General features: G+C 43.0%; 3 protein-coding genes across 3 annotated transcripts in view; all 3 read right to left on the bottom strand.

The window, feature by feature from the left end:
- Positions 1-26,533: 26,533 nt before the first annotated feature.
- Positions 26,534-31,197, bottom strand: LOC110502086 (acetylserotonin O-methyltransferase-like). Its single transcript, XM_021579969.2, has 5 exons — positions 31,174-31,197; positions 30,889-31,082; positions 30,693-30,761; positions 27,786-27,798; positions 26,534-27,632 (listed from the first exon to the last, which is right to left on the bottom strand). The coding sequence occupies exons 1-5, from the start codon at positions 31,195-31,197 to the stop codon at positions 26,736-26,738; spliced, it is 1,197 nt and encodes a 398-aa protein (XP_021435644.2). The 3' UTR covers positions 26,534-26,735.
- A 2,517-nt stretch (positions 31,198-33,714) lies between these two features.
- akap17a (A kinase (PRKA) anchor protein 17A) lies at positions 33,715-49,177 on the bottom strand. The gene is made up of 9 exons (XM_036959072.1): positions 49,024-49,177; positions 48,414-48,510; positions 47,721-47,830; positions 47,354-47,483; positions 46,939-47,142; positions 43,370-43,594; positions 36,529-36,677; positions 35,992-36,232; positions 33,715-35,838 (listed from the first exon to the last, which is right to left on the bottom strand). The coding sequence occupies exons 2-9, from the start codon at positions 48,501-48,503 to the stop codon at positions 34,894-34,896; spliced, it is 2,094 nt and encodes a 697-aa protein (XP_036814967.1). The 5' UTR covers positions 48,504-48,510; positions 49,024-49,177; the 3' UTR covers positions 33,715-34,893.
- Positions 49,178-69,545: 20,368 nt separating this feature from the next.
- Positions 69,546-72,089, bottom strand: part of LOC110501719 (E3 ubiquitin-protein ligase SH3RF3) — a 77,829-nt gene continuing 75,285 nt past the window's right edge. Inside the window, exon 9 of the mRNA XM_036959071.1 lies at positions 69,546-72,089. This exon is cut by the window's right edge and continues 488 nt beyond it. The gene's annotated coding sequence lies outside the window, so the exon portion shown is untranslated.

The raw sequence follows: 72,089 nt of genomic DNA, 5'->3' as shown, positions 1-72,089 counted from the left end.
ACTGCTCTGTCTCCGTCTCTGGAAGGGGAGAGAGGGGGCTACTGGAGCAACGGACACACAGAGATGCCAACACCAAACACCTACAACCCCAGGCTCCAGCTCGGCCTCTGGGACTTTAGCTGCAGACTAGTGAGCTTGCAGGAGCAGCAACAACCATGACCCCTGACCTCTAACCCCTGAGCTCTTAGTCCATGACCCTGACACAAACACTGTATGGATGAGACCCAACACTTCATCTGTCATCCTGCCATTATCTTTGTTTTCACAATCTCCTCACCGCCAGACTGTGATTGAATAAAGACTGATGACCAAGGCTGGACTGTGATTGGTTAGTGAAGCGGTAAGACCTGTTGCATACTCTTCAGATGAATGGGCTGATGAAAATGAACCAACCTTCTCCCTCAGGCACTGTGAACCCACATACACTGTGTTATGAGTGTTTATAGTGCTGCTATGAGTGTTCATAGTGACCTCTTGAAAATGTATAGCAACCTTATGCCGGTTGGTGCACAGATCAGAACAGAAAGAACCTTCCCTCCATGGGAAAACTTGATTTAATCATAAACAAGTGTCATCAGTGTGTGTATGTGTTCGTATCAGTTATCAGTGTGTGTGAGTGATTTTGTCAGTAGCATCCTGTGTCTATGAAACATATCCTGATCCCTGCCTGACTGGATGGTCCAGGACCAAGGAACAAGCCGGCATGGCAATAACATCAGTAAATCACAGCCCGAAACTGATATTTTCAGTTCTTGTGAAAGCAAGCAAAAGGTATTTTGTGGAATTTTCCCCAACGCTGTGGGTTACTTCCCCAGGGAGCCAACACCATCTGAGAGAATGAATGCTTTTAGATTGTGTCCTACCTGCTGGGCTGTGAGTCACACACTGTTTCATGGTGTTTGTCCGGCTTTGTTGCTGTTAGAGGTGAGTGATGTTTTATCAATACATACATATCACCTCTCTCAATACATCATGTTGCTGTGTGTGTTTCTGGGCACAGTATGTATGTGTGTGTGTGTCTTTCAGTGTGCACTGTTTGTGTGTTTCTTACAGTTTGTATGCATCAGTGGAAGTTCTAGCTTGTATGGCTCACTGGGCGAACCCCCCCCTTCAGCACGCCCTCCCTCACTCCCCCTACCTCTGACTTCCAGTGGGGAGACCTGAGGTCAACCTACCCCCGCCCCCTTCCCATCTCGTACCTCTGAGTGGGAACCCTTCCCAGGTAGTAGCCTGCCTAGCTCACAAACTAGAATCAGAGCGGCCACTCTGACAAGGATAATTGACCCACAGTCCCACACGGTGACATGATATCATTAACGTGACGTGCAAATGAGCGATAGAAAACCGATCGCGCAAATGTCACCATTACATTTTTTGTGTGGGTGCCCCGTGCCGCCCTTGGCAAGATGCCGCCAAGGGCGGCTGCCCATGTCACCTATACCTAAATCCGCCACTGGTATGCATCAATAAGACGGCTGTACAACTGAAACCAATACGGATGAATGTGGCGGTGAGAGCGGGAAAGAGAGACAGAGAGTGAGAGAGATTCTTCCTCTGTGGTGTTTCATCTATCGCTGCTGCTACCTCATTTTCCCTTGCTCCCAGTGCATGTGGGAGGTAGATTTCCCAGTGGAAATTATGCAAAGTGAAGACAAAGACAAACAGACGCACACACACACACACACACATAACCACCTGTGCAACCAAGCACAGACTTATCGAAACAATCAAGTCACACTGTCATGGCCAGGCGCGGACTGGGACCAGAAATTGGCCCTGGAGTTTCAAACAAAATGGCCCATTTTATTAATTGAGGCCGCCATTATTAGCCAGATAATGATAATTTTGCCCAAAAAACCAAAGTTAGCCCAATGTGCTAAAAACGGACCAGCCAGTCTTCCCCTGCTCATGGCCAAACCATACCCACTGTGATTTATCTACCAACAGTGCTCTGATTTACAGGCTTATATCAAACTAGCTTCCTTTATATGACACACACATTCCCACAGAGACTAGTATATCAGGACAGGGGATAACTACAGACTCTGTGTGAAACCTTCCTTTACTTTACCCTTCCAGTCTCCTAGGGGCTGATTCCAACATAGGAAGTGTACTCCTTTCTTACGCACGCCTTTCAGACTTACCTTATGAAGGTGTGTAACAGGCTTTGCAGGCGTGGTTCCCTTGCACACGCTGAATAAATATATTTAAACTGCTGAAAAACCTCTCAATTGCTGGCCAACAGAATTTCTCGTGGTGTTTTCATAGGGTTTTCAGTACATTTATCTAAAGACATTCTTTTAAATGTGTTCACTAGAATATATGGAGAGAATGGGTCAGTATATTAGGGATCAATAGTAGAAAGCTATGTAGGCCTAAATTCATTTGTCTCCTTTTCAGCACCAATTGGTAAATTAAAAAATACTCTTGTATTATTTAGGGTTAGGAAAGTATTTATGAATAATAAAATAATATTTGGAGATCCTTTACGCACTAAATACATTTGTTGATTCATTCTGAAAGTTGCCATATATTTAATTGTTCAATTCATGAAATATTGTTCAGGAAAAACCGCAACAAACGTGATGATGCAAAATGTAAGGAAACGAAAACAAGTAAAAGTTATACATGTATATGGGTATAACTGACGGTGGCTACCAATAGTGGCTAATATTTAACATGAAACAAATCGTAAAAAAATACAGTGAAAAGTCTGAGCATATAATTCAAACTCTAGACATCATAAATCAACTTGGTAGGTTTGGCGCTATACGTTCATAGAGGCCTATAGTTTGGGTCTCCAAATGTCATCCTTGTAAGTTATAAGGACAGCATTTCATAAACTGCACCGTGGAAAAGGTGATATGTTGATATGCTTCAGTTTGCTGCCATACTGTAGTACTGGTTTCACATTTGTTTTCAGCAATCATAAGGTAAAATAGATCTAAAACAATTGTCATTTATATTTACTCATTTACCTCACTTTTTTTTAAATACAGTGCATGGAGAATGGCGTTATTTAGATTGGAAAAAATAAAGTTGTTTCTTGACCTTAATCGTGGTTTCATCACTCGTAAAGGTGGTGGAATTATGAGGGAATTAAGTCAAGCATACAGCGTATCTGTAGACACACCTCCACCCCACTTTCCTTTCTTTGATCTCCACCCCAAAGGAATAGTGGGTGAATAGCATGATATTTCATGCTTAAATTCAAGGTCAGAATAATGTGAAGAGAAAAGTGCATAACAAGAGAATAAGGTTCCATTTACGCGCATTTAGCTCGGTCGGAATCCCCCTACTGAACACAAGGTTCATGTCTTCCAGAGAGGTGTGTGAGTGTGTAGCTGTCACACTGCATGCACTTTGGGTTGATTATTCTGGGTAGGGTCAGGTTAGTATGGACTAAACCAAGGTTATCTGCTGTATAGGGTCCACATACCTCATTGGGACAACAGAGTACTTTGCAATAGGGTGCCATTTTGTACACAGCCCATATAATACACCCTTAGGGTTTGTATTAAATGGTTCTGTCCCAGTCGGATGGGAAAACACACAGGGCTCCACTCAATCAAACACAGTAGTCCTACAGTCCATGGTCAAATGAATCACAGAATGGTTCTGGTTTCTGAAAACACAACTTCCCAGCTGTGAGAATCCCATCATAGGTACATGTAGATGATTCCAGATGTCAAAATAAGAAGTGTGTGTTTGCAGAAGTTTGTATGAACATCACCATGATGTGTTTGATTGAATTCCAGACTGTTGACATACAGAGGGGGCTACAGGAGAATAGACAAGATATTGATCATGTTGATTTAAAATGTGCAAAATATATTTTGGTTGAAAACGTATCTCTTGCTTTGCTGTGCCTGAACTCCCTCAAATGTAGAATTCGACAGAATTTCCATGTAATTTAGCTGTAGTAAAACTGAACTGTCTTGTCTTGTTATTGTCATATTTCTGTAAAAGCCTTTGATAAACAGTGGTCTGCTGTTTGAGAAGTATGAAGACCTTATACCTGCAGGAGAAAGACTTCTGTTCACTATGAAGACTGTGTCATATGGAGATTATGGTTAGTGTGAATATGGAGGTCAGTGTTTGTCAATATGAAGAGTATTTTTATGTGGTTGTGATGTTCTCCTCCTTTTCTACCACCCAAAACCTCAATAAACATTTCATTGTGCCACGCCACTGTTGAGCCTGCTCTTTACTGCTGTGTGTGTGAGTGTACCTGGCTGCGCGTGTGTGCGTGTGTGCGTGCGTGCGTGAGTGCGTGTGTGTGTGTGTGTGTAAGAATGTCTGATGTTCACCATGGGAGACATCTATTCAATCCGTATTGAGGAAGTTCAACGTTACAGCGTGATTGAAATTTAAAGTCAATGTTCCCGCGTTAGTGGAGACTGCCTTCATGGTAGGTGCTGTATACAGATGAAGGATCTTAATGTGAGACAGTTTGCGACAGCAGGAAAAGAATCCTGCAGCACCAGGAAATGTGAATGATTATGTGGATTATAATTAATGGCCATTCAAACCTTGAATAAACAACAAGTTTGCATTTCCACAAAAGAGTGATCAAATTAAGATCCTACATTTGTAGTTCGGCTCAATTGGAAATTATCTTTACATTTCTGTAAAGCTTCAGCGACAGACAGGGTCTGACCTCTGGATCCTTCAGCTGCACCACACACACCCTCCTAGGACCCTAATGAGAGTATTTCCACATTTTGTTACGTTACAGCCTTATTCTAAAATTTATTAAATGTTTTTTCCCCCTCATCAATCTACACACAATATCCCATAATGACAAAGCAAAAACAGATTTGATAAATAATTTATAAATAAATAAAAAACTGAAATATCACATTTACATAAGTATTCAGATCCTTTACTTACTACTTTGTTGAAGCACCTTTGGAAGCGATTACAGCATCGAGTCTTCTTGAGTATGACGCTACAAACTTGGCACACCTGTATTTGGGGAGTTTCTCCCATTCTTCTCTGCAGATCCTCTCAAGCTCTGTCAGGGTGGATGGGGAGCGTTGCTGCACAGCTATTTTCAGGTCTCTCAACAGATGTTAGATCAGGTTCAAGTCCGGGCTCTGGCTGGGCCACTCAAGAACATTCAGAGACTTGTCCCGACACCTCTCCTGTGTTGTCTTGGCTGTGTGCTTTGGGTTGGTGTCCTGTTGGAAGGTGAACCTTTGCCCCAGTCTGAGGTCCTGAGCACTCTGGAGCAGGTTCTCATCAAGGATCTCTCTGTACTTTGCTCCATTCATCTTTGCCTCGATCCTGACTAGTCTCCCAGTCCCTGCCACTGAAAAACATCCCCGCAACATGATGCTGCCACCACCATGCTTCACCGTATGGATGGTGCCAGGTTTCCTCCAGATGTGACGCTTGGCATTCAGGCCAAAATAGTTCAATCTTGGTTTCATCAGACCAGAGAATCTTGTTTCTCATGGTCTGAGAGTCTTTAGGTGCCTTTTGGCAAACTCAAAGTGGTCTGTCATGTGCCTTTTACTGAGGAGTGGCTTCGGTCTGGCCACTCTACCATGAAGGCCTGATTTGTAGAGTGTTGCTCTGTCAGAATAATCATCAGGTTCTTGGTCATCTCCCTGACCAAGACCCTTCTCCCTTGATTGCTCCTGCGGCCAGCTCTAAGAAGAGTCTTAGTTGTTCCAAAGAACGATGGAGACCCATGTGTTCTTGGTACCCTGCCCCAGATCTGTGCCTCGACACAATCCTGTCTCGGAGCTATACGAACAATTCCTTCGACCTCATGGCTTGGTTTTTGCTCTGACATACACTGTCAACTGTGGGACCTTACGTAGACAAGTGTGTGCCTTTCCAAATCATGTCCAATCAATTGAATTTACCACAGGTGGACTCTAATCAAGTTGTAGAAACAAATCAAGGATGATCAATGTAAACAGGATGCACCTGAGCTCAATTTCGAGTCTCATAGCAAAGAGTCTGAATAAATAAGATATTTTTGTTTTTTATGTTTCATCCATTTGCAAAAATTAATACAAACCTGTTTTCACTTTGCCATCATGGGGTATTGTGTGTAGATTGATGAGGATTTATTTTTATTTAATCAATTTTAGAATAAGATTGTAAGGTAACAAAATGTGGAAAAAGTCAAGGGGTCTGAATACTTTCCGAAGGCACTGTACACACACACTTGCACAGTGAGAACTCTCACTGGCGTTAGCATATTGAGAGATGTTAGTTCGCTATTCATCATAGTTAGTCTCCTGAGTCCTGTGTGGTTCTCATACCAGAGTATTGGCAGCAGCCATTACCCTGCCCTCAGACACACAGTCATTACCTTTCCCCTCTGTAATTAACGACCATCTCACCTCTGCCATCAACAATACCAAATGCCTAATTCAGAATCACTAGACTGCTGGTGTGTGTGTCGGCACCAGAGGAGGGAAGAAGCTGAAAGTCGTAGAGGACATCAGTGACATGAGCATGCACACACACATACACACAATCCTGTTCCCTCCTGCTATGAGTCATCTCTCTCCTATTTGAGCTGCCTCCTCCAAATGTTCCAATTAGACAACAACAAATATGTTCCACAAGGGCAGAATAAAACGGAAGAGGAGAGTAACAAAAGAAGAAAGCATATGAGTGTGGAGGAACAGCAACACAGCAGGAAGTCACATCTAGAATGATTCATTCAGTAACTGATCATTTCATTCGCTGATTCATCTTAATGTATTTATGTCCCAGCAGAAGCCGGATCCTCTCCTAGAAATACTAACAATCACAGCTTACATTTCAGATGGTAATTTCAGGTTTGTATGGTAATTTCAGGTCACACAGCGTGTGTGTGTGTGTGTGTGTGTAGGAATGATATCGCTATTCCTTGTTATTTGAAGACAGATCATTTGTCTTATTTATAAGGCTCACACACACACACAGACAACAGCTCCCACGACATATGGTTTCCTTCTGCCCACTCATTCCTGCTGTGTCATACCTACATCCTCTCCTCCACCTTCTCCTCCCTAAATTCCTTACATACTATCTTTCAAGTATTCATCCCGACATTCTCTCTATCCTGTGTGTGTACTCATGTGTGCCAGGTGTCAACTGGGCTTTAGCACGTCTTTAAAATCAGACTCCTTCTGATCTGAGCTTTTAATAATCTCTATCAATGATGAGTACACACACACACAAACACACACACCTGTATAAGAGTGCTACCATGAGAAAAGCACAAGAGAAATGGCTGAGGAGGAGCTGACATGACAGATAAGGCTAAGAATCTCCATCTCTGTGAGATCACAGTTAAGACCAGAAGAAAGTCTGACTTGATCCCTCCCCACCTCTTCACGTCTACAGAGTTAAGACTTATACATCTAGCAATCTATATTCAGACTGCTGGCAGAGGGAAATACCTGCACAGCCTCTAAAGCACATCAGTGAGCAAAACCATCCTCCCTACACAGGCACAAATACACACACCAATACCAACACACACCTCCCATGCCTCCTTTGTTTCATCCACAACAATGTCAAGACTCTCCATTTCAGATCTAAAGGAGAGGCACTCCTCCTGAGAGGGGGGAAGAGAGACAGAGGTGTGGAGTCAGAGATATGTAATAGGTCTGTAGAGGAGTGGGGGGGATGAGGGTCATATATGAGAGTCCTCCATTAACACACATGCACGTGTGCACACACTGACACTGACACTGACACGCACACTGGCACACACACATTCATGCAGCATGTTCCACTGCTAAGGCCAACATACACACCCACACCAGATTCATCAAATGTTTCTATCTCGGAAATGGTTTGTTTGTGAACAGTCTATGCAAACAGAGTTTGTGGGGAGTCTTGCCCTTCAGGTTCCGAGCTGCTTACTAGGTTTTCCTGTAGCCTATATCAGCCTATATCAGGGATTCAGGGATGACTGCACCTGATGGTCGCTGGCCTGTGGTTCTGAAAGGTCAGATCACAGGATTCTGATTACCGTTGTGCATGGAGCTGAATCTCTGATTGCCGCTGTCCATGGATCCGAATCTCTGATTGCCGCTGTCCGTGGTGCTGAATCTCTGATAGCCGTTGTCCGTGGTGCTGAATCTCTGATTGCCATTGATATTAGCTAGTTTCTTTACTTTAGCGCCTTTCCAAGATGGCTGCCAGTCCAATATGGCTGCCAATGAACAGATTGGGTTACAGATTGCTACTGTTATTTCCCACTTTCAAGTGTTGTAAGTCTACAGTTAAAAGAAACAGAAGCCTCCATTACTCCGTGCTCTTCCTGGCAAGTCACTATACACGTCTGCTATATGTGCTGTAATACTGAGTGAATCATCTCTTTCTCATCCAACAGGCATATTTCTCTCTAGACTGCATCCTGTCACTAAAGACAGATACATGTATCAAACACAGGCATGCATGCAGATGAGTGTCATTCTATAAAGCTATAGATGGTTTAAACAGACAGAATCTGTGTCATAATGATAGTCCTGCGTTATATCTGGCTCTACTGTCCCTCTGCTGTCACTATGGATCAGTGTTTCTGCTGCTGTCTGACACAGATACACACACACACACTCATACACACGTACGCAGGCACATACAAAAAACACACAAATAGGAGTCCAGATTAAAAACAGGCTGTTTATGCCACGGGCCTCAGCTCTTTCCAGCCTGCTGGTAACAGGCTGCCACCTTGATGGATGTGAGAGCAGTGTGTGTCCAGCCCCCTGTAGTGCCATAATGAGTCAGATCCAGCAGACAGACAGACGAACCGACCCTGGGGAAGGAACGGTTGAACAGAGGCTTGACAGAAGGAAAGGTGGGTAGGACTGTGTGTGTGTGTGTGTGTGTGTGTGTGTGTGTGTGTGTGTGTGTGTGTGTGTATCAGGCTGGAAATAAGTGGGTTTACTATGACTCTGGCTGGACTAGAGGCTGGAATAACTAATCTGTTAGCATGAGTGACTAAACAAGCTGTATGTTTTAACAAGGGCAGGATGAGAGGACAGTAGGGAAGCCTTTTTCCTGCCTCATTGCCAACCAGACTGAGTACTCATAGGTTGTTATTTACCTCATACATACATAATACACAGTCACTCAGTCACCCACAATTATGTCTGTCATAGGAACCTTGCCTGAGACCTGAAGACTTGCCTTTTCTCCCTGAGAGAATGCCAAGGCTTTAACTCAGTAATACAGTCTCCAGAAAGTCCTGGTTAGTATTCTGTGTGTTCCAGCAGGTGTTTCCTGTGTGTAGCAGAGAGAGAACCAATCATTATGGTAATGCCTCAGACACCTATCAGATGGGCTTTCCTGCTGCTTCATGGGAATAAGCTACTAATATCTTATTCTGACATTGGAGGTGTGTATAAGGCCTGTGTGTGTGTAGTGTGTGTTTGTGTGTGCATGCGTCCATCCATGCATTCTTGTGTGTGTGTGTGTGTGTGTGTGTTGTATGAATCATAAGGATAACATTTTTGAATTATATAGACAGAAAAGCATCGTTGTGTGTGTGTGATTACAGAGAGAAAAGTAGCATTGTGTGTGTGTGTGTGTGTGTGTGTGTGATTACAGAGAGAAAGCAGCATTGTGTGTGTGTGTGTGTGTGTGTGATTACAGAGAGAAAAGCAGTGTGTGGAGACCGCTGCAGTCTTCAGAGGCTGCACAGCTCAGAGCTGATGGTGACAGGAGAGACGAATACTGAATCGATTAGACATTTATATTATCAAAACACAAACTTTACACATATAAATAATCAAAACTTTGAAACTTGAGATTTTTTCACAATTTCAGTGACAGCTTGCAGCCATTTTAACTCTCTCTTTCTCCCTCTCTGCACCTCTCATTTTGAAGCCAATACTGCAGCTCTGGGGACTCATTTCTGAGTGCTTATACAACATTTAATGTAGTCTACAGTCAGTTCCTAAAATGTGAGCAGGATCAATACATGAAATGTCTCTATGCATTTACACTGGGTGAACAGAACATAAAGAACACCTGCTCTTTCCATGACAGACTGACCAGGTGAATCCAGGTGAAAGCTATGATGATCCCTTATGGATGTCACCTGTTAAATTCTCTTCAATCAGTGTAGATGAAGGGGAGGAGACAGGTTAAAGAAGGATTTTTAAACCTTGAGACAATTGAGACTAGAGGTCGACCGATTAATCGGAATGGCCGATTAATAACAATCGGAAATCGGTATTTTTGGACACCGATATGCCCATTTTTTTTTTTTTTAACACCTTTTATTTAATCTTTATTTAACTTGGCAAGTCAGTTAAGAACACATTCTTATTTTCAATGACGGCCTAGAAACGGTGGGTTAACTGCCTCGTTCAGGGGCAGAACGACAGATTTTCACCTTGTCAGCTCGGGGGAACCAATCTTGCAACCTTACAGTTAACTAGTCCAACGCAATAACGACCTGCCTCTCTCTCGTTGCACTCCACAAGGAGACTGCCTGTTACGCAAATGCAGTAAGCCAAGGTAAGTTGCTAGCTAGCATTAAACTTATCTTATAAAAAACAATCTATCATAATCACTAGTTAACTACACATGGTTGATGATATTACTGGATATTATCTAGCGTGTCCTGCGTTTCATATAATCTGACTGAGCATACAAGCATACAAGTATCTGACTGAGCGGTGGTAGGCAGAAGCAGGCTCGTTATCATTCATTCAAACAGCACTCTTGTGCGTTTTGCCAGCAGCTCTTCGTTGTGCTTCAAGCATTGCGCTGTTTATGACTTCAAGCCTATCAACTCCCGAGATGAGGCTGGTGTAACCGAAGTGAAATGGCTGGCTAGTTAGCGCGCGCTAATAGCATTTCCAACTTCACTCGCTCTGAGCCTTGGGGTGGTTGTTTCCCTTGCTCTGCATGGGTAACTCTGCTTCGATGTGGTGGCTGTTGTCGTTGTGTTGCTGGTTCGAGCCCAGGGAGGAGCGAGGAGAGGGACGGAAGCTATACTGTTACACTGGCAATACTAAAGTGCCTATAAGAACATCCAATAGTCAACGGTTAATTAAATACAAATGGTATAGAGGGAAATAGTCCTATAATTCCTATAATAACTACAACCTAAAACTTCATACCTGGGAATATTGAAGACTCATGTTAAAAGGAACCACCAGCTTTCATATGTTCTCATGTTCTGAGCAAGGAACTGAAACGTTAGCTTTTTTACATGGCACATATTGCACTTTTACTTTCTTCTCCAACACTTTGTTTTTGCATTATTTAAACCAAATTGAACATGTTTCATTATTTATTTGAGGCTAAATTGATTGTATTGATGTATTATATTAAGTTAAAATAAGTGTTCATTCAGTATTGTTGTAATTGTCATTATTACAAATACATAAAAAAAAATAACAAAATAAAAAATTTAAAAAAACGTCAGATTAAATCGGTATTGGCTTTTTTGGTCCTCCAATAATCGGTATCGGCGTTGAAAAATCATAATCGGTCGACCTCTAATTGAGACATGGATTGTGTGAGTGTCATTCAGAAGGTGAATGGGCAAGACAAAATACTTAAGTGACTTTGAACTGGGTTGCCAGGCGCACCAGTTTGTGTCAAGAGCTGCAAAGCTAGGGCTGTATAAAAAACGTACGTGATCGGGAGTCCCATTAGGCGGCACACAATTGGTCCAGCGTCATCCGGGTTAGAGGAGGGATTGGCCGAGGGGGCTTTACTTTATTCATTGCGCTCTAGCGACTCCTTGTAGCAGGCCGAGGCACCTGCAGGCTGACCTCGCTTTTCACTTGAATGGCGTTTCCTCCGACACATTGGAGAGGCTGGCTCCCGGGTTAACCGGGCGAGTGTTGAGAAGCGTGGTTTGGTGGGTCATGTTTCGGAGGACACATGACTCGACCTTCGCCTCCCAAGCCCGTTGGGGAGTTGCAGCGATGAGACAAGATCGAAATTGGGAGGGAAAAATATATAGAAAAAATAAGAAGAAGAAGAACTGCAACACTGCTGGGTTTTTCACGCTCAGCAGTTTCCTGTGTGTATCAATAATGGTCCACCACCCAAAAGACATCCAGCCAACTTGACACAACTGTGGGAAGCATTGGAGTCAACATGGGCCGGCATCCCTGTGGAACGCTTTCGACAGATTGTAGAGTCCATACCCCGATGAATTGAGGCAGTCTGACGGTAAAAGGGGGTGCAACTCACTATTAGAAAGGTGATCTTGATGTTTTGTTCACTCGGTGTATAATAGCAGTATGTAGAGTAACCATACAGTACAGCTGTCCATTAACACCTTCAATGTGTGTGTGCATACGTCAAATGCACAGCATCACGTGAGTCCAATGATCGCTGATGCACGTGACGGGGGAAGGCAGGTGTGCGTATTGATGTTGCAAAAACCATCAAGCGTAGTGATGAAACTGGCTCTAATGAGGACTGCCACAGGAATGGAAGACCCAGAGTTACCTCTGCTGCAGACGATAAGTTCATTAGTTACCAGCCTCAGAAATTACAGCCCAAATAAATGCTTCACAGAGGTCAAGTAACAGACACATCTCAACATCAACTGTTCAGAGGAGACTGCATGAATCAGGCCTTCATGGGTGAATTGCTGAAAAGAAACCACTACTAAAGGACACCAATAATAAGAAAAGACTTGCTTGGGCCAAGAAACACGAGCAATGGACATTAGACCGGTGGAAATCTGTCCTTTGAGTCCAAATTTGAGATTTTGGTTCCAGCCGCCATGTCTTTGTGAGATGCAGAGTAGCTGAACGGATGATCTCCAAATGTGTAGTTCCCACCATGAAGCATGGGGGTGTGATGGTGTGGGGGTGCTTTGCTGGTGACACTGTCTGTGATTTATTTAGAATTCAAGGCACACTTGACAAGCATGGCTACCACAGAATTCTGCAGCATTACGCCATCTCATCAGGTTTGCGCTTAGTGGGACTATCATTTGTTTTTCAACAGGACAATGACCCAACACACCTACAGGCTGTGTAAGGGCTATTTGACCAAGGCGAGTGATGGAGTGCTGCATCAGATACCTGGCCCCGACAATCACCCGATCTCAACCCAACTGAGATGATTTGGGATGAGTTGGACCACAGAGTGAAGGAAAAGCAACCAACAAGTGCTCAGCAAATGTGGGAACTCCTTCAAGACTGTTGGAAAAGCATTCCAGGTGAAGCTGGTTGAGAGAATGCCAAGAGTGTGCAAAGTTGTCATCAAGGCAAAGGGTGGCTATTTGAAGAATCTCAAATACAAAGCATATTTAGATTTGTTTAATACTTTTTAGGTTACTGCATGAATTCATGTGTTATTTCATAGTTTTGATGTCTTCACTATTATTCTACAATGTAGAAAATAGTAAAACATAAAGAAAGACCCTTGAATGAGTAGGTCTGTCCAAACTTGACTGGTACTGTACATAATACACCGTCACCCACAATTATTTCTGTAAACTTCATATATAAACTCAGCAAAAAAATAAACGGCCCTTTTTCAGGACCCTGTCTTTCAAAGATAATTTGTAAAATTCCAAATATCTTCACAGATCTTCATTGCGAAGGGTTTAAACACTGTTTCCCATGCTTGTTCAATTAACCACAAACAATTCATGAACATGCAGCTCCTGTGGAACGGTCGTCAAGACACCACAGCTTACAGACGGTAGGCAATTAAGGCCACAGTTCTGAAAACTTAGAACACTAAAGAAGCCTTTCTACTGACTGGTATAGAGGTCCTGGATGGTAGCTGGCTCAGCCCCAGTGATTTACTGTGTAATGTGATTATGTGACTGATGTAATGTGTGCGTGTGTGTACATGCATGTCTAATGCCGCGTTCACGTGCTAGTTGGAACTAGGAAACTCTGATATTTCCGACTAGCTAACAGTTTGTAGTTATACACGTGCCGCATTTCACAAATCAGCAAGTCAGAAATGTTTTAGTTTCCTAGTTCTGACTAGCATATGAAAGGGGCATGAGCGCCTATGTGCATGTGCCTGTCGTTTAAAACACGTCATAGTTGTATGAGTCATAAGGATAGTCTTTTTTTTATGCTAATTTGATGCAGATTATAGAGTCAGTGTTTGAAGATAGCTGCTGTCTTCAGAGGCTGTATAGCTCAGAGCTGATGGTGACAGGAGAGACGAATACTGAATCTATTAGACATTTATATTATCGAAACACAAGCTTTATATACACTGCTCAAAAAAATAAAGGGAACACTTAAACAACACAATGTAACTCCAAGTCAATCACACTTCTGTGAAATCAAACTGTCCACTTAGGAAGCAACAATGATTGACAATACATTTCACATGCTGTTGTGCAAATGGAATAGACAACAGGTGGAAATTATAGGCAATTAGCAAGACACCCCCAATAAAGGAGTGGTTCTGCAGGTGGTAACCACAGACCACTTCTCAGTTCCTATGCTTCCTGGCTGATGTTTTGGTCACTTTTGAATGCTGGCGGTGCTTTCACTCTAGTGGTAGCATGAGACGGAGTCTACAACCCACACAAGTGGCTCAGGTAGTGTAGATCATCCACGATGGCACATCAATGCGAGCTGTGGAAAGAAGGTTTGCTGTGTCTGTCAGCATAGTGTCCAGAGCATGGAGGCGCTACCGGCATTTCTTTGGGGAGCCGCACAGCCCTCCATGTGCTCGCCAGAGGTAGCCTGACTGCCATTAGGTACCGAGATGAGATCCTCAGACCCCTTGTGAGACCATATGCTGGTGCGGTTGGGCCCTGGGTTCCTCCTAATGCAAGACAATGCTAGACCTCATGTGGCTGGAGTGTGTCAGCAGTTCCTGCAAGAGGAAGGCATTGATGCTATGGACTGGCCCGCCCGTTCCCCAGACCTGAATCCAATTGAGCACATCTGGGACATCATGTCTCGCTCCATCCACCAACGCCACGTTGCACCACAGACTGTCCAGGAGTTGGCGGATGCTTTAGTCCAGGTCTGGGAGGAGATCCCTCAGGAGACCATCCGCCACCTCATCAGGAGCATGCCCAGGTGTTGTAGGGAGGTCATACAGGCACGTGGAGGCCACACACACTACTGAGCCTCATTTTGACTTGTTTTAAGGACATTACATCAAAGTTGGATCAGCCTGTAGTGTGGTTTTCCACTTTAATTTTGAGTGTGCCTCCAAATCCAGACTTCCATGGGTTGATAAATTTGATTTCCATTGATAATTTGTGTGATTTTGTTGTCAGCACATTCAACTATGTAAAGAAAAAAGTATTTAATAAGAATATTTCATTCATTCAGATCTAGGATGTGTTATTTTAGTGTTCCCTTTATTTTTTTGAGCAGTGTATTTAAATAACCTGAACTTTGAAACTTGTTAGGATGAGTCAGTGACAGCTTGGAGGGAGAGAATCTAGCAGGCGTTTGAACTCTGTCTGTCTCTCTGCTCCTCTCATTTGCAGTCGCTCCTGCAGCTCTGGGGACTTATTTCTGAGTATTTATACTACGTTTAATATACTACATTTAACAGTCGGTTCCTAAAATGTGAGGAAGATCTATTTAAAATGTATCTATGCATTTATAATGACAGTTATCATTTGTGGAGTACAGAAATTCTGAGATATTCCGAGGTTTGCAGTAATGCCACACACAGAGATAGCCAGACAGACAGACAATAGCAATGTCACACACAGAGACAGACAGACAATAGCAATGTCACACACAGAGACAGACAGACAATAGCAATGTCACACACAGAGACATACAGACAATAGCAATGTCACACACAGAGACAGACAGACAATAGCAATGTCACACACAGAGACAGACAGACAATAGCAATGTCACACACAGAGACAGCCAGACAATAGCAATGTCACACACAGAGACAGCCAGACAATAGCAATGTCACACACAGAGACAGCCACACAATAGCAATGTCACACACAGAGACAGCCACACAATAGCAATGTCACACACAGAGACAGCCAGACAATAGCAATGTCACACACAGAGATAGCCAGACAATAGCAATGTCACACACAGAGACAGCCAGACAATAGCAATGTCACACACAGAGATAGCCAGACAATAGCAATGTTTGCCAACCTCACTGCAGCTCATTATGTTTCCGTGTACAGTTAATGAGAGAGGAGCTGGCTAATTATCCAAATATAATGAGTACCAAGCATTCTCCCCTGACAGACATGACTGCAAATAGCTGACTTTAGCCAGACTTGATCTTAATCAACAGTGGCAGAACTGATCAATGTTTTGTGTATGTGTGTGCGTGCATGCATGCATCTTGTCTGATGCTGTGAGAGAGAAACCTAGGACCGTGGCATTTCCACTGTAACAAAAACAATCATGGGAAATATGCTAATGAGTTGAACTGTGGTTGGCTGTTAAAGGCCAGCTTCCCCTGGCAGCAGTCACCCACGGCAACCGCATCCGTTTAACCTTAAACATTAGAAACATCACTGGCTCACTGTCTTACCACTCAGTACGCGTCTCACTGACTCGTTACATTATAAACATCACTGTCTCACTGCCTCAACGCTCAGTACCTGTCTCTCTGTCTAAGTTTACAATAATTATTATGAACTTCACTGCTCATGAAGGTTACGGCTCGGTGAGAGAGGGAGGTGGAGAGAGAAAGTTAGGGATAAGTGATTATCAGGGTTGAGATGGTCCTCAGAGACAAACCACTACATACAAATGGACAGACACACAACATGCTTAGACCCAGATAAGCCCTTAGAAACACATACCGTAAAACATCAGAGATTCACTGTAGCATTATTACACCGCTTGACACTTCCAACCACACAGCACTAACCCTACCCACACCAGTCTGCTGCAGGCACCCCAGCTCCACCTCACTACCTAACCAGCTACTCAAAGAAGTAAGTGTGTGTGTGTGTGTGTGTGTGTGTGTGTGTGTGTGTGTGTGTGTGTGTGTGTGTGTGTGTGTGTGTGTGTGTGTGTGTGTGTGTGTGTGCGCGTATACACTGCTCAAGAAAATAAAGTGAACACTTAAACAACACAATGTAACTCCAAGTCAATCACACTTCTGTGAAATCAAACTGTCCACTTAGGAAGCAACACTGATTGACAATACATTTCACATGCTGTTGTGCAAATGGAATAGACAACAGGTGGACATTATAGGCAATTAGCAAGACACCCCCAATAAAGGAGTGGTTCTGCAGGTGGTGACTACAGACCACTTCTCAGTTCCTATGCTTCCTGGCTGATGTTTTGGTCACTTTTGAATGCTGGCGGTGCTTTCACTCTAGTGGTAGCATGAGACGGAGTCTACAACCCACACAACTGGCTCAGGTAGTGTAGCTCATCCACGATGGCACATCAATGCGAGCTGTGGAAAGAAGGTTTGCTGTGTCTGTCAGCATAGTGTCCAGAGCATGGAGGCGCTACCAGGAGACAGGCCAGTACATCAGGAGACGTGGAGGAGGCCGTAGGAGGGCAACAACCCAGCAGCAGGACCGCTACCTCCACCTTTGTGCAAGGAGGAGCACTGCCAGAGCCCTGCAAAATGACCTCCAGCAGGCCACAAATGTGCATGTGTCTGCTCAAACGGTCAGAAACAGACTCCATGAGGGTGGTATGAGGGCCCGACGTCCACAGGTGGGGGTTGTGCTTACAGCCCAACACCGTGCAGGACGTTCTGCAGTTGCCAGAGAACACCAAGATTGGCAAATTCGCCACTGGCGCCCTGTGCTCTTCACAGATGAAAGCAGGTTCACACTGAGCACGTGACAGAGTCTGGAGACGCCGTGGAGAACGTTCTGCTGCCTGCAACATCCAGCATGACCGGTTTGGCGGTGGGTCAGTCATGGTGTGGGGTGGCATTTCTTTGGGGAGCCGCACAGCCCTCCATGTGCTCGCCAGAGGTAGCCTGACTGCCATTAGGTACCGAGATGAGATCCTCAGACCCCTTGTGAGACCATATGCTGGTGCGGTTGGCCCTGGGTTCCTCCTAATGCAAGACAATGCTAGACTTCATGTTGCTGGAGTGTGTCAGCAGTTCCTGCAAGAGGAAGGCATTGATGCTATGGACTGGCCCGCCCGTTCCCCAGACCTGAATCCAATTGAGCACATCTGGGACATCATGTCTCGCTCCATCCACCAACGCCACGTTGCACCACAGACTGTCCAGGAGTTGGCGGATGCTTTAGTCCAGGTCTGGGAGGAGATCCCTCAGGAGACCATCCGCCACCTCATCAGGAGCATGCCCAGCTGTTGTAGGGAGGTCATACAGGCACGTGGAGGCCACACACACTACTGAGCCTCATTTTGACTTGTTTTAAGGACATTACATCAAAGTTGGATCAGCCTGTAGTGTGGTTTTCCACTTTAATTTTGAGTGTGACTCCAAATCCAGACCTCCATGGGTTGATAAATTTGATTTCCATTGATAATTTTTGTGTGATTTTGTTGTCAGCACATTCAACTATGTAAAGAAAAAAGTATTTAATAAGAATATTTCATTCATTCAGATCTAGGATGTGTTAGTTTAGTGTTCCCTTTATTTTTTTGAGCAGTGTGTATATATATATATATATATATATATATATATATATATATCCTATTGGGCAGACAGGCTTTGTCCTCAGCTCAATACTGCTGTCACTGAGACTTCAGCATTAATTATGGAATGTTTATAGGGAACAAAAGCAGGCTTACAGCTGAGAATAGGTTTTCTTCAATTGTGAGAAGTGTGTGTCTGTGCAAGACAGATACAATGAAAAGAACTGAGCTGTGAGTCTCATCTGCTCTCTTGTCTCCTCCTTTGCTCCTCTCTCATCTTTTCATCTCCTCTCTTTTCTCCCCCTTTCCTCCTCTCTCCTCTTATCTCCTCCTTTCCTTCTCTTTCCTCCTTTCATCTCCTCTTTTCCCCCCTTTCCTTCTCTCTCCTCTTTTCATCTCCTCTCTTTTCTCCCCCTTTCCTCCTCTCTCCTCCTTTCATCTCCTCTCATATCTTCTCCTTTTCTCTTCTCTCCTCCTTTATCTCCTCTGTCCTCTGCTGAAATCAAATCTCAGCTATCTTTGCTCTCACCTGCAAGGAAGAGTATGTCATACTATCACCTAAATACTTTTAATCTAACAAGGCCTTGTTTGACCAGGGCCGACCATGCAGAGCTATGAGAGACTTGTTTCAGCTTTAATGAATACGCCTCCAGCAAAATGTGTTTTCCATGCTAAAATATACAGGAGTAAAACCTTGCTATAACCTCTAGAAAAAGTAAACTTTTGCCAAGAATAACCAAGACATACAGACGATTTAGTGGGTGTATGCCCAAAATCCCTTGGGGCTGTTGTCTTACAGCAGCGTCCTGCAAGGGCCCCTAGTAAAGAACAGGGACATCATCACTCTGTGTTAGTGTGGTGTGACCCAGCCTGAGGCCAGATTAGTTTGGTGAAGAGGAGGGAAAGACAAGAGGATGAACGTCCTTGAATGTCTGACCCTCCCTCTACTTTATTTACTCCCTCCCTTTACCTCTCCAGAGAACCAATAAGAAACAGAGAAGCTGTAGCACATTCCATTACAGTTCTAATGTGTAAATACTCTATAATACAAACATCAGAAGAACAAAGGTTTACAAAGATGACAGGTTTACAACACAGGCTACAGAGATGGGACATCTCTACAGAGATGGGACAAGTCTACATCAACAGTAGATAGACTACTCTACTTGCAACCCAGGGCAGCATCAACACATCTGGTCTGTTTTCTACACATGTACATTGTTATACCCTGCGGCTGTCAGCAGGGCAGTGTCACAATGAGACAGATATTTCGCAGGATGTATAAATGTGAAGCATCCGCTTGGCGTTTCCACTCACTACCAAATATGGTAGTTAGAGGAAGCCCAGTGGCCGGCAGTGGGAGAAGATTGATTTTGGCCAGGATTCTACAAATGCTCTCATTGCTGAAACGTTTTATCTCAATACAGTTTTCTGTTCCCAAAAATAGAATCTGTTACGAACAGAGTGGAATATGTTTTGTAGACTTTAGTAAAAAAATAAATACGTTATTTAGAAGGAGTGCAAAGGCAAATTGAGTTATTGCACACTTCACAGAGTAGGCGTTCCCTAATTGAAATATGCACATGTATGCTAGAATGCGACAATAGGATCTCACTAGCTTGTGTTTGGTTCTGCCCACCTCCTTGCTTGTTCTGCCCACTATGACTGACTTGTTCCACTTTCAAAGGAAAGGCTGTGGTCTATCTTGGTTAAGTTATAAATACCTTTGGCAGTGTACATTAGCTCTTTCCCGTCACTGGGCTGTCAGAGGCCCTGACCCGTCTTCACACAGCAACGCCTCGACAACCAACACACCACCTCCTACACACACGAACACAGGCATGCACACATACGCATACAAACACAGGCACTCACACAGAGTGAATGAATAATGAGTGAGTGATTGTGTTCTTTGGCTCTGGGCTAGGATGGACTAGACGGGATATGATGTCCGTGAATGTGTTTCTTCCTTCGTTGTGTCGTGACTTGACTTTAACATTAATCTGAAGACTGATTTTTGTATAATTAACTAAGTTTCATTGTTACCCGATTTAAGACAAGAGGCAGCGGTCTATGTACTTTTGTAAACAACAGCTGGTGCACGATATCTAAGGAATTCTCAAGTTATTGCTCGCCTGAGGTAGAGTATCTCATGATAAGCTGTAGACTACACTACCTACCTAGAGATTTCATCTATATTCTTTGTAAATGTTTTACATACCACCACAGTCGTAGGCTGGCACTAAGACAGCATTGAATGAGCTGTATTCCGCCATAAGCGAACAAGAAAACGCTCACCCAGAGGCGACACTCCTAGTAGCCGTGGACTTTAATGCAGGGAAACTTAAATCAGTTACCAAATTTATATCAGAATGTTAAATGTGCAACCAGAGGGAACAAAAACTCTAGACCACCTTTACTCCACACAGAGATGAGTACAAAGCTCTCCCTCACCCTCCATTTGGCAAATCTGACCATAATTCTATACTCCCGATTCCTGCTTACAAGAAAAAATGTAAGCAGGAAGCACCAGTAACTAGATAGATTTGAAAAAGTGGTCAGATGAAGCAGAAGCTAAGCTACAGGACTGTTTTGCTAGCAAAGATTGGAATATGTTCCAGGATTCCTCCAATGACATTGAGGAGTTCACCACATCTGTCATCTGTTAAATTTGCCGATGACCCAACAGTGGTAGGCCTGATCACCGACAACAACAAGACAGCCTATAGGGAGGAGGTCAGAGGCCTGGCCGTGTTGTGCCAGGACAACAACCTCTCCCTCAACGTGATCAAGACAAAGGAGATGACTGTGGACAACAGGAAAAAGAGGACAGAGCATGCCCCCTTTCTCATCATAAAATGGTACAAGCACACCATGAGTCGTGAAGCGGGCACAACAAAACCTATTCCCCCTCAGGAGACTGAAAAGATTTGGCATGGGTCCTCAGATCCTCAAAAGGTTCTACAGCCTCACCATTGAGAGCATCCTGACTGGTTGCATCACTGCCTGGTATGGCAACTGCGTGGACCGCAAGGCACTACAGTCTAGGTAGAGATAATGATTTATTTCAGCTTTTATTTCTTTCATCACATTCCCAGTGGGTCAGAAGTTTAATTACCTCAGTTACCTTTAAATTGTTTAACATGGGTCAAACGTTTCGGGTAGCATTCCACAAGCTTCCCACAATATGTTGGGTGAATTTTGGCCCATTCCTCCTGACAGAGCTGGTGTAACTGAGTCAGGTTTGTAGGCCTCCTTGCTCACACACGCTTTTTCAGTTCCGCCCACCAATTTTCTATGGGATTGAGGTCAGGGCTTTGTGATGGCCACTCCAATACCTTGACTTTGTTGTCCTTAAGCCATTTTGCCATAACTTTGGAAGTATGCTTGGGGTCATTGTCCACTTGGAAAACCCATTTGCGACCAAGCTTTAACTTCCTGACAGATGTCTTGAGATGTTGCTTCAATATATCCACATAATTTTCGTACCTCATGATGCCATCTATTTTGTGAGGTGCACCAGTCCCTCACGCAGGAAAGCACCCCCACAACATGATGCTGCCACCGCCGTACTTCACAGTTGGGATGGTGTTCTTCGACTTGCAAGCCTCCCCCTTTTCATCCAAACATAACGATGGTCATTATAGCCAAATAGTTCTATATTTGTTTCATCAGACCAGAGAACATTTCTCCAAACAGTGCGATCTTTGTCCCCATGTGCAGTTGCAAACCGTAGTCAGGCTTTTTTATTGGTGGTTTTGGAGCAGTGACTTCTTGCTGAGCGGCCTTTCAAGTTGTGTCGATATAGGACTCGTTTTACTGTGGATATAGATACTTTTATACCTGTTTCCTCCAGCATCTTCACAAGGTCTTTTGATGTTGTTCTGGGATTGATTTGCACTTTTCGCACCAAAGTACGTTCATCTCTAGGAGACAGAACGCTTCTCCTTCCTGAGCGGTACAACGGCTGCGATGGTCCCATAGTGCTTATACTTGTGTACTATTGTTTGTACAGATGAACGTGGTACCTTCAGGCATTTGTAAATTGCTCCCAAGGATGAACCAGACTTGTGGAGGTCTACAATTTTTTTTCTGAGGTCTTGGCTGATTCCTTTTTCCCCATGAATTCAAGCAAAGAGACACTGAGTTTGAAGGTAGGCCTGAAATACATCCACAGGTACACCTCCAATTGACACAAATGGTGTCAATTAGCCTATCAGAAGATTCTAAAGCCATGACATCATTTTCTGGAATTTTCCAAACTGTTTAAAGGCACAGTCAACTTAGTGTATGTACATTTCTGACCCACTGGAATTGTGATACTGTGAATTATAAATGAAATAATCTGTCTGTAAACAATTGTTGGAAAAATGACTTGTGTCATGCACACAGTAGATGTCCTAACCGACTTGCCAAAACTATTGTTTGTTAACAAGAAATTTGTGGAGTGGTTAAAAAATGAGTTTTAATGGCTCTAACCTAAGTGTATGTAAACTTCTGACTTCAACTGTATATACTACCTCAACTAACCGCACATTGACTCTGTACCGGCACCCCCTGTATATATTGTTATTTTTTGCTGCTGCTCTTGAATTACTTGTTACTTTTATTCTTCTCCATATTTTTTTAAACTGCACTGTTGGTTCGGGGCTCGTAAGTAAGCATTTCACTGTAAGGTGAATACACCTGTTGTATTCGGAGCATGTGACTAATAAAATTTGATTTGATTAGTGGAATGACAACAACATGGATACTTGTTAGAGATGGACAGAGACATAATATTGCCACATTCAGAAACTATTCGCACCTACAATAACCATATACTTGCACACAAACCGCCGCCCGCTTTGAGCAGCTGTATCGATGGTTCCCCAGTGGGGTGATGAGTGTAGCGTAATACGATGGTTTGAGCAGGATGGTCCTACTTAAATTAGCTTTCGAAGATACTTTACTTAGGACTGCTGATCATGCGTACCAGTGATTGTCCGGGATGTGAGTTTATTGTCTCCACCTCATGTTGAGGTTCAAAGTTCAAACCATTTTAAATGCACAGCTGCAGCAACGCCCTTTTCTGGTCTAATGTGTTCACTTCTTAACCCATCCTTTATACCATTTGCTCGAAAGGGGCGGTTCCGGCTCCTTGACCCCACTCCAGGGCGGTGATTACTCACTGCGCAAAGTTATGGAAAACAATTATCTCATATAACTTCTCAAATCATATCCCTCTCTTAAGAGAAATACTTTAATCATTTTTCATATTACATGTACAGCACATAGTATGGAAACTTCATATATGTAGTGGGTATACTTTCCAAGTTACAGTATTTCCTTTGTAACATTTTTAATGACATCACAAAATAACAAACAAAATTACATTAGTGTTCTATAGATCGCCTCTGACAATTCCCCACGTTCTACTTGAAAAATGTTGTTCCAGTATTTGCTTTTGAATGTGTTAGTTTCAGCAGAAAAAGGTCTGAGACAAAGAACATTCCTTTGGTGAATTTGGAGAGGGAAAGCCTGGATCTCCCCCCCTCACCTCTCTGCTAGCGGAGCCCGCTAGCCGGCTGAAGTTCCACAACATACGGTGATCGCTACATAAATAGTCATATTAAACATTCATGAAAATACAAGAGTCTCACATGTATCGAAAGCCTAGAATCTTGCTAATCCAACTGCGTTGTCAGATTTAAAAAAGGATTTACTGCGAAAGAATACGATGCGATTATCTGAGCATAGAACACCATAAAACATTTTTTTTTTACCACCACAGGTGTAACATAATCACAAACTGCATTAAAATAAATTGTTTACCTTTGACAATCTTTGTCTGTTTGCAATTCCAATGCTCATTGTTACACAATGAATGATCTTTTGTTTGATAAGATCCGTTTTTATAGCCTAACACGAAACATTTTGTGAACTACTTGTGTCGTGAATTCCATCTCATTCCATTTTCGACGACACATTCCAGGTAAATAACCCACACAGAACGTGACTTTTCCAGTCATGTTTGGTTTCACTGCAATCAACTGGTTTGTTTGTAACACAATCATACCTGATGGGCCATTTCGCAGGACGTATTGACTGAAAGAAACCGATTTGAAGACAACAAGTCATGACAGCATTGCGCACCAATGATTTGCTCACTGTTTCATTGATTGACTGTCTTTTAACCCAATGACCACTGATCGTCTTGAAATCTAGCTGGGTAGATAGCCAATGAGCTGAGCTAAACGGCAATACGCCATGTTTATGTGTTGCAAGACCAACCCATGTAGTAAGCTCCAGCGTAAAGTGTGTCATTCGCTATTGAAGTTTCATACCGGAAGGAGAAGCACATATCACGCACTGCATTGTTTGGTGAACGCGCAGATTCAGCTGTTTATATATCAATCATTATGGCGACTAAGTCAGGGAAAGCTAAATCTAAGTCTAGATATACAGATGTTCACACAATTTTAGAATAAATTGATTGGGAAGGTGAGACAGAGATTGTTGTAGGACGATTCATTTAGCGATTGTGGAGGAATATTTTTTGAACGAGAGAGGACATCGTTTTGGACTGGTAAGTTCTTATCATGCTAATGCCCTTGTTTGAAATTAATAATATAAAATATTATTTGTGATTTTTTTTTTACATTTTAGAAGCAATATATAAACATGTAATGTCATGAAATGTGAGATGCGTTTCTGCCGCCCCACCCCAACCCACATGAAATAGCCTATTTGAGGCTGTTGAGGAGAGGGCAGGACAACATCAATGGCCAAAGTGAAATGGAGACAGTAGATACAGCTGGTCTGTTGTAATATAATAAAGACGGTAGATCTAGCTGGTCTGTCATAATATAAGAGACAGTGGATCTAGCTGAAATGTCATAATATGAAAGAGACAGTAGATCTAGCAAGTAATAATAATATAATAATATATTCAACCTAATATATTCAACCTTCAACTCTCTATATATATCTGTTTATTATACCTGTTGATACAGGGCTCATATGTGAAACTATTCTAACTGAACATTTTCTTTCACAGTGACACTGACTCTGAATGGGAGTCTTATCCGGTGTCCTGTGTGAATTTAAGTATGCTCTCTCTAATTCTCTCTTTCTCTCTCTCGGAGGACCTGAGCCCTAGGACCATGCGTCAGGACTACCTGGCATGATGACTCCTTGCTGTCCCTAGTCCACCTGGCCTTGCCGCTGTTCCAGTTTCAACTGTTCTACCTGCGGCTATGGAACCCTAAACTGTTCATTTTTACTCTTGAGGTGCTTATCCTGTTGCACCCTCTACAACCACTGTGATCTCCACCCGGCACAGCCAGAAGAGGACTGGCCACCCCTCATAACCTGGTTCCTCTCTTCCTAGGTTTTTGCCTTTCTAGGGAGTTTTTCCTAGCCACCGTGCTTCTACACCTGCATTGCTTGCTGTTTGGGGTTTTAGGCTGGGGCTATATAAATTGATTTGATTTGATAGAGGACTGAGGGTCTTCCAAATATTGAAAGTGTGTAAATAGTTACCCATGTTATTTTGTAAATGTATATATATATATTTTTTAATCAATTTTTTTTTCTCAATTCTTTGGGGGGGGGGGGGGGGGTGTTAGAATACCATGTTGGTATTTTGTATATAGTTATTTGTTTCAAAAATGTATACCACCAATTTGGCCACTTGGGTACATTTGGGCTACTTGTGTGGGACACCTGGGTGACTTCATGATAAATGTCACGTAGCACACTCATTTTGGAAGTGAAACTTTACACAAATACTGTTGCCCAATTATATTTTTCACTGAAATTGTCCCCATCATCCTATCTGAATGTTTGTTATATCTTGTTCATTTTAAAGATGATGATACAAAAATAAAAATAAAAATGTATGGTTTTCTTCATTGTTTTATCTAAACCAGATCTATTGTGTTATATTCTCCTACATTCAATTCACATGTACACAAACGTCAGAGTGTTTCCTTTCAAATGGTATCAAGAATATGCATATCCTTGGTTCTGTTCCTGAGCTACAGGCTGTTAGATTTGGGTATGTCTTCAGGCGGAAATTGCACAAAGTAGGGGGGGAGCTGTAACAGGTTATTAATTTACAACAGGACGTGAGTTGTTAATCCCCACTAGTTCTTTCCTTCCCCCTCTACAGTTAAGAGGGGGTCTGATTGAAATGATTAATTGCAAACCTGATCTGACCTTTTTGGATTCTCATGGTCAGTCATGACAGTTGTCATACCCAGACTGCTGCTTGCTGTTTGTTTCTAGCAGAAGGTTGAGCTGAAGGTTAAACAATATCTTCATTGTTATGCAGAATGTGTGTGTGTGTGTGTGTGTGTTATGTACTTGCAAGTGTGTGAGTGTGTTTGTGTTATGTAGCAAGCTTATGGCTACAGCAGAGCTCTCAAAGGCCAGAGATTGTGTGCGTGTGTGCATGCGTGCGTGTGTGTGTGTATGTGTGTGTGTGTGTGTGTATGTATGTATTTGTGGGCTTGTCTGACAGGATGCTTTTGTTGACACAGTCACCCAAGGCGAAGAAGGGGGGTGCGGAAGAGTAAGGAGAGTCAAATCGCATCTGATCTTTCTCATCAGAGAGAATGACTGAAGGAGAGAGAGGGGGATGGAGGAGGGTGTGTATAGTTGGTTTGCAGGCCCTGTAGACTTCTCAGTAGTTCTATGCTGTGTGTCCGTCCAGTCATGAAGGATTCTCGCCAGAATGTAGAGGTCAGCTTCTAGCAACTCATCTTTGAAAAAGTCCACTATACATACAATGCTGTCAGTCAATGGCAAAGATAACTTGGGATAGAACTTGTTACGGGCTCCTCCCATCGCTTTGTCTGAGGTCATTGATTGGCTTTCTCTCTTTGTGGAACTTATTGGAAGCTGATCGTCTGGTTGTCGCCGGTAACAAAGTGTTCTCTGGATTTCAAAGATCGTCAACTGCATTCTGGGTACGTCAACACATTTCTTGGCTAGGGCTCCACTACAACCTAAAGAGAGAGATAGATGCAGTGATGGGTAATATAGGATCAAAGTATTATAATCACATGAATAAACAGCCTTGGCACCGGAGAGGGTAAACCAGGTGATCGTGTTGTCACGGTAACCTATACACTGTTACTGACTAATGGACATTACGTTAGACCTGGGGGCAGGACTAATTGGTGGATCAATAATCCACAAATGACCAATGAGGTGCTGAGTCCCAGGAGAGCCCATCCAGCCCTGGTGTGTGTTTGTGATGTGTGATCTCTATGTGGGGTTTACACCCAAACAGTGTCTACAGAGACACATAGAGATCAGTAAGCAGCAGAAACCTGGCCTGTCTGGGAGACTGTTTAGCCCTGAGGTTGGGTCAGGTTTAGAAGAACATTGTTTAGTGGAATCTGTATTGTGAACACACCCACTCTCACATCACACACACACACACACACACACACACACACACACACACACACACACACACACACACACACACACACACACACACACACACACACACAAATAGTCCAATACAGCAGGACAGGGGAGAAAAGGAATCAAAGAAGCGAAAATAACAAAACAGAATGAAAGGGAAACACAACACACATAACTTTTTATCTCCCTAGACTCTTCCTCTCTTTCCACAATGTGTGTGTGTGTGTGTGTGTGTGTGTCAGATCCCAACTCCTCTCAGCCTCAGCTCGTACAGCTGCACAGCTACCCCCTGTGGTCTTTGGAGTTATTTTCCTACAATATCATGTTAAGATTGTCCCCTTTACATACACACACAGGGGCGTCATGCACTCCAAACATCAGAGGGGGTACAATGTACGTGAGGATGGCTGGGGGTTGGTCCGGAGAGGGGCTAGGTCCCTTGTTGGGAAGTTGGATAATTCTGCATTTCTCAAACACCTGAAACAGCTTTTGGAGCTTCTGGAATCTAAAGCCACAATCATTATCCTTAATGTGTTTATTTTTCTGGATATCTAAGCATTCCTCTTGAGCTGTCTGTATCCTCCTGACTGGTGGTTCTTTTTTTAAACATTTCTAGCGCAGGCGTTCCGCTAGCGGAACCCCTCGACAACATTCCGCTGAAAAGGCAGCGTGCCAACATATTTTTTAAATATGTAACTTTCACACATTAACAAGTCCAATACAGCAAATGAAAGAGAAACGTCTTGGTAATCTACCCATCGTGTCAGATTTCAAAAAGGTTTACAGCGAAAGAACAACATATGATTATGTTAGGTCAGCAGAACTTAATATTTGGTACAGAAATCTTTGTTTGCAATGATCAGAGATCGTTTCCTGTAGTTCTTGACCAGGTTTGCACACACTGCAGCAGGGTTTTTGGCCCACTCCTCCATACAGACCTTCTCCAGATCCTTCAGGTTTCGGGGCTGTCGCTGGGCAATATGGACTTTCAGCTCCCTCCAAAGATTTTAAATTGTGTTCAGGTCTGGAGACTGGCTAGGCCACTCAATCCTTAGTTGCCCTGGCTGTGTGTTTTGGGTCGTTGTCATGCTGGAAGACCCAGCCACGACCCATCTTCAATGCTCTTTCTGAGGGAAGGAGGTTGTTGGCCAAGATCTCGCGATACATGGCCCCATCCATCCTCCCCTCAATACGGTGCAGTCGTCCTGTACCCTTTGCAGAAAAGCATCCCCAAAGAATGATGTTTCCACCTCCAAGCTTCACAGTTAGGATGGTGTTCTTAGGGTTGTACTCATCTATCTTCTTCCTCCAAACACGGCGAGTGGAGTTTAGACCAAAAGGCTCTATTTTTGTCTCATCAGACCACATGACCTTCTCCCATTCCTCCTCTGGATCATCCAGATGGTCATTGGCAAACTTCAGATGGGCCTGGACATGGGCTGGCTTGAGCAGGGGACCTTGCGTGCGCTGCAGGATTTTAATCCATGACGGCGTAGTGTGTTACTAATGGTTTTCTTTGAGACTGTGGTCCCAGCTCTCTTCAGGTCATCGACCAGGTCCTGCCGTGTAGTTCTGGGCTGATCCCTCACCTTCCTCATGATCATTGATGCCCCACGAGGTGAAATCTTGCATGGAGCCCCAGACCGAGGGTGATTGACCGTCATCTTGAACTTCTTCCATTTTCTATATAATTGCACCAACAGTTGTTGACTTCTCACCAAGCTGCTTGCCTATTGTCCTGTAGCCCATCCCAGCCTTGTGCAGGTCTACAATTTTATCCCTGATGTCCTTACACAGCTCCCTGGTCTTGGCCATTGTGGAGAGGTAGGAGTCTGTTTGATTTAGTGTGTGGACAGGTGTCTTTTATACAGGTAACGAGTTCAAACAGGTGCAGTTAATACAGGTAATGAGTGGAGAACAGGAGGGATTCTTAAATAAAAACTAACAGGTCTGTCACAGCCGGAATTCTTACTGGTTGGTAGGTGATCAAATACTTATGTCATGCAATAAAATGCAAATTAATTACTTAAAAATCATACAATGTGATTTTCTGTATTTTTGTTTTAGATTCCGTCTCTCACAGTTGAACTGTACCTATGATAAAAATGACAGACCTCTACATGCTTGGTAAGTAGGAAAACCTGCAAAATCAGCAGTGTATCAAATACTTGTTCTCCCCACTGTATGTGCATGCATGTATGACACATTTTTAAAACACATGCTGAAGGCAGAGCTTCAATCAGCTGTCTCCCCCTATTTCCAGAGTCAATCATACCCCCGAAACAAACAAACAAACACACACACACAGGCATGCTTACACACACACAAACCTCTCCACACATACAGTACCAGATAGCTGTGAATGATTTCACAACTCTGATTCCTCCACATTCCTCCTTTATGTCCTCCTTCCCCGCCTGTCACACAGCCAATGACGACTGACAGACACCAGGCAGAGAGAGATCGGGTAAGGAAGACAAAGTGCTTGGTTCTGAAATAAATCCTTTAACTTGTAATCCTAGACTAGAAAATCACTGAACCATAACAAGTTCATTATTATCATTAGATTGACTGTGAAGCTCAAGGCCATTCTACAACTTCTCACTTTCCTAATCTTTTCTCACTTCACTGATACTTTTTCACCAGGCAGGAAAGCAGAGGGGGAGAGAGAGAGAGAGAGTGGAGGAGAAGGAGAAGATGGAGAGAGAGGGAAGGGGTAGAGATGAAGAGCTGAATGTGTGTGTGTGTGCGTCTCACCTGTACATGGCTTCAAACAAATCATCAACTTTGACACCAAATGCCTTCTCATACTGGTTACTGCCTTCCCTGGGGAGAAACAATCACACATACGGAGTTAGAATCTGAATAAACAATCACATCTCTTTTTTTAATAATACAGGACATGTCCAAACATGTTCTCCTTGGTGAACACAACTCGGGTGAGAGGACTCACCTCACAGCATCAATCAGGTAGTGCCAGCAGAGGTAGATAGTCTTGGAGCTGTAGTGGATGGACCGGGTCAGATACAGCTTCTCAGTACCGCTCAGGCTGGCCCTGATTACCTGCACTACCTCCTCTAGAGACAGGGGGCGCCGTGACGAGGCCAGCAGATCAAATAAACCCATCTCACACACTGTAAACAGGGTCTGGGGGAGAGGACAGGGTAAAACACACAACCATCAAACAGTGCCCGAGAATGGGACTTGAATCCTATGTGGGTGTATCTATGTGTGTTACCTTGGAGACCAGGAAGCCTTCCATATTGTCCAGAATCTTCTATGTGTAGGCAGCAGCTGTAGCAGCATTAGTAGTACCAGCCGCCAGCTCCATTGAAAAACTCTTCCCCGGTCCCTCAGCCGTAGCCTCACTAGACACCACTGGTTGACTAACATACGTTTGTGCCTGTCGCTGTATGAGACTGTCAGTGTTAATGCGTGGCCTCCTGTTGTCAAGAGATCCTGTATGAGTTGATCCCAAGTCAATCCTGGTACTGCTACTACTGCTAGTGGAACAGCCGAGAGCTCTCGTGAGTGTGTGGTAGTACAGCCGACTGAGGGAGTAATGTTAGCGACCACTGCTATCTCAGTCTCAGCGAGAGCAGCAGGGTTTAATCAAACAGCCCATAGGTCTTGTGCTTGTGTGTGTTAGATTGCAGACCTAGTCAAAGCAGAATGGTATAATCAGATTACAGTTTATAGCCGGGGGCTCATACCTCAATTACACACACTCTAATAACTACACACACACACATACTCACCTCATACTGTTTCAGAATAGCAATATACTGGGGCCTACTTGAACACTAACAATACACTTACCACCTTACTATAATTACACACAAAACCTCATCTCAGTCTGTAATGAAACACCAAATGAGTTAGAATAATTAAATGTATATTTAGAAGGAATGATGTAGTAGGCTACTAGGATGGGCTTTTTTTTTTACTGTTCAGAGTTCTCCCATTGTTCCCTGCACTGGGTTAAAAAAAATATTCACATTTATCTATAGGCCTATGCCAACAGTGTTCAACAATGCCTAATTAATCATAACCATTACAGATAACTCTTAATTCTTAAAATTGCCCCATATACACTGTGTACAAAACATTAGGAACACCTTCCTAATATTGCGTTCCACCCTCTTTTGCCCTCAGAACAGGCTCAATTCATCGGGGTATGGACTCTACAAGGTATCGAAAGCATTCCACAAGGATGCTGGCCCATGCTGACTCTAATGATTCCCACAGTTGTGCCAATTTGGCTGGATGTCTTTAGGGTGGTGGACCATTCTTGATACATATGGAAAACTGCAGTGTGAAAAACCCAGCAGAGTTGCAGTTCTTGACACACTCAAAACAGTGCACCTGGCACCAACTACTATACCCCATTCAAAGGCACTTAAATATTTTGTCTTGCCCATTCTCTCTCTGAATTGCACACATACACAATCCATGTCTCAAGACTTAAAAAGCAGGATTTAAACCTCCTCCCCTTCATCTACACTGATTGAAGGTGACATCAGTAAGGGATTAAGCTTTCACCTGGTCAGTCTGTCGTGGAAAGAGCAGGTGTTCCTAATGTTTTGTCGAGTCAGTCAATAAAAAGCAAGCACCATTTCAGATGAATTTATCTAACCCGTAATATCAACTGGTTATATTATATCATGGAACACAATGTTCAGAAAGGCAGTAACCTCAGCAGTGGAGCTTGCTTGTAGAGGCCTTTCGCTGTGCAATGGCATAGCCTTGTTTTGTTAATTAACAGACAAGACGCTGTTATTTCCCAAACCATTAGTCCAGACACCTATTTATAGTAAAATATGTAATATAACAGAATAAAATAGAACAGAATAGTGATGTGCATAGTCTGCAACAGTTATTTTCAAAGTATAATCATTTGAAAACGGGGCTCAATTTTGCAAGTTAAAACTTTTTTCTGGGTTACAAATCAAAATCTGTCTTTTCGCTATACAGAGGTTTGATCTAGATTATTCTGGCATCTTATTTTTTATGTTCTGAGTGGATGAACAACTCCAGTCCTCAGGGGCCTGATTGGCATCACACTTTTGCCCCAGCTAACACACCTGACTCCAATAATCAGCTAATCTGGACAATGTTTTGTCATTTGATCAGACACGTACTACTTTGTTACACACATGATCTTCAGTTTAGAATGCAATTACTTTCATCAGCTGTGTTTGCTAGGGATGGGGAAAAAGTGACACCATCCCTGGCAAACCAATTCTAAATGGCACTAGCAGTTTACAAAGTAGCCTAAACGGAAAATAGACAGGATGCCATTATTCCAAAACTGCAGCTTGTTATTGGAACACATTTTCCTACTTCAATCACCCAGTCCATTTAGAATGTGATAAAGCTCTCATCATTTGGCAAGGAATGTACTTTTTATAGGCATTTATTTCTGTAGGCCTAACAGGGAGCTTGTGTGTAGGGAGCTGACGGAATACAACTGAGTGAATGAGAGAGGGGAAAGGGAATTTAGAGAGAACTGTGTGATGCTTGGCTTTGTTTATTTTTGGTTTTGCCCTGCAAATGCACAAATACAACACTAGAGTCAAAGCAAATTAACATCGTCTCCAAGACAATATTTAACTTGCCCAGCCACAAAGCACATTCCACCAAATAGTTTAAACAATGTAGAATGTATCTATTTTTTCATGTCTGGTTAAAGATCGAGCTTTGATGTCCATCCCTAGTAGGTATTAGGTTAGTAGGCTACCCACGCATTCAGACAGAATATACATCTGAAATAAATCAATACTTTTTTGTAGGTTCTTTATTACAACAAATAAAATGACAAGTGTGTTGAAGACATGCTGCCGCCCATCAGAGCAGAGAAACATGAGAATATACAGTACAGACTGATGAGCCTCCTGACACCCTGACCTTTATACAACCTATATACAACATTACACACTAACACCACTCTGCTCTGTTTTACATACTTTCATCAATAAGGCAACTTAAAATGTTCTTATCCACAGAACTTTAGCAGGGACACCATTAAAATAATGAACATGGTGAAACTAGGCTTCCGTCTGGGGTGGGTGCTGTTAAACACAGAGTCACCAGAACAGGGCTGACACTGAACTTTAAATCACACACTTTATATTTATGACATTATCAAATCAAATTCTATTGGTCACATACACATGGTTAGCAGATGTTATTGCGAGTGTAGCGAAATGCTTGTGCTTCTAGTTCCGAGGGAGGAGAAGCCATAGTAACATTATCATTTAACCAGGTTAGAACTAAAACTACAGTCTCGTCTGGTGGTCAAACGTGGAACTCAGAAACATGACATCTGGTCATCTTTAGCCTGTAAGTCTTTGGATTCGATTTCTCTCTAGAAAAACGGCAGAAACTAAATAGAATTCAAGTAATTGAACCAACGTCGGTCAGTTGTTTAACACCCCCCCCCCCTACTTTATCCTAGGGTAAAAAGCTTGACTTAAACTACAGCTGTCTATTTACTGTACTAGACTGACATTTTCCCATAGAACTACAGATCCCTGCATCCTGCTGAAGCATTAATACTTAACTACAATTCCCAGAATCCAATTAAAGCTGTTCTTCTGAAATACAAACCAGGCCATTCACTGTGACCCGAAAAATATCAAGTATTTTTTCTGTATCCCTCTTCTATGTCTTTCTACAAAGGAGACACACTCACCACGTGATCAATCTACAGTACATGTGTCAAACAGAACATAATAGCAGTATAGCATTTTTTAAAATTCAGTAAATAAACCAACTAGAGATGAACAAAGAGCATTGGGGGGAAGAGAGAGAGCGCGAGAGAGAAAGAGGTGTGTGTGTGTGTGTGTGTGTAAGAAGCTGATATGGCCCAGAGACAGTAGCATACTAGAACGCCTGACCATGCATCACTTAAACTAGACCCAGGCATAGGGTCCTCTTCTGTCTCCTCTGGCTGCGTTTAGTGTCGTCTAGAACGAGAATGACTCCTACTACGCTTCCTGGAGTCTCTACTCCTCTCTGTCCTCCTGTCCTTCTCCCTGCTCCTCTCTCTACTCCTAGAGCTGCTGCTACTAGATCTGCTCCTGCTGTCTTTATGTCTACTATGTCTATGGCCCCTCCTGCCTCTGCTGTGGCTCCTCTCACTAGAGCTTCTGCTCCAATCATGGCTGGTGCTCCTGCTGCTGCAGCCCCGTCCATGGTGACTGTCTCTCCTGTGGCTACGACTACCACTCCTCCGTCTGCTATCGCTTCTCCTCTTAGAAATGCGACTTCTCCGTCTGCTATCACTTCTCCTCTTAGAACTATGACTTCTCCTCCTCCTCTGACTATCACTCCTCTTTCTGCTAGAGCTTCTTCGTCTCCGGCTGTACCTCCTCCTACACTGGCTATGGGACCGACTCCTCTCCCTCTCTCTAGGTTTCTCCCTCGCCTCTCTGCTTCTCCATTCATTACCTCTCCTCTCCTCTATGCCTCCTCGCCTCTCCTCCCTCTCTCCTATCTGTTTCTCAGTGACGTGTGATCGTACCATAGCTCTGGGTCTCTCCTCTCCCCTCGGTCTCACCCCGTTCACCCCCAGGGCCCTTCCTGTCTTACTCAGGTCGGAGCTGTCTCCCTTGTGCATGGTCAGGGCTGAGGGTTGGGTGGAGGTCTGGTTTTCTCCCTCTCCTCCAGCCTTTTTCAGCAGGTTACCAACTAGTCTCTCCCTCAGCTCCCTCTCTCTGCGCTGCAGATCCAAGGCACGTCCTTTCTCTAACTCCACACGTCTCAACTCCGCCTCCTGCTCCCGCCTGCAGGCCTCAAGCTGCTCCAGCCGGGCTAACTCCTCCTTCTGCCTGGCTAACTCCTCTTTCTCTCGCTCCTCTCTCTCCACTCTCTCCTTCTCCTGCTGTTGCTGTTTCAGAGCCTAGGGAAGGGAGAGAAGGAGAAAGACACCGATTGTAATGTAGGTCCTATCAGCATGTGTCTGTATTAAATGTGCATTGGTATAGGTGTAAGTACTGGTGTATTAAATGACACCATGCAAAAAGTGTGTGTGTGTGTGTGTGTCTGTGTGTACCTTGGTCCTGCCCAGTAGTTCAGCGATAAGGCGTATAGACTCCAGGTTCCTCTGAGCCAACAACAGCCTTCTCTCCTCTGTCGCAATCTTCATCTGCAACTTCTTCTGCTCTTCCTCCTGTCTCCTCTTCACCTTCTTTAGGTTCCTCCTCTCCTCCCGGTCCCTCAGCTTCTGCTCTCGTTTCCGTATCCTCTCCTCCCTCCTCCGTTCCTTTTCCTCCTCCTCTGCCTCCTTCTGTTTCCTACAACCACAGCAGAAGCATGGTTCATTCACTAGTCTAATACATAGCTCTGCTACTGTCTACCAATACAGGCCCTAGTAGCTTAGTTCCTACCACCTTTGGTTTGCAGATCTGAAGGACTGGATGGGTGACAGCAATATAGTGGACGCTTACACTCATTGGAAGACGAGGTGGAGCAATCACCATGTTCCTTAGACCTATCCAGTCCCCTCAGAACTACAGACCACTAAAGAGGCAAAGACAGGGGACAATGTTTTCAGGCCAGGCATATGACCTCATCTCTTTTCTCTCCACACCTCTCCTCCTCCTTGTGTCTCTCCTCTTCCTCCTTCTCCTTGCGTTTCAGCTCCTCCCTCTGTCTCTCCAACTCCAGTATTCTCAGTCGTTCCTGCTGCCGTCTCTTCAGAGCCACGTCACTCAGGTGTTTACTGGTGTCAAAGGTCACCTGACAGACAGGCAGGCAGACAGTTAGCTGAGTGAGTTGGAGTAGGACTGCAGGGTCCACTAGTGACACTTGGGTGTTTATTCGTGTCAAAGGTCACCTGACAGACAGGACGTGCTGCCCCCCTGCCACTCTCCTCCTTCCACCCTCTCTCCTTATCCCCTTCCTGCTCTTAAATTGAGCTGAGAAGCTGTGACCGACGTGGTTTAGACAGCTCTCTCTCCTAATTTCTCCCTCTGCCCCTCCATCTCTCTCTTCATTAAGGAAGAACAGTTTAGTTCTGGATTAGGGACCAAGCCTCCCGGTTTGGTCCAGTGATCCTTGGAATTATAATAGACCTGACTTTCACTTCACCAAAATACCTTAAACCTGCTGTCCTACACAAGCCCTTCTCTACCGACTAACCTCCATTAGCATACACTTGGCCTCGATGGATCCCCCCTTCCAGCCAATGGTGCATCAACATTCTAACAGTTTAATAAATACATTTCATATATACTACCAGAAGAAGAAGAATTTGGTTGTGTTTATGGAGGTCTTAGTATAGTATACTAAAAAACAATTCCTTCAAAATAACCTTATAGCATTTTAATTAGTTTGTTACTCTAGGCTAAAACTAAAAACTAAAAACCACAAGTTCAAGAGTTAAATCCATCACAAAGAAATCCACTATAATTTCATTTTGGCAGGTCTAAAGAAAGATTGTGAAAATAAGAAAATGTATAAAAAAAAAAACAGAATAGCATATTAAGTGTATTATGTTACTAGTCTTTGCTTAGTAGCCTGAGCAATGCTGCTATGTGAGTGGTCATGTGCTGAACGCATGGACAGCGTGCGAGTAGTCATGTGCTGAATGCATGGACAGCGTGCGAGTAGTCATGTGCTGAATGCATGGACAGCGTGCGAGTAGTCATGTGCTGAATGCATGGGAAGCGTGGATGTTCTTGGAAAAAGTGATATTTGGAAATAGAGCTGCACCACTTGAATTTTGAGTTATTTGACAAAGGTACATTACCGGTCAAAAGTTTGAGAACACCTACTCATTCAAGGGTGTTTCTTTATTTTTACTATTTTCTACATTGTAGAATAATAGTGAAGACATCAAAACTATGAAATAACACATATGGAATCATGTAGTAACCAAAAAAAGTATTAAACAAATCTAAATATATTTTATATTTAAGATTCTTCAAATAGCCACTCTTTGCCTTGATGAAAGCTTTGCACACTCTTAGCATTCTCTCAACCAGCTTCACCTGGAATGCTTTTCCAAGTCTTGGAGTTCCCACATGTGCTGAGCATTTGTTGGCTGCTTTTCCTTCACTCTACTTTCCAACTCATCCCAAACCATCTCAATTTGGTTGAAGTCGGGGGATTGTGGAGGCCAGATCATCTGATACAGCACTCCATCACTCTCCTTGGTCAAATAGCCCTTAAACAGCCTGGAGGTGTGTTGGGTCATTGTTGTGTTGAAAAACAAATGATAGTGAGACTAAGCGCAAACCAGATGGGATGGTGTGTTGCTGCTGAATACTGTGTAAGCCGTGCTGGTTAAGTGTGCCTTGAATTCTAAATAAATCACAGACAGTGTCACCAGCAAAGCACCCCCACACCATAACATCTCCTCCTCCAAGCTTTACGGTGGGAAATTCACATGCGGAGATCATCCGTTCACCAACACCGCGTCTTACAAAGCCACAGCAGTTGGAACCAAAAACCTCCAATTTGGACTCCAGACCAAAGGACACTTTTCCACTGGTCTAATGTCCATTGCTTGTGTTTCTTGGCCCAAGTACGTATCTTCTTATTATTGGTGTCCTTGGTGTTTCTTTGCAGCAATTCGACAATGAAGGCCAGATTCACGCAGTCTGCACTGAACAGTTGATGTTGAGATGTGTTACTTGAACTCTGTAATGAACTTATCCTCTAGAGCAGGGGTAACTCTGGGTCTTCCTTTCCTGTGGCGGTCCGCATGAGAGCCAGTTTCATCGTAGCGCTTGATGGTTTTTGTGACTGCACTTGAAAAAACTTTCAGTTCTTGAAATGTTCCGTATTGACTGACCTTCATGTCTTAAAGTAATGATGGACTGTCGTTTCTCTTTGCTTATTTGAGCTGTTCTTGCCATAATATGGACTTGGTCTTTAAGTTTTTTTTATTTATTTCACCTTTATTTAACCAGGTAGGCTAGTTAAGAATAAGTTCTAATTTACAACTGCAACCTGGCCAAGATAAAGCAAAGCAGTGCGACACAAACAACACAACACATGGAATAAACAATCAGTCAATAACACAATAGGAAAAAAAGTGTATTTGACCAAATACCCACCCCTACCTCGTCACAACAACTGACTGGCTCAAAAGCATCAAGGAAATACATTCCACAAATTAACAAGGCACACCTGTTAAATGAAATACATTCCAAGTGACTACCTCATGAAGCTGGTTGAAAGAATGCCAAGAGTGTGCAAAACTGTCATCAAGGCAAATGGTGGCAAGTTGAAGAATCTCAAATATAAAATATTTTGATTTGTTTAACACATTTTTGTCCAATACCGATATCTAATATTTTCCTTGCTGAAAAAAACGATACCGATAACCGATATTCAAAATGTTTAGAGGCCTTTTAAGCATTCTAGTACAGTTAAATAGTTAACACACACACACACACGGACGCAGCGGTCTAAGGCACTGCATCTCAGTGCAAGAGACGTCACTATAGTCCCTGGTTCGAATCCAGGCTGTATCACATCTGGCCGTGATTGGGAGTCCCATAGGGCGGTGCACAACTGGCCCAGCGTCATCCGGGTTTGGCTGGGGTAGGCCGTCATTGCAAATAAGAATGTTCTTAACTGACTTGCCTAGTTAAATAAAAGGTTACACACACACCAAAAAGTTATTTGTTGGCATTTACGTATGTCCCCATTACCAGTAAAACAATCAAAACCTATTTCTTTCACTTACTTGCTGTGCTGTTTCGTTGTTCAGTCGTTTCATTCTCAACCAGGATTTCTATGGAATGCTGTTTGGGTCTTTGCATGTCAAAAAAGATACACGTCAAATATTGACGTGTTAAATAAGCTAGCTTGTTGACCAATCAGGACCGGAATATGGCTGCACGTCACATTATAATTTAACGCATTCATACATTTTTTCCATAGTTATTACACATTGATTACACTCACTTGTATTTTATGTCACAACGATTCATCGATATGTATGCTATGATGCAGGTAAAGTTGTCTCGTGCACCTACAGTACTGGTCATAAAAAAATGGATGCAAACAATGTTCTTCCCCAAAAACATAGCAACGCGACATCTGTTTCAGTAGCTATAGTTAGCTAGCTAACTATATAGCTAGGTGTCGTCATCTAAAATAACCCTAATTTATAAGACAGTTGTTATTTGATTAATGGTGGTCGGACCATCTATGTGATGCTAGCCACAATAAGGATTAGCCACAATAGTGGACTTTGCAGTTAGCCTTCAAAATAAAAGTATGTCATTGACAGTAATGCAAATTAATACAAATAGTAGAATTATGCCATAATTAAATAGATCATGCTAAACGAGGTTGGAATGTTATATAAAATCAACAAGACAATTTGTTGAAATCACACCTGATGTATTATACTTTAGAATTGCATTGGGGGCATACTTATTTCACTGTACAGCCTTACCTATGGGTTGTGGATCAATGACATGGGGTATCAGTCTACAGTGACACCCGGAGAACATTAGCATCGTAGCTCTTATTGCGGGACTCTGAAACAACTGAAATGAGCCACAATTATTGTCAACCTGTGTGTATTGAACACTATTCCAGAGGAAAAAAAACAATACTGCGTGGATGTTTTGGAGTCTGATAACTCTGAGGACATTGGGAAAAAATATTGGGTATTGAGTAGACTGTCACCCCATTTAATTGATCCCCAATCCTTAGGTAAGGTTGTACAGTGCAATATAAATGTCAATACACACGATAGGCTGACTGGGGAGGTGATTTCACACAGTCACCGTCCTGCGATAAGAGCTACAACGCTAATATTTGCGTGTTCTGTGGGTGTCACCGAGTAGACTGATACCCCATTTCATTGGTTCACATTCCAACCCTGTTTCACATTATCTGGTCTAAATATGGCATGATTCCACCAATTGTAACCATCTGCATCACTTTCAAAGATGTACTTTTATTTTGAAGGCAAACCGCAAATTCCACTATTGGGCCTAATCCTTATTGTGGCAAGCTTCACAACACATAACCCGGTCCGGTCGAGCCTCACTATCCAGAAGAAGCTAGCTGGCTGCTTATAACGTTAGCTTTGGGCAACAGGTTTAAGTAGCTGGCTAGCTATTTATTTTAAGATCAATTTCAATAGGCGAACAACAAGTGGCTACCTAGCTAATACTTACAAGGATTCCTAAATCATTGCTAAGAATAGTGAAAATGACTTTCTACTGGTCATTGTTTTCAGGCTGGTTGTACTGGTGCGATCTAGGTACCAAGCTAAAGCTAGCTAGAGGTGGAACAATTTGAGGTGGAACAAATAGTGCTTTATTACCAATGCGGTACTGTAAAACACATTGTTCATGGCCGTGTTTGCTTGTTTGCACAGCTTTGACAGTTGTGGCAGCTTGGCTTGCACGTACAAATGCAGAACACACAACATTCTATAATAGAACTGTGTTATTTGACGTGTTAAATTAAATGCTTATTTACCGCATAAAATAGTGCTTTTTGGCATATCTTTGACATGCAAAGACCCAAACGGCGTTCCATACGCATGTCGTGAAGCTAATAGCAGTGACGTAATTACTGTGTAACTCCGGTAGGGCAAAATCTGAACAATAGCGCACTTGGTAACGTTAGTGTGTACCGGTGCTCGACTAGTCGCGAAAGCCAATATCACCCACGACAGAGAATGGTTGATTGTCAAGGGCAATGAATTCCATTATCTTGGCGTTAATGGATTTCGCCTTTGAGTTGTCTCGCTGAAATTTCCTTACTCTTTCAAATGACTGCTCGATCCACACAGCAGACATTGTGGGCTAGGTTAGGAATGCTGTGTTGCAAGTGTAGCGCACATTTTTTTGTGGCGTCATTACGTCATGTTATATACGTTATATAGGTATGCACGTCGGCGTTAAACTAGACATCGGGCCGATACCGATGTTGCCATTTTTAGCTAATATCGTCCGATTCCGATATGTTCACCGATATATTGTGCATCCCTAGTTACTACATGATTCCATGTGTTATTTCATAGTTTTGATGTCTTCACTATTATTCTACAATGTAGAAAATAGTAGAAATAATGAAAAACCTTTGAATGAGTAGGTGTTCTAAAACTTTTGACCGGTAGTGTCACAGAAACTGATAATATATAGAAATCTAAGACACCCATCTCTCATGTACAATTTGACAACTGATAATATTGTCACTTATCAAACTATTGTCAATTTAATATTGTCTTTAGGCTAACTCTTATTATGTGTAAAATTAGTTTGGGTATAGTTTAGGTGTAGTTTGGGTATAGTTTCAAATGGGCCAGCTGCGCAGGCTGACTGACATCGTTTGTTTCCCCTCGCTCATCAACTCGGATTGAGTCAAGGATATGTTTAGCATTATTCTAAAGGCCTACTGCAACACATAGCATGGTTTCACTTCCCTTACAATACATTTTATTAGTAATAGTTATTGTAAATAAAACAGTCCTGTAACAGATTATTTCAAAGTAAAAAGTAAAAGACAATGATATCAACCTGCAAGGCGTGCGGTCAAATGATTAGCTATAAAAATGAGCACCGACGTTGGTAAATAGGCTCATAAACAATAATCCTTACACTATTATATTTTTTAATTGAATCAACCTCTTCACCCTCCTTAATTCAGTTAGGCCTAATTAAATTGGGAAATAATGTGCACAATTATCGGCCATTCATTCGTCATTCAGTGAGGAGCGAGAGACACATTAGCCCCTGGCTGGGTACCAACATCCTACAGCGCATTGTCTTAGCTGGTTAAAAAGGGAATAGGTGTGAAGAAAACAGAGAAAAAAGGCTTAAAACACGGTTTGTGATTTCAAAATTCTGACCAATGAGCAATGTAAAATACAAACTTTAAGGAAAAGTCAGGGAGAGTCGTTGCATTCTTTGGGGGGGGGGGGGTTATTTTACAAAATCAAACGTCAGTGGTCATTGGCCTATGGCGGTTCTAGTGCTAACACAGCAGGACAATTCCCTCAACCCTCACCCAAATCTAACAGTGTGGATACCCTCCTCTCCCTTCTATATGTGGTTCATCCCTCTTAGTGTGTATATATATATATATATATATATATATATATATATATATATACATACAGTGCCTTGCGAAAGTATTCGGCCCCCTTGAACTTTGCGACCTTTTGCCACATTTCAGGCTTCAAACATAAATAATTTTGCACACCCAATTTTTCAGTTTTTGATTTGTTAAAAAAGTTTGAAATATCCAATAAATGTCGTTCCACTTCATGATTGTGTACCACTTGTTGTTGATTCTTCACAAAAAAATACAGTTTTATATCTTTATGTTTGAATCCTGAAATGTGGCAAAAGGTCGCAAAGTTCAAGGGGGCCGAATACTTTCGCAAGGCACTGTATGTATATATATATATTTGTGTGTCTGTAGTGTGGATAGTATGTGTAGTTCAGTACCTTGATGTTGCAGGCCACAGCCTTGCCATCCTCTCCTTTGTACATGAGCTTCATGCCTCTCAGTGTGTCCATGGCCTTGGCGAATCCATCGTACTCCTGGTACTGGACGTACGCCTCAAAGTTAAGATGGCCGCCAAAGGTGAAGGTGTTGAAGTTCTTATCAAGAGTCTCCTCTCTGTACGGGTCCAACATGGGGATGTCTACATGACGCACCTGACCAAAGCCCTGGGAGGAGTGATAAGGTTAAATGTAGGGCTGGGACAATACAAGCATTGTGATACTCATTAGTATCGTGGCAAGGAAACAAAACACGAAGTGGATTTCACTTCTTATGTTGGAAACAAACATCATGTTGTCATCCAGAGTCACATTTATTTATATACCAAGCTATAGAACACAATATTTTACATACAGCAGGTTTTTAAAGGACCACAAGTTAAGTCTGCTTGTGTTTTCATTTTAGCCATGGAAAGAATATTGCGATACTGGTATCGTCCCGGCCCGAATTAGGATGTGTGTATTTGGGTAATTGATTGATCAATGACGGATTGAGTGATTGATTGTTAGGTACAGTACCGGTCAAAGGTTTGGACACAACTACTCATTCAAGGATTTTTCTTTATTTTGCTATTTTCTACATTGTAGAATAATAGTGAAGACATCAAAACTATGAAATAACACATATGGAATCATGTAATAAGCTAAGAAGTGTTAAACAAACATTTAAATTCTTCAAAGTAGCCACCTGTTGCCTTGACTACAGATTTGCACACTCTTGGCATTCTCTCAACCAGCTCTCTCAATGCTTTTCAAGTCTTGAAGGAGTTCCCACATATGCTGAGCACTTCTTGGCCGCTTTTCCCTCACTCTGCAGTCCAACTCATCCCAAACCTTCTCAATTGAGTTGAGGTCATGTGATTGTGGAGACCAGGTCATCTGATGCAGCACTCCATCACTCTCCTTCTTGGTCAAATAGCCCATACACAGCCTGGGGGTGTGTTGGGTAATTGTCCTGTTGAAAAACAAATGATAGTCCCACTAAGCGCAAACCAGATGAGATGGCATATCACTGCAGAATGCTGTGGTAGCCATGCTGGTTAAGTGTGCCTTGAATTCAAAATAAAAATCGGTGTCAACAGCAAAGCACCACCACACAATCACACCACCTCCTCCATGCTTCACGTGGGAACCACACATGCGGAGATCACCCATTCACCTACTCTGCGTCTCACAAAAGACCAGGGATGCAAACTGGTGAGGGCATAAAAAGGTGACAGGTTTTTTGTTGCACTGAAACATGCATAAAACAATAATTTAAAAAAAAATCGCTGCTAGGGGGAAATGCAGGTTAACAAATTAAACAACAAAGAATACGATCTACATTATCAGTCTGTTTTTAAAAAAAAATTAAAAGTGGTTAATGTGAACATAACTCACAGCTAAAAAATGTAAAGAAAGCAATCCAATGTTAACTGTTGCCTAGACTTTACTGCAAATGAAACAATACACTAATATTGCAATTAGCCATGACAGCCTTTATAATAGAATGCTTGTGACCACACATAAATACTGCACTTGGGAAAAAGACATCTTAAAGTAGAAATAGAATGAAACACAGGCATTCTATTTTTGCTCTATTATAGTGGCCACTATAGATATCGATCAAGTGCACAAGGCTACATGTGTGCAAAAATACACACTTGTTACTGTCAAATTCAACACAACAAAAACAATATATTTGGGCTACACTAAACATTATTACATGGTACACTTTCTGCCTGTGGACATCTGTTCTACAATGTGCCAGCGAAAGTGAGAAAGCAGGAGTGTGTGGTGTTCCTTTCACCTCTATTGTGGCATCCAGCTTAAACCAGGCCCAGCTCCAGCTAGACTTGATCCCTGAATCCACTTGTTTAACAAGCAACGCCTCATTTACACCCAATTCTCTCATGCTAAAAATTAACCACATACTGTAGATGGAAAACATTAGTTAACAGATAGTTGTTAGTTCGTTAGCTAGTGAACATTTCACACATATTGCCAGGGTCCAGTAAGCAACTAATGCGTTATAACTTGAGGAACGGCAAGGAGTCATTTACCAGTTAATACTATAGCGAATTGGTTAGGTTACTAATGTTACCTCATCTGATGGTGTTATGGTCTGCCTCATCTGATGGTGTTAATAAAGGCTGTCTGCCTTTATTAGCAAGCTAATTTTAACACCATAAACTCAATAATTTGATAAGATAAGATGGCTAATATTACTCAACATTTCTCTGGCTAGCTAACGAAGAATTCGATCCAGCTAACAAGATACTTAACAATGCTAATACTTGTCTACCACACTTTCTCCCACAACTCAAACTTTCCAAATTCCAGTAGTTTTTCAGTTACAGCTCATGAAGTACGCTTCGTCACCTTCTCACCCCCGTCTCCGTGGTCAGGCTTCTCGCCTAACATCACCTCTTCGTTATCGTTCAGGGGACGCGCTGCTGTAACTGCCAAGCTGTCTTTCCAGAGCACTGACGCTGTAACTAGTAAATTGGTTGTCTCTTCTTTCTTCAGTCACGTGCTGCGCTGTATTCTAGTAGGTAAACATTTGGATGAGCCTTGGATACACCCAGTATTGCTCCCCTCCCCCCAAAAACTTTTCTCATCGGATCTACACGAATCACGTAGATCCACCCATTTAGGATTCAAAAGGCCGAATTTCACCGAAAGGTGACTAGTATGCATCCCTGAAAGACACGGCGTTTGGAACCAAAAATCTCAAATTTAGACTCATCAGAGTAAAGTACAGATTTCCACCGGTCTAATGTCCATTGCTGTTGTTTTTTGCCCCAAGCAAGTCTCTTCTTATTGGTGTCCTTCAGTAGTGTGTTCTTTGCAGCAATTCGACCATGAAGGCCTGATTCACGCAGTCTCCTCTGAACAGTTGATGTTGAGATGTGTCTGTTACTTGAACACAATTTATTTAGGCTGCAATTTCTGAGCTGCAGTTAACTCTAATGAACTTATCCTCTGCAGCAGAGGTAACACCGGGTCTTCCTTTCCTGTGGCGGTCCTCATGACAGCCAGTTTCATCATAGGGCTTTCAAAGTTCTTGAAATTTTCCAGATTGACTGACCTTCATGTCTTACAGTAATGGACTTATTTGATCTGTTCTTGCAATAAAATGGGCTTGGTCTTTTACTAAATAGGGCTATTTTCTGTATACCACCACTACCTCGTCACAACACAACTGATTGGCTCAAACGCATTAAGGAAATAAATTCCACCAATTAACTTTTAACAAGGCACACCTGTTAATTGAAATGCATTCCAAGTGACTACCTCATGAAGCTGGGTGAGAGAATGGAAAGAGTGTGCAAATCTGTCATCAAGGCAAATGGTGGCTACTTTGAAGAATCTCAAATACAAAATATGATGATTCCATATGTGTTATTTCATAGTTGTGATGTCTTCACTATTATTCTACATTGTAGAAAATAGTAAAAAAATAAAACCCCTTAAATGAGTAGGTGTGTCAAACTTTTGGCTGGTAGTGTATATAATGAGTTCTTTCCTACCTGGAAGATGGTCTGCAGGGCCATCTCGGAGGGCCGATCAGGGGGACCGTCAGGCAGGGTAAACCAGCGGCAGGGCAGGCCCTCCAGGCGGATGGTGTCTGGCCTCTCCCCTGGAACCGTATCGTTCATGTCCTTGGCGTCACGGAAGAACGAGTCCCAGTCATAACGTGTTGGGAAGTCCATCTTATTCTCCACTGCACGCACCTGGACACCCCACAGACCAGGGAAAAAATATCATTAGTTATAGCTAGCTACATGATGTATTATTCCCCGTTAATTTATCAGTCCAGTTGATTAGGAGATTTTTTTTAATGTGTTACAAGAACTTGGGGAAGGTACTCTATCACCAAAAATACAGATTTTTTGTTAACACTTTACTTGACACATTTTGACCCCTACATAACAGTTCCGTTACCTTGAGTATGTCAGTGAAGCCGCTGAGTTTGATGCTCTTGCCATCCAGTTTGGCCAGTAGGATCTTCACCACCCCTCTGTTCTCCACCTCGCCCTCGAAGCGGATAAAGTCCATGGTGCTCTTAGAGATCCTGGAGAGAGACAGCGGTGAGACATATTGCTTGATGATTACAGCTTCATTCAATACATCTATCCATACCAGAAAATACTGATACCAGGCAATCCATTGGCCATATTATCAGTATTGTCATGGTTTTACTGTTATTGTAGAGTTATTAGCTTGCTTGTAGCTCAGCTGTAAAAAAACCACACATGACCTATGGCTATAACAGTATGAATATGTTCCTATGGACAGTGCACATGACAACCTGAGGGCAGAGAACTGTTCAGGAGCCACCATGGCCTTCACCCTCTCCATCACCTCCCAGTTAGAGATGCTCTTCCCAGGCAACTTCAGCTGGGGCAGTGCCACACTCAACTGGAAGAGAAATCATAGAATACATTTTACTGTAATACATGCTCATCTGGATGTCAAATGCATTGTGTTGGAGATGCTCATTACTTCAGGTACAGGTGTATTTGCCTGGAAACACTATGTTGAACTACATTGAATTGTACGTCAGGTCAGAAATTAGCATCTGAATCAGGAATGTTTCCTTACAACCTCTACAAGCCAGAATGTTGAATTAAATTATATTTTTGTATACGTTACTGGTTGTCTGTGTGGTTGTTCCTTTTGGCGGTAGGAATGTGAGACAATATATCCACAGGAAAGTATAATTACATCAACTTTTCAAAGCGCTGGCAGTGCATTCTGATTCCTATCACCTGAAGCATGCACAGAACCATGTAATCACGTGCATGAGCTCGGCAAGTGTGCATGCATTTTATATTTTTTCCTCAGCTTTAGATGATATGAATCTACTACATTTTATTCAACATCCTGGCTTGTAGAGGTTGTGAGAGTTGAGTCTGAGTCAAACGCTCATTCCTACCCAATGTACAATTCAATGTCGTGTTTCCAGCCATATGGTGTATGTGACACTGTATATGTCACTCACCGTCATCTTGGCGATGGGTTTCAGGAACAGGTTGTACTCCTGACACAGACACACCGCCTCAGTGGTGTCATGGACGAGGGTGGTCATCATGACCTGACTACAGAGCGTAAGAGGGGGGCGGGCGAGTCAATGGGATCAGTGTCGAAAAATGTGTAGATGTACTGTCTTTCATACAGTACTATTGCTGTAAATCTGGACGGCCGGCCAGCTAGCTATAATTCATGTAGCATAAATTGCCAATGAATGGATGTCTTGTTATCTACATGCTAGCTACTATATTTTTTCTAATGAATCAGTAACGTTAACTTAGCCATCTTGCTTCTTGACATCTTTTATCGAGTTACTATAAAGGACATCACTGTGAATGTTTACTAGCAAACTAACATCTAAATATTCGATATGTATCTAAGCAATACAATTAAAAACAGAATATATCTAGCTAGCCGACTAGCTGCTACGACCGAATGGTTTCACATAGGTAACGACGTTAGCTGGCTAACATAGCAGCTAACGGTTAGCCGGCTAATGGTAACCAATGCGGCCGCAGCACTTTTATACTGAAAAAACCCCCACTGAAATCATTGACAGTTAATGATGTAAATACACCAACCTGCTTCACCAGCTGCTAAATATATGTATTTTTTGTTGTTTGTATGTGTTAAAATTAGAATATGTCCACAAAGCGTCAATTAACTGTCGTTTTCTGCACAACAAATGTAGCTACTCGAAGAAACTTCCGAGTTGAGAGAACTTTGAACTTACCGGAGACATCCAAATGTCCTTTTACTGTAGAAAAAAAACTTTACCGCCACCTCGCGACGATTCCCGAAGCGCATTTACTAACAAAATACCTCTGTGTAAAATAATTACATATTTGCAAATCATCTCAATTGTCTTGTATCAGAGAGCATCAACATTTCCCACCATCATCACATTTAGAAAATTATAAAATTAGCAAATACTCTTTTCCTGTTGCCTTTCTATGATTTCTGCGAATGGATACCTACAACTGGTATAGGGATGTGAGGTGCGTGTGGGCAGCCCATGGGAAAAGTGTATTTTCCAATATTATATAGTTTACTAGCTACTTATCCATGGTAGATCACTGGTTAATTTCACAAAACAATCTACTAAACTATTTCTCAATGTTTCTCAAAATTAGGGTAGCTTTGATCATGCTTTGTGATACACACGGTTTTATGTCGTTAGTCCACACAACATGTCACCCTGTCAGCTACAGTAGAACCTGATGAACAACATGGGGGAAAATGATACAATTGGACATGCTTTTTTGTCCTACCAGATTCACGTTGAGAAGGTTCTAGCTAGTGTATACCTATGTCCTCCGACTCTTGTTGGATGTAGGTGTCCGGTTTGTCAGGTCCCAGGTTCCCATTACTGTTATGATATTTTATTTACGTTAATTACAATTAGCGTTTTACTTTAGCGCAATCTGTACCTCATAGAGCATATAAAATGCTGACCAAATCGTCTACATTGCGTGCGCGAGAGCATTGCAAAATAAATGTACACAGATGTTATTCAATCGTTTCATCCAAACTGCTCGCGTGTCAACAGCTGCCTGAGTAACCAGGCAATCTTGACATGCTGGTCCCATCTATTCATTGTTTTTTATGAATATATACCCAAGTGGGTGATTGAAAGTTGAGGTCCACACTCCAATCCAGTAGTGATGGGAAGATCCACTCTTTTTAAAGGTGCTGAATGGTCAATCCAACATCTGCATTGGCATGCAGCATTTATGGTGATATGGCCTCTGCAGAAGTCAGGACATTCATACATATTGTGCCTTGCCAAACAGAACAGTTGTAAAAGAAGTTGTCAAAGAAGTGAGTCTGTTTATACAGGACCTCCCTTCCTCAACTAACGTCAACCAATCATGTAAATTTGGAGCTATACAGAGCCCTCCTACCCACACAGATTCCACTAATCTTTCAACATTGTTTAACATTTTGAGAGGTACACACACTGCACAATGATGCGGTAAGGAGCACAATATGGCCTCTGCATGCCTCTGGAGGCCCCACACGTGCATCACACCATCAGTATGGCGCCTCCGACCACATATTCGGATCATGCATGAATTGGCTCTTACTGAAGCTGATCTTTTCGAGTCTTTCAGTCCAAATTAACAAGTTAACAAACAGATCACCGACCATTTCGAATCCCACGATACCTTCTCCGCTATGCAATCTGGTTTCCGTGCTGGTCATGGGTGCAGATCAGCCACGCTCAAGGATCCTGAACGATATCATAACCGCCATCAATAAAAGACTATACTGTGAAGCCGTATTCATCGACCTGGCCCAGGCTTACGACTCTGTCAATCACCACATTCTTATCGGCAGACTCAACAGCCTTGGTTTCTCAAATGACTGCCTCGCCTAGTTCACCAACTACTTCTCAGATAGAGTTCAGTGTGTCAAATCGGAGGGCCTGTTGTCCGGGCCTCTGGCAGTCTCTATGGGGGTGCCACAGGGTTCAATTCTCGGGCCGACTCTTTTCTCTGTATACATCAATGATGTCGCTCTTGCTGCTGGTGATTCTCTGATCCACCTCTATGCAGACGACACCATTCTGTATACTTCTGGCCCTCCTTTGGGCACTGTGTTAACTAACCTCCAGACGTACCTCAAAGCCATACAACTCTCCTTCCGTGGCCTCCAACTGCTCTTAAAATGCAAGTAAAACTAAATGCATGCTCGTCAACCAATCGCTGCTCGCACCTGTCTGCCCGTCCAGCATCACTACTCTGGACTGTTCTGACTTAGAATATATGGACAATTACAAATACCTAGGTGTCTGGTTAGACTGTAAACTCTCCTTCCAGACTCACATTAAGCATCTCCCATTCAAAATTAAATCTAGAATCGGCTTCCTATTTCGCAACAAAGCAACCTTCACTCATGCTGCCAAACATATCCTTGTAAAACTGACTATCCTACCGATCCTTGACTTCGGCGATGTCATTTACAAAATAGCCTCCAACACTATACTCAACAAATTGGATGCAGTCTATCACAGTGCCATCCATTTTGTCACCAAAGCCCCATATACTACCCACCACTGCGACCTGTATGCTCTCGTTGGCTGGCCCTCGCTTGATATTCGTCGCCAAACCCACTGGTTCCAGGTCATCTATAAGTCTTTGCTAGGTAAAGCCCTGCCTCATCTCAGGTCACTGGTCACCATAGCAGCACCCACCCATAGCACGTGCTCCAGCAGGTATATTTCACTGGTCACCCCCAAAGCCTATTCCTCTTTGGCCACCTTTCCTTCCAGTTCTCTGCTGCCAATGACTGGAACAAATTGCAAAAATCACTGAAGCTGGAGCCTCATATCTCCCTCACTAAATTGAAACATCAGCTGTCAGAGCAGCTCACAGACCACTGCACCTGTACATAGCCCATCTGTAAATTGCCCATCCAACTACCTCATCCCCATATTTTTTTCATTTTTTCCCCCCTTTGCACCCCAGTATCTCTACTTGCACATTCATCCACTGTACATCCATCACTCCAGTGTTTAATTGCTAAATTGTAATTTTTTTTGCCACTAGGGCCTATTTATTGCCTTACCTTCTTAATCTTACCTCATTTGCACACACTATATATAGATTTTTTCTATTGTGTTATTGACTGTATGTTTGTTTATTCCATGTGTAACTCTTTGTTGTTGTTTGGTATCGCACTGCTTTGCTTTATCTTGGCCAGGTCGCAGTTGTAAATGAGAACATGTTCTCAACTGGCCTACCTGGTTAAATAAAGGTGAACAAAAAAAATAATTAACTAATCAATTTGTTAATTTGAGTCAGTAGGCCTAAAAGCCAACTTGATCCGAAATGTGGTCGGAGAGTCACATTCTACAAGCTTCTCATTTACATGTCATTCACAATAAGGGGCTTATTGGAGCTGTCGTCAGTGACAGACTTGTAAAAATGTGCTTTAAACATTGTACATTTGTTGATTGATAGGCATACAAATACGATTATTTCTTGATACAGGTTAATTAAGCAAGGTCTATTTTTAATTTTTAGTTAACCTTTATTTAACTAGGCAAGTCAGTTAAGAACAAACTCTTATTCACAATGACGGCCTACACCGGCCAAACCCGGACAACGCTGGGCCAATTTGTGCGCCGCCCTATGGGACTCCCAATCACGGCCAGTTGTGATACAGCCTGGATGTCAACCAAGGTGTCTGTAGTGATGACTCTAGCACTGAGATGCAGTGCCTTAGACCACTGCACCTTAGACCGCCCCCAAATGATAGACATTACCAGTCAAAAGTTTAGACACATCTACTCATTCAAGGGTTTTTCTTTATTTTTACTATTTTCTACATTGTATAATATTAGTGAAGATATCAAAACTAGGAAATAACACACATGGAATCATGTAGTAACCAAAAAAGGTGTTACACAAATTAAAATATTGTTATATTTGAGATTCTTCAAAGTAGCCACCCTTTGCCTTGATGACAGCTCTTGGCATTCTCTCAACCAGCTTCATGAGGTAGTCATCTAGATAGCATTTTAATTAATAGGTGTGCCTTGTCAAAAGTTCCTTTGTGGAATATCTTTCCTTCTTAATGCATTTGAGCCAATCAGAAGTGTTGTGACAAGGTAGGGGTGGTATATAGAAGATAGCCCTATTTGGTAAAAGACCAAGTCCATATTATGGCAAGAACAGCTCAAATAAGCAAAGAGAACCGACAGTCCATAATTACTTTAGGACATGGCAGCCAGTCAATCTGGAAGATTTCAAGAACTTTGACAGTTTCTTCAAGTGCAGTCACAAAAACCATCAAGCGCTATAATGAAACTGGCTCTCATGAGGACCGCCACTTTTTCAGCTGAGAGTTACCTCTGCTACAGAGGATAAGTTCATTAGAGTTAACTGCACCTAAGAAATTGCAGCCCAAATAAATGCTTCAGAGACTTCAAGTGACAGAAACATCTCAACATCAACTGTTTAGGGGAGACTGCGTGAATCAGGCCTTCATGGTCGAATTGTTGTAAAGAAACAACTATAAAAAGGACACCATTTAAAAGAAGAGACTTGCTTGGGCCAATAAACATGAGCAATAGACATTAGACCGGTGGAAATCTGTAATTCGGTCTGATGAGTCCAAATTTTAGAATTTTGGTTCCAACCGCCGTGTCTTTGTAAGACGCAGAGTAGGTGAACGGATTATCTCCGCATGTGTGGTTCCCACCATGAAGCATGGAGGAGGAGGTGTGATGGCGTGGGGGTGCTTTGCTGGTGACACTGTCAGTGATTTATTTATAATTCAAGGCACACTTAACCAGCATGGCTACCACACCATTCTGCAGCGACACACCATCCATCTGGTTTGAGCTTTGTGGGACTATCATTTGTTTTTCAACAGGACAATGACCCAACACACTTCCGGGCTCTGTAAGGCCGATTTGACACAGAAGGAGAGTGATGGGGTGCTGCATCAGATGACCTGGCCTGTACAATCACCCAACCTTAACCCATTTGAGATGGTTTGGGATGAGTTGGACCTATACTATTTAGTGTTATGGAGCATGTTCTGTGGACAGTTATTAAAAGACTCCATTTACACTCTATTTCGACTCTCCTGCGCCTGACTTCCTTGCCACCTATACACACGGCGCTGACACGCAGAGTGAAGGAAAAGTAGCCAACAAGTGCTCAGCATATGTGGGAACTCTTTCAAGACTGTTGGAAAAGTATTCCAGGTGAAGCTGGTTGAGAGAATGCCAAGAGTGTGCAAAGCTGTCATCAAGGCAAAGGGTGGCTACTTCGAAGAATCTCAAATCTCAAATATAATATCAAATATATGGAATGGCATCAAACTATGTGTTTGATGTATTTGATACCATTCCACCTCAGCCATTAACACGAGCCCGTCCTCCCCAGTTAAGGTACAACCAACTTCTTGTGGTGACATCGCAAGGTCAGAGGTGATGAAATGGTTTGGAATGCTGCTACAGACTCTGACCGACAGGTTAACGATCTCATCTCCTATTGTGTGTTTAGAGAACTAATGAGAGAAGGGAATGAGAATGAAAAGAAAAGGAGAGGAAGAGTAGACTGTCACCCAGGGGTCGGAGGGGCTGTGTACCTTATGGACTGTAGTTTGGTCCAGGTGTGTGTGTGTGTCTAGCTGACAGACCTTAATTTGACCCAAAGGTTGTCTGCCAGATCTCCATGGGTGGTTTGATGGCGAAAATGTGGTTGCAGTTCGTCAAATGGTGGCTCGAGGTCAGAGATCGCAAACTGGGCCGCATCTTCGATCACCTTCCTGATCTCTAAATCTATCTCCTGTAGGGAGGAAGGGAGGAAGGATGGAAAGAAAACATTTACAGTGCCTTGCAAAAGTATTCATCCACCTAGGTGTTTTTCCTATTTTGTTGCATTACAACCTGTAAATTAAATAGATTTTTATTTGGATTTCATGTAATGGACATACACAAAATATTCCAAATTTGTGAAGTGAAATTAAAAATATAACTTGTTTCAAAAAACGATTTTAAAAAACAACTGAAAAGTGGTGCGTGCATATGTATTCACCCCCTTTGCTATGATGCCCCTAAATAAGATCTGGTGCAACCAATTACCTGCAGAAGTCACATAATTGGTTAAATAAAGTCCATCTGGGTGTAATCTAAGTGTCACTTGATCTCAGTATAAAAACACCTGTTCTAAAAGGCCCCAGAGTCTGCAACACCACTAAGCAAGGGGCACCACCAAGCAAGCGGCACCATGAAGACCAAGAAGCTATCCAAACAGGTCAGGGACAAAGTTGTGGAGAAGTACAGATCAGGGTTGGGTTGTAAAAAAAATATCAGAAACCTTGAACATCTCACGGAGCACCATTAAATCCATTATTTAAAAAATGAAAGAATGTGGCACAACAAACCTGCCAAGAGGGGGCCGCTCACCAAAACTCATGGACCATGCAAGGAGGGCATTAATCAGAGAGGCAACAAAGAGACCAAAGATAACCCTGAAGGAGCTGCAAAGCTCCACAGCGAAGATTGTAGTATCTGTCCATAGGACAACTTTATGCCGTACATTCCACAGAGCTGGGCTTTACGGAAGAGTGGCCAGAAAAAAAGCCATTGCTTAAAGAAAAAAATAAGCAAACACGTTTGGTGTTCGCCAAGAGGTATGTGGGAGACTCCCCAAACAACATATGGAAGAAGGTACTCTGGTCAGATGAGACTAAAATGTTGCTTTTTGGCCATCAAGGAAAACACTATGTCTGGCACAAACCCAACACCTCTCATCACCCCGAGAACACCATCACCACAGTGAAGCATGGTGGCAGCATCATGCTGTGGGGATGTTTTTCATTGGCAGGAACTGGGAAACTGGTCAGAATTGAAGGAATGTTGGATGGTGCTAAATACAGGGAAATTCTTGAGGGAAAGCTGTTTCAGTCTTCCAGAGATTTGAGACAGGCATGGAGGTTCATCTTCCAGCAGGACAATGACCCTAAGCATACTGCTAAAGCAACACTCGAGTGGTTTAAGGGGAAACATTGAAATGTCTTGGAATGGCCTAGTCAAAGCCCAGACCTCAATCCAATTGAGAATCTGTGGAATGACTTAAATATTGCTGTACACCAGTGGAACCCATCCAACTTGAAGGAGCTGGAGCAATTTTGCCTTGAAAAATGGGCAAAAATCCCAGTGACTAGATGTGCCAAGCTTATAGAGACATACCCCAAGAGACTTGCAGCTGTAATTTCTGTAAAAGGTGGCTCTACAAAGTATTGACTTTGGGGGGGTGAATAGTTAAGCACGCTCAAGTTCTGTTTTTCTTGTCTTATTTCTTGTTTGTTTCACAATTGTTTTTATTTTGCATCTTCAAAGTGGTAGGCATGTTATGTAAAATCAAATGATACAAACACCCCAAAAAAAACCTCAATTTTAATTATAGATTGTAAGGCAACAAAATAGGAAAAATGCCAAGGGGGGTGAATACTTTCGCAAGCCACTGTATATGTCACTCCCTTTGGTTTATTCCCCAGTCGTCATCGTTTCTGTTTCTGTTCTATGTCTGTTTGTGTTTCTTGTTTTGTTCATTTATTAATTAAATGTATTCACTCCCTGAACCTGCTTCCCGACTCTCAGCGTACATCGTTACATGCATACATTTGCAGAAAGTAGTTTTGAATGCATTTTTTTGAAGGGAAACAATACCAGTCTTGAACTTTTTTGGCAACATAGTGATATGTTCTTATATACTGTACAATGAGGAACTCAAATACAAAATACTAGTCTTCTCCCATTTTTTAACCATTGCCCCCACCCACAAGGTGTATAAACAACAACAATAAATAAGAATAAAATAAGATAATAGATACAAAACAAAAACGTGAAGAGCATAAATCAATCAACACTAATTTGCATATGTAGGAGAGTATGCAAGTGTGTGTGCATGGACTTTGCAGATGTATCTCTTACATGTGCAGCACATAATGTTTGTTTTACAGTCCTTTGGGGGGCAGAATTGGCATCTCCTCCTCTTGCCTGCCCCAGCTGCAGCCTCAGGTGGATCAGGACAAGATTCAGCCCCCTAAACAGTCTTCACAAGCGCTGCAGAGGCTGCTGTGCGGTGGAGGTGCTCCCTTCTTTGAATGTATGGGGTTACAAGTGCCTTTCACAGCTGCATCCAGATAGGGTTGATCTTGTTCCATATTACGAAGGCTTTGTATGAGCACACATCAATGATGTTATGGAAGATGACCAGGGGCCAGCGGGCAGTCATCCTCCTGCAGCTGTAAGTGCCAATCACCTTGTCCAGGTTGTTCACGCCTCCTTTATTGTGGTTGTAGTCCAGGATGATGGCTGGCTTCCTGTTCTCACGATCATTGATCTCAGCTGTTTTGCGTAGGGTGCTCAGGAGGACCACATTCTTGTTCCTCTTTGGGAAGTAAGAAACTCGAGTGGTGGTGGGGGTGAAGGCAAACTTTGATGAGAAGGCCTCTCTCCCCCTTGCTGCGAGGAGTGCAGGGGGGAGCTCAGGCTTGTTCTTTCTAACTGTGCCAACCATGGTGATCTTCCTCTTCGGGAGTTTCTGGCTGAGTTCAATCAGTAGCAAACAATCTCAATTTCTCATTGTGTGTGTGTGTCTTTGTCGTTATTGTGGTGTGTAAATTATTTTATAACTGCCAGCTCAAAGATGACCCGTAGACAATCTTTGTACCCTGGTGGTGTACAGCTTTCATGGAAATATGAACAAAGGCGATGTTTTGCTTTTTACAATGTTGGGGTCACTCTAGGAAAAGTCATTACATTTCAAGTGGGAAAAATATAATTTAGGGGTTTTTCTCTGCTGTTGAACATAGTGGCGGGTCATTTTTTACCCTTAAGACAACACAAGGGTTAAGACAGTTGATGAGGTAATAAAACATTTATAAGTTACAGTCTTCAAGAATCAATGTCTATATATCAATAATTGTACAGTCCACAAATTGTTAGTACCAATCCCATATTGTCCCTTTAAATAAATGCAGTAAAATAGTTTCAGTCCTACACATCATCATCATATTATGTAAAGTACTTCCATATCTCACCACTGTTGTATTGTGAATCTGTAAATGAGTCACAATAGTTGCATAGTCTGCTGAAGATTTCTTCACACAAAAGTTGCAGCTGTACAGTCCTGTGTTTCGGAATTGTGCACAGGTTCAGGGTCTGTGCCCGACTTTAGTACCATAACATGCTTCCCGAGTGAGGGTTGTAAACAGTATCACTATACGCACATATCAAAGCACTGTCAGAATTATGCATGCAACAAATTCCTTAGTATTCCATACGTTTAACTTGTAGTGAATACAAAATACAGTCGGCACACAACGCCGATACCAGTGTACAACTTCATCTAATTAGCTAAAGTTGAAACTGGTTAAAAAGTTCGAGCGTACTGACGAGCAGGCAACTACTACATCCTTGTGTGGTATTTGTTGTTAGCTTGAATTCCTGATGTCTCTTTGGAAACGTTAATGTCAATATCAATTAACATTAGCTAGCTAGCTATATTCTAACATAACAGCTTTCCACTTATCTGTAGCTATCCGATTATGTTGCCTTCAAAAAAAAATAACAACTTGGTTAGGTAACGTGTCTAATTGAACCGGTTGAGAAGGAACAAAGATATAGATGTTGCTTATATGGAAGAACTTACCGACATTGTCGAAGTCTGACTGCAGCTTTCTTCATCAATAAAAAATATGCATTTAAAATAAATGGTATCAAGAAACTTGATATCAACAAACGCCCATACCAACAACAAAAAAAAAACGTCGCTGATTACATCCTTCTCGACTCATTGGGAGTTAGACTAGAGCAAACCCAAAAGTTTCAAGTTTTATGAGTCATAATTGTCGTCCAACGACATGCTTACTGGCAGGTTCCTTCTTGACAATGCAACAACAATAACAAATAATAAAAGATAAGAATACGAACATAAAGTAAATGGCTCAATAGAATGTAATAAACATTTTAGCAAAAGTATAATATAGTCCGATATTTACACGTGTATGGGGGCAGTGTATAATCTGAGCAGTATAATACGTTGTGTGTGTGTGTGCTAAGGTGCGGAGAATCAGAGCAGGTGGTCAGTCCTGTTCAAGTGGTCAGCAGTCTGATGGCTTGTACACTATATTACCAAAAGTATGTGGACACCTGCTCATCGAACATGTCATTCCTAAATCATGGCCATTAATATGGAGTTGGTCCACCATTTGCTGCTATAACAGCCTCCACTCTTCTGGGAAGGCTTTCCACTAGATGTTGGAACATTGCTGCGGGGACTTGCTTCCATTCAGCCACAAAAACATTAGAGAGGTCGGGCACTGATGTTGAACGATTAGGCTTGGCTCGCAGTTGGCGATTCATCCCAAAGATGTTCGATGGGTTTGAAATCAGGGCTCTGTGCAGGTCAGTCAAGTTTTTCCACACCGATCTCAACAAAACATTTCTGTATTATGGACCTAGCTTTGTGCACGGTGGCATTGTCATGCTGAAACAGGAAATGGCCTTCCCCAAACTGTTGCAACAAAGTTGGAAGCACAGAATCGTCTAGAAGGTCATTGTATGCTGTAGCGTTAAGATTTCCCTTCACTGGAACTAAGGGGCTTAGACCAAACCATGACAAACAGCCCCAGACCATTATTCCTCCTCCAACAAACCTGGTGAAGCGTGATTCATCACTCCAGAGAATGCGTAACCACTGCTCAAGAGTCCAATGGCTGCAAGCTTTACACCACTCCAGCCGACACTTGGCATTGAGCATGGTGATCTTAAGCTTGTGTGCGGCTGCTCGGCCATGGAAACCCATCTCATGATGCTCCAGACATACAGTTCATGTGCTGATATTGCTTCCAGAGGCAGTTTGGAACTTTGTAGTGAGTGTTGCAACCGAGGACCTACAATTTTTACACGCTACGCACTTCTGCACTCTGCAGCCCCATTCTGTGAGCTTGTGCGGCCTACCACTTCGCGGCTGAGCCGTTGTTTCTCCTAGATGTTTCCACTCCACAACAACAGCACTTACAGTTGACCGGGACAGCTCTAGCAGGGCAAAAATTTTACGAACAAACTTGTTGGAAATGTGGCATCCTATGACGGTGCCACGTTGAAAGTCACTGAGCTCTTCAGTAAGGCCATACTACTGCCAATGTTTGTCTATTGAGATTGCATGGCTGCGTGCTCGATTTTATACACCTGTCAGCAATGTGTGTGGATGAAATAGCCAAATCCACTAATATGAATGGGTGTCCACATACTTTTGTATATATAGGGTAGATAGAAACGGTCTCTGAGCCTGTTGGTATCAGACCTCATTCTCCGATACCATCTGCCCGATGGTAAGGGAGAGAACAGCTCGTGGCTGGGGTGTGTAGGGTCATTGATGATGCTACGTGCCTTCCTCAGGCACCGTTTCATGTAGATGTCCTGGATGGGTGGGAACAAGGTCCCAGTGATGTACGTCTTCCACCCACCCGAGGGCCTAGCAGTCTTGGGCGGAGCAATTCCCTTACAAGGCCGTGATGCAACTGGTCAGGATGGTCATGATGGTGCAGCACTAGAAGGCCCGGGGCGACATGCTGATTTCCTTCAGCCAGCTTAGGAAGTGGAGACGCTGTTGCACCCTCTTGACAAGAGTGTTGGTCCATGAAAAGAACTTGGTGATGTGGACGCCGAGGAACTTAAAACTCATTACTCTCTATTGCAGTCCCGATGATGTGGATTGGGGCATGTTCCCTTCTCTGCTTCCTGAAGTCAACAATCAACTCCTTTGTTTTGCTGACATTGAGGGAGAGGTTGCTGTCATGACACCACAATACCTCCTCCTTATAGGCTGTCTCGTCATTGTTAATCAGGTCTACAGCTGTGGTGCCATCAGAAAACTTGATGATGGAGTTGGTGTTGTGCACAGCCACGCAGTCGTGGCTGAACAGTGTGTACAGCAGAGGACTGAGGACACACCCCTAGGGGCCTCAGTGTTACAAGTCAGTGTGGAGGAGCTGTTGTTGCCAATCCTCACAACCTGTGGTCTGCCCGTCAGGAAGTCCAAGATCCAGTTGCAGAGGGCAGTGTCCAGACCCAGGGCTCTGAGTTTGGTGTCAAGCTTGGAAGGAACAACTGCATTCTTACATAGATGTTCCTCTTGTCCAGATGTGTTACGCCTGTGTGAATAGCGATGGAAATGACATCTTCCGTTGATCTGTTAGAGCGGTAGGCTAACTGGAGTGGGTCCAGTGTGCCTTGCATGCTGGCCTTGATGTGGGCCATGACCAGCCTCTCTAAGTATTTCATGATGGGGCAATAGTCATTTGGGCATGTCACCTTGTTGGACGATGGTGGTCTCCTTAAAGCAGGTGGGGACTAGAGGCAGGGACAGGTTGAAGATGTCAGAGAAGACACCCGCCAGCTGGTCAGCACATACTCTGAGGACGCGGCCAGGGATGCTATCTAGGAAACACAGAGTTTTCCTCACTTCAGCCTCGGAGAGCGAAAGCATTTGGCTGCCGGAGCAGCGAGGTGTGAGGACAACACATTTCCTACCTGTGTGTGTCCATGCATAGCGGCCAGGTGAAGGGGAGTGTACCCAGCACTAGAGCGTACATTTTAACATCCACAGGAACATTGTTCTGCTTGGCTTGCTCCAGTAGCTGTATCAACAGTTCCTTGTTGCCCTACTTGGTAGCCCAGTGGAGGCAGAAGAAGCCAGTCACAAAGTCCCTCTTGGTCTGCAAGCTAGGGTCCAGGATTAGCAGTGGAAACGAACGTCCCACTTGCAGTCCGAAGCACACAGTATCCACTCGTGCTCCCGGGGTTCCAGGGCCACTGAGACACAGTCCCTGTTTGCAGACGACAGCAGGGAGGCAGAGTCACCTTCGCTCCTGACAGTCTCTGAGACGAGAGCCGTGGTTGAACAAAGACTGACGTACCTGGAGACAGACAAAGACGGAAAGGAACAATTAGTAGGCTACATCTCGGAAATGGCAGCCTAAACAACTTGAGACCAGAGCCAGTGTGAAAAATCTGTACAAAAAACTAAAACACAAAAGAACGGTGTGTGATTTAATGTGTGTGTGTGTGTGTGTATGTTTGTGTGTGTAGCCTACCTGTGGGGAGCTGCTCATCATCAGCTCTATGAAGTTCCTTCAGCTGCTCTTGGGGGTGTTCCCGTCTCTGTCTAGCCCCTCCCACCTGGCATCCTCTGTCAGAGAGCTGGACAGAAGAGCCCTCTGGGAGTCCCGGGAGGTCCTCCTACTTCCCCTCATCTGCACCTGGCCAGCTAACACACCAGAGTCTGTCTCTATTGCTGGAGCTGACTATATCCTCCTCCTGCACTGTTCCCACCACACCCCCCGTTGCCTTTACACTCTCCATCATCGTCGCCAGGGTCTGTGCGCATCACTGAGATTGTGCTGCTCTTCTTCAAACACAAATTTCACTCCATCCTCCAGCTTCACAAAAGCAGTTTAACCTTTCATTGTACAGTGTTTTCTTTGACGGAACAATTTTTCACATTGATTCAAAATGATCAATCAGGTCTATGTTTGACCACACCTCCTCTCTGTTAGGAACTGCAGCACGGCTTGTTCTGTGGACTCAGTCGCCATTTAGAATAGTGGAAATTACTAACACGATAATAACTATTTAAAAACCAATGACATCATCCTCATTCCTGCTCTCCGATTCTCTCCTTTAAAGAGTCACTTCTGGTCAGTAAGAAAATTAAAACATTCAAAGAAATGTTTATTTCTATACTTTTTCTATATATATATATTAATTTATGGGCCATGGAAAAGGAAATATTCTACAAAAAGAAAATAAGGGACTTCTCTGACATGTACTTGGGTCTGAAATTGATCACAGTAGCCATTTTGGATCCAAAGTTCCATTTGAAATGAACAAAGGTTCAGAACCCTGACAGAACCATAATGGTAGAAGTGGCAGGTTTTGATTTGGATAATACCAATTGTTGTGTTGGAAGAGCGATACTTTTTTTTTAATCAACAACAAAGTTTATTCACTATCACTTAAGTATGGTGGCCCTTAAGGATAACAATACAGTGAGTCAAAAGACCCAAACAATAAACTCACAGGAGCTAAATAATGAACATAACACCCCCCCCCCCCCCCCCCCCCCCCCGCCCCGCCCAAAAGCCTATTTATGAAAGGTAGTATCAAAGTCCTGAAATCGCCCAGGACGTGCACAAGCCCTGACAGGTCTGGGAGCAGTGGCCACGTACGGTGTGTTCACTGGAACACGAACACTGCTTAGACAGCTGGTGTGCCAACGAGGTCCATCTGGCAGTTGAAATATCACTGAGCCCAGTTGACGACTGACCTGACTTGGAGAGCACCAGAACGTGCTCAGTTTCTTGGCCCGGTGAGGACAACGTGCTCTGACCCAGTCAGACATTTCAGTGATTGGTGGCTGAGCTTTATGCTTCTTGTCGTGCTGAGGCTTCCGCATTGAAGACCCAACTGCTGAGCGAGGTAGCAGTCAGTGCCCTTGGTGGGCGAAGTCTGGTGAGGGGCAGCACAAGCTCGCACCCTAACATGAGTGAGGCGGGGGAGACTCCCATAGTGGAATGACAAGCTGCACACTAGTAAAAAGGGGTCTGGGAGACTGCAGTACCCAGAGAGCACCCTTTGGCTGTGCGCGCACAGTCCATTTTTTAGGGATTGATTAAATCTTTCCACCCCCCATTCACCTGCGGGTGACAGAAAGCAATATGGCTGTGGGTGACACTTTTGGCTGCGAGATGAGGTGAAGTGTTTAGACAGGGTCATTGTCTCTGGTAATGGCAGGTCCCAGGGAGCAAAGAGCTGATCAAGAAAGTTGACGATGGTCTCCGCTGTGACTGTGCCCATTGCTGTGACTTCGGGCCATTTCGAGTAAGGATCATACAGCACCACGAGGAACCTGTCCCTCCCCACAGACATCAACCTTTAGGTGCACACAAGGCCTAGTTGGCCAGTCCAGAGGTTGTAGAGGGGGAGTGGTAAGGGTGCCAGTGTTCCCACTGATGTGACATGACGTGCAGGAAGCTCTTCAAGGCCACAATCTATGTCAGGCCACCCCACCATGTCACGGCACCTCTGTTACAGTTTGACGATGCAGAGATGACCTTCGTGCATCATCGCCCTTACACAACCCCTGAGGGCCGTGTGCGATGCAGGCATGATAGTTTGTTTTTATTTTTTATTTTTTTGAATTTTACTCCTTTTCGTCCCCAATTTCGTGGTATCCAATTGTTGTCTCATCGCTACAACTGGGGTGATGAGGAGGAAACACCGTGCACCTGGCCACCTTGGTTAGAGTACACTGCCCGCCACAGGAGTCGCTGGTGCGCGATGAGACAAGGACACCCCTACCGACCAAGCCCTCCCTAACCCAGGCGACGCGTCGCCCCACGGACCTCCCGGTCGCGGCCGGTTACGACAGAGCCTGGGCACGAACCCAGGGACTCTGATGGCACAGCTGGCGCTGCAGTACAGCGCCCCTAACCACTGCGCCACCCGGGAGGCCCTGATAGTTTGTTTTTCATCCTTGTTAATGACTTCAGTTCTGATGGGGCACAGGAAGGCCATCCGTTCTTGATGTACTCAATGAGTGTGTTAAATGATGGTTCTGCAGTCGACGTGTCCTCCAGTTCCTGCAGGGACACCGTGTTCTATAGAGGAGAGTAGATGAGATGCACAAACTCCTCTTCACCATCTGTCACCATCTGAGTAGATGGGGCGAGACAGGAACTCTACTACAACATTGTATTTTCCTGGAGTGAACTGTATTTGGAAATTGTTGTAGGCAATCTGACCGCCTAGGGGAGACAGAGGGGCCTCTGTCTTTCTTGTACCTGGGTGTTGGACGTTTTTTTCAATCCGCTGATCTCTTATCAGTTGACATATCTTTCAAATCAGCAATAAACTGTCTATCTGACTCACTAATTCGCTGATGTCTTTGTTTGAACAGAAGCCGTCTCAGTAGAACATTTAGAGATTTCAAAAATGTTTAGCTGCTATTGTTTCTTTGTATGAGACCGCAGGATCCAAAATGCTGAAATTGCAGCGCCCTTCCTCCCTGAGGCAGTGTAGGAGGATAGCACGTTTCCTGGTGCCGGCAACGGTATCCAGTCCTATGGCTAGAAGGTACGTTTCAAATAGCCTTTCCATTGCTCACAGGGAATGACAGGATTGCCTGGGTGAGGTAGAAATGGGTCTAGAGCAGGCAGAAAGAGGGTGGGGATGATAGGTGCGAGATCAGCCATCCTGGTCGCCAATAATTTTTGTAAGCACAATGTTATCGATGTGCAAAAAAACCCACTGCAGTTCACAATGCATACATGTAGTCTACATGGCAAAAATCCAAAATGTTCCATAAAATTACATTTTATTTGTGTGAATATCAGAGTCAAATGTATAAGTCAACTAATTATTGACCAGTAGGCCTAGTTTATTTGATCGTGGCTGACTGTTGACATAGTTAAAAGGTTGATCAGAAAATCTATCAGGAATCTGAATAAACTCAGTTCCTCTCTGTTAGAACTTATACAGAGAGGAAATTAGAACTTTGTTAGATATTTTTTATTGATCACTGAAACTATGGACTAAAAGTGTTATTGGATAACGATTTTAATATCTAAACAAAAGTTGTATTTTTCATGATTAGATCTGCCTCCATCTGTTTGTTTTCTCTGCTGTGTCTTGGGCATTGTTGATATCTGTGGCTGCAGTGTGGTACTGAGACACTAGAGGGCTCTAAGTAACTGCAAAGAGAAACTGACCTGCACTATAATACAGTATATTTCTTCCTCAAAAATGATTTCTTATCGTCATTGGTGATTTAGTTCTTCACAGTTCTGGAAGAGATGTAAACATGACATTGTGCACTTGTGTTAGACTACAGGACGTTCCATGACTAAATGAGGTGTAACAGTGGCTCTTTGTGAAACTCCTCTCAATGGAACACTCAGAATAAAAAAAGAAAACAAGTTATTTTCATCAACTTCTCATCATCTTATCAAGATTGTTTTTCTTTACAACTATTTTTCAGGTGATGTGTCCGTAGACTATAAAAGGTGTTTTCTGCCATACTGAGATGATCTATTATCTGCAGTGTTCCCTTCATGAAGCTCTATGCACCTCACCTTCTCCTGGCAGCCGGCTGTGCTGCCTGTAGCGATGTGCAGTTGCAAAGTAATCATTCTTTGTGAACGACTATTTTTACTGACTCGAGTCATAATTAATTTTTCTGAGGGACTTGTTCATTTTAGTTTTAGTCGAGCTCGAGAACGAATCGTTTGGAGTGGGGGCCGCAGTTAGCAAGCATGTTGGCGGCAGCATCATGCTGTGGGGATGTTTTTCAGTGACAGGGACTGGGAGACTAGTCAGGATCGAGGGAAAGATGAATGGAGCGAAGTACAGAGATCCTTGATGAAAACCTGCCCCACAGTGCTCAGCACCTCAGACAGGGACGAAGGTTCACGTTCCAACAGGACAACGACCCTAAGCACACAACCAAGACAACACAGGAGTGGCTTCGGGACAAGTCTCTAAATGTCAAGGGGTCTGAATACATTCCGAATGCACTGTATATTTACACTACGAGTCAAAGTTTTGGACATACATATTACATTTTTTACTATTTTTGACATTGTAGAATAATAGTGAAAACATCAAAACTATGAAATAACACATGGAACCATATTTTATACTTGAGATTCTTCAAAGTAGCCACCCTTTGCCTTGAAGACAGCTTTGCACACTCTTGGCATTCTCTCAACCAGCTTCACCTGGAATTATTTTCCAACAGTCTTGAAGGAGTTGCCACATATGCTGAGCACTTCTTGGCTGCTTTTCCTTCACTCTATTTTCCAACTCAACTCAAATCTCAATTGGGTTGATGTCGGGTGATTGTGGAGGTCAGGTCATCTGATTAAAGCACCATCACTCTCCTTCTTGGTCAAATAGCCCTTACATAGCCTGGAGGTGTGTTGGGTCATTGTCCTGTCGAAAACCAAATTGTAGTCCCACTAAGCGCAAACCAGATGGGATGGCATATCGCTGCAGAATGCTGTGGTAGCCATGCTGGTTTAGTGTGCCTTGAATTCTAAATAAATAGCTGACAGTGTCACCAGCAAAGCACCCCCACACCATCACACCTCCTCCTCTGTGCTTCACGGTGGGAAGCACACATATGGAGATCATCCGTTCACCTACTCTGCGTCTCACAAAGACACGGAGGTTGGAACCAAAAATCTAAAATTTGGACTCATCAGACCAAAGGACAGATTTTCACCTGTCAAATGTCCATTACTTGTATTTCTTGGCCCAAGCAAGTCTCTTCTTCTTATCGGTGTCCTTTAGTAGTGGTTTCTTTGGAGAAATTCGACCATGAAGAGCTGATTCACGCAGTCTCCTCTGAACAGTTGATGTTGAGATGTGTCTGTTACTTGAACTCTGTGAAGCATTTATTTGGGCTGCAATTTCTGAGGCTGGTAACTCTAATGAACTTATCCTCTGCAGTAAAGGTAACTCTGGGTCTTCCTTTCCTGTGGTGGTCCTCTTGAGAGACAATTTCATCATAGCACTTGATGGTTTTTGTGGCTGCACTTGAAGAAACTTTCAAAGTTCTTGAAATTTTCCGAATTGACTGACCTTCATGTCTTAAAGTAATGATGGACTGTAGTTTTTCTTTGCTTATTTGAGCTGTTCTTACTATAGTATGGACTTGATCTTTTACCAAATAGGGCTATCTTCTGTATACCACCCCTACCTTGTCACAACACAACTGATTGGCTCAAACACATTAAGAAGGAAAGATATTCCACAAATGAACTTTTAACAAGGCACACCTATTAATTGAAATGCATACCAGGTGATTACCTCATGAAGCTGGTTGAGAGAATGCCAAGAGTGTGCAAAGATGTCATCAAGGCAAAGGGTGTTAACACTTTTTTGGTTACTACATTATTCCATATGTGTTATTTCATAGTTTTGATGTCTTCACTATTATTCTACAATGTAGAAAATAGTAAAAATAAAGAAAAACCCTTGAATGAGTAGGTGTGTCCAAACTTTTGACCGGTACTGTATATAAAGAAATTGCAGGGGGCAGTTTGGGAAAAAATGTATCCCGTGTGGATAGGGCTGTAGCCTTAATAATAGTTCCTGCAGAATTAAAACATTCTTGCAGTAAAGTATACACTAAATGTAGGCAAAATTTGGACTTTGGAACAGGAGTGGAGAAATGTGATTTATTTCTTTGAGAGAATGCAATGCTCAGTTAGATACAATCAGTAGAGGTGCTGTATTCATCATAAAAGTGTCATAAAAGCTGATAGTATTCAACCACGTAAAATATGCATCGAAGCCGAACTGAAATCAGAAACCAAAATAGAAACACATTGGGTTGTTCTCTTAGCCTGCTTTACCCATACAACCGGTCAAATTGATATCATTTGGACATTTAGCACAGAAAATCTTTTCTGTTTTTTTTTGCTTTCTATTTTCTCCCCAGTCCCTAAACGTCTATGCTCCGTGGAAGATGACAGATAACTTTACCAATGTCAACTAGATTGAAGCATTCTTTCCATCGATCTATTACATTATTCTGTTGAGCAAGGGTTTATTTAGTCGTCTAGGGCAACATATAATGACAAAAGAGAAGCTACATATATCTAATTATAGACAAGTTGACTAACAAATAGCCTACCAAAATATTGGAAATTATAAGCAGAAACATATCTAAATCAGGGAAAACAAAATCCTGCACCCTCTGTCAAAAAATAGTGTATTTATTTGCGGGTTAGGGTTGGGTGCGGGCCTCACTTTTCACATTTTCACTTTATCTGTTGCGAATGGGTTATTAGCAATTGTCGGCATGTGCGGGTGAACAAACAGCTGACCCGCGCACCACTTGTGTTTGTGTGTGTGTGTGGAGGCAGTAGATGAAGCATGTGCGTGGGGAGTGGGTGGTGGGCTGGGTTGTCCATGTGGAGTTGGAGGAGGGGAATCTGGGTTGGGGTGACTTTCACTGTATCCTGAGGAGAAACACACCAATACAGAATCTGGCATGCTGTAATGCTGTTGGCATCAGAGTAGTGTTGACTAAAATGGTGATCAGTGACCTTACAGCACAGTGTCTCACTCACTCACTCACTCACACTCTCTCTCTCTCTCTCTCTCTCTCTCTCACACACACACACACACACACACACACACACACACACACACACACACACACACACACACACACACACACACACACACACACACACACACACACACACACACACACACACATACACACACACACACACACGGGCAGGCGTGAGTCTATCTACCCTGTGATGACACACAGTGTCACACACACCTCTCCACCTACATAAAGTGTTTGTTGGCATGCCAGGCCTCAGCTTCACTCTAAATGCAAATGTAAGGTGATTATTCATGACAACCTCGCTGTCACACACCTCCACTGGGACGAAGAGAGGAAAGAAGAGGAGAGAGAGTGAAGTGATGGAGTGGAGGTGGGAGGCAGTATGGCTATATAAAGGGTTTGTCATCAGGCAGAGGTGACACAGGTTGGTTTAAAACAAAGGCATTTATTGGGAAAATGCACTTGACATGAAAAACCAACCAAACCACGAGGTCATCAATACGAGAGAATGTTTAATGATCACATGGTAGAACGCTGGTCTCGAGTGCAGGGCGACTTGCACCCCCGAAATATAAATAATCTGCACAATATATATATTTATATCTCTTATTTTCTGTTATAGTAATGTAAAACGTCTCTCATAGTTAGACAGCATGAGATTCCATGCGTAACAACCCCCTTGTAAAGTCTGTAAAGTCTTGTCAGTGGTACAGTACTCACACCAGACAGTCCAGGCAAACCAGAAACACAGTCCACCTGAACACACTAATTCATGGGAACTGGGGAGCAGGAATAGCAAGATGGACACTGTGTGGTGTCTGGGTCATGTGGAAGTGCTCTATCTCCAACATGGAGTACTTGTGCATTAGCTCCACAGACAGACAGTAGAAACAGACAAACAGACTGGCCTTTTGGGTTCAGGGATACAGCTGGCTCATCTGGAGCTAAGGGTTGTTTCTGGCCCAGACCGAAGAGCTTATCCACAGCAACAACATCAACATGTTTAACTGATACACTCTCTCTCTCTGAGGAGGAGCGGAAAGACTGGGACCCATCCACTCCTTTCACATCAATGACTGTGCGTGTGTGTCGTGTGTGTGGTTGTGTGTGTATGTGTGTGTGTGTGTGTGGTTGTGTGTGTCGCAGCCTGATGGAAAGGTTCTAATCTCATCTGAATCTCTGGGTGTTCTCATCTGTCTGTTACCCAACTCAGGGATTACCCAGACTCCCCTGCATCTGCTACTCCAATCAGAGACAGATGGTCTCTATATCTCTCTTTCTCTCTCTCTCTCTCACACACACACACACACACACACACACACACACACACACACACACACACACACACACACACACACACACACACACACACACACACACACACACACACACACACACACACACACACACACACACACACACACACACACACACACACACACACACACACACTTTAGGCTGAGACTGAGTGTGCTGTATGGATGTAGCCTGATCCCATCTGTATGTGTTGTAACCGACTCGTTCTGGCCTTCCCAACTCTGTGTGCTTCACTCTGTCTTCCTGACCTATAGACCTACTTCTGTTGGGGTACAGTTGTTGTGTGCTTAGTAAATGAGAGAGGAACTGTGTACTTAGCCAATTAGAGAGGACCACCGTTGTGTGCTTAACCAATGAAAGAGGAGTACTGTTGTGTGCTTAGCCAATGAAAGAGGCGGTTTGAAGTAGCTTGCCAGAAGTGGGGTATGTTAAAATTAAGAACATTTGGGACTGTTGATGTGCTTTCTTTCCCAATGTTGAGTTTCCACATGACTGGTATTACCAACTACTGGTCTCTCTTACTCGCACACATGAATACAGACACGCATACACACACACCGACCAGAAAGAACAGGTATCAGGTTAGCCAAGGTCTTTAGGTGCTTCTGTAACCAGTACGGCATGTCTCTAGCCATACCACACATTCATACGGACACTGATGTTTAAAACAAATACACACTGAAGCAATAGAAAAATACAGTGTGCCGCTTGTTGTGCCTTCAATAGTTGCTGGCGCCTCCTGATGATGTCAACATCACTAGTCATTGATGAGGTTGATGAAGGACCCCTGCCATAGCTGTCCTGTGTGGATAAAGGCCCCCGCTCCTATGAGGCTGGTTGGAGCTGGAGTAGCCGTGTGTGCAGAGATGGGCAGTATTTCTGTTACGTGTATTTTAAATATCTATTTAAATGACTTCTGAGTATTTTGTCAATTGTATTACACTGGGCTGGACTACACTCCAATGTACAGTATTTTGTAATAAGATACTTTCGAGAGCTGTAATTTGTATTTTCAAAATACAAAATACTTTTCTATACCATTTGTTTATAGCGGTTCACCATCCCCCTTTCACCCTGCATTGGTATCAGAAGACTGATGGCACTATGGTGTCATAAGAGCGTCTGCTAAATGAACTAAATATAAACGTGTATGTAATAATGGACAAGTATTATTCTAATGAGCTCCGCCCTGAAACAAGGTTAAGTCTAGAAAGGATACAGCTTTTGTCAAAATGTACTTTTCATAGCAGGTTCAATAGAATTAACGTAGAAGGTTAAGAGAATTAGGTTAAGATATATCCCATCTAGACATGACCCCGAAACAAGGCCAATAATAATACCTAATGTGCTTTGCAGTTCGTTTTGGTGTGTTCATTTTCACATATATACAGCATTTTAGTCATTTAGCAGACACTTATCCAGAGTGACTTACAGTCACTACATTCAGCTAAGGTAGATAAACAACATCAGTCATAGCAAATTAACAGTTTCTGTATCCGTCACTGAGTTTGCAAATGTATTTATGTATTTTAATATACAAAATACATGTATTTTAATTAAATATATTTGGGGCAGCAGGTAGCCTCGAGGTTAGAGCATTAGGCCAGTGATCAAAAGGTTGCTGGTTTGAATACTGGAGGCGACAAGGTGAA

Source organism: Oncorhynchus mykiss, chromosome 22, assembly GCF_013265735.2.
Source record: "Oncorhynchus mykiss isolate Arlee chromosome 22, USDA_OmykA_1.1, whole genome shotgun sequence".
Classification (NCBI taxonomy): Eukaryota; Metazoa; Chordata; class Actinopteri; order Salmoniformes; family Salmonidae; genus Oncorhynchus; species Oncorhynchus mykiss.
The sequence above is the reverse complement of the archived record's forward strand: the minus strand, read 5'-3'. Positions and strand labels throughout refer to the sequence as shown.

Bases quoted from the DNA above. Each gene is read 5' to 3' on its own strand.
- LOC110502086 (XM_021579969.2), bottom strand. From the start codon at position 31,197: ATGGAAGGCTTCCTGGTCTCCAAG. The intron at 31,083-31,173 runs GTAACACACATA...CCTCTCCCCCAG, and splicing joins AAGGCTTCCTGGTCTCCAAG to ACCCTGTTTACAGTGTGTGA. The intron at 30,762-30,888 runs GTGAGTCCTCTC...GTTTCTCCCCAG, and splicing joins TACCTGATTGATGCTGTGAG to GGAAGGCAGTAACCAGTATG.
- akap17a (XM_036959072.1), bottom strand. From the start codon at position 48,503: ATGATGACCACCCTCGTCCATGACACCACTGAGGCGGTGTGTCTGTGT. The intron at 47,484-47,720 runs GTTGTCATGTGC...GTCTCTCTCCAG, and splicing joins GAACAGTTCTCTGCCCTCAG to GATCTCTAAGAGCACCATGG. The intron at 36,678-43,369 runs GTACTGAACTAC...CCTGTCTGTCAG, and splicing joins CTGTGGCCTGCAACATCAAG to GTGACCTTTGACACCAGTAA.